General features: G+C 47.8%; 2 protein-coding genes across 2 annotated transcripts; both read left to right on the top strand.

Moving 5' to 3' along the window:
* The first annotated feature begins 26273 nt into the window (after positions 1-26273).
* Positions 26274-46838, top strand: LOC135890583 (sodium-dependent serotonin transporter-like). The gene is made up of 14 exons (XM_065417991.1): positions 26274-26493; positions 31206-31340; positions 31952-32171; positions 32742-32880; positions 34637-34771; positions 37319-37422; positions 38758-38885; positions 39671-39783; positions 40632-40763; positions 41946-42045; positions 42373-42473; positions 44905-45072; positions 45954-46010; positions 46731-46838. The coding sequence occupies exons 1-14, from the start codon at positions 26274-26276 to the stop codon at positions 46836-46838; spliced, it is 1860 nt and encodes a 619-aa protein (XP_065274063.1).
* Positions 46839-54199: 7361 nt separating this feature from the next.
* Positions 54200-59659, top strand: C16H12orf76 (chromosome 16 C12orf76 homolog). Its single transcript, XM_065417990.1, has 2 exons — positions 54200-54329; positions 59574-59659. Exons 1-2 carry the CDS (start codon positions 54200-54202, stop codon positions 59657-59659), a joined length of 216 nt encoding a protein of 71 aa, XP_065274062.1.
* Positions 59660-59862: the final 203 nt, after the last annotated feature.

The following is a 59862-nucleotide window of genomic DNA, read 5'->3' as shown; positions in this document are numbered from 1 at the left end:
TTGCACCGGATTACTCCAGATCTGAGCCTGCCTATATGACACTGAAATATCCTGACTCCTGAGCGCTTGGTTGGTTTTTGTCCCCCTTTCCCCCTCCTTACCATTGTATTAACATCAACCTTTGCATTTAATGTGTGCGTGACACATGGGACACACAAGGGATTTGCAGATCTTTACGCCAGCCAACAAGCACTTCACATGACCTGGACATATTGCTAGTTAGATTTCATTAGGGAAATATGTTATGTCAAAATATATAGCCGAAACACAACGTTTAATGTGGCAATTAGCTGGCAACTGCCTCTCTCTCTCTCTCTCTCTCTCTCTCTCACACACACACACACACACACACTCTCTCTCTCTCTCTCTCTCTCTCTCTCTAAATGCAATTGATGTTAATGCAACATTAAAGCAGGGGACAAGCCGGGTACACAAAACCACCAAGTGCTCAGAAGTCAGGAACTTCCAGAGTCCTGTAGATAGGTTCAGACCTGGAGTAATCGGGTGCAAACCCACTGACAGCAATGGAACTGCACCCATTTACACCAGGTCTGAGTTTGACAACGGAGTAACACCTGCTTACACCAAGCCTGAATTCAGCCTAGGGTTCCTACTTGCAACATTGAATTTGCGCACAATGCACGTGTGTAGCAGCTTCTGTGCCTGTTTTTGTCATTAAATGCAAACTTGCATGCATGGATGTTGGTGGTGTTTTGGCAATACCATGGGAAAGATGCTTAACTCTGCATCATTTCTTGACTTTTGAATGCTTGATCCCTCGTAGGGTGACCAGACAGCAAGTGTGAAAAATCGGGACGGGGTGGGGGGTAATAGGAGCCCATAGAAGAAAAAGACTCAAAAATTGGGACTGTCCCTATAAAAATTGGGACATCTGGTCACCCTAATCCCTCAGCTGTAGCCCTGTCTCAGGGAAGTCCACAGCACGCGACTGGCACCATGGAAATAACACTAATGTTGCACGGACACTTGGTTTGATTATGTTGTCTCACAAGCGCCACGTTTGCCAAATACTGATGCTGTTTGCTAGGGCGCTTGCCCGGCCTGTCTTGCTGAGAAGCCATAATGCTGAATTTGTGACGAGGCAGGCGTTTCCACAGCAACAGACTGATGCCACAAGCATACGAGGAGGACTTCTTGGCTGCCCCAAATCAAGGCTGGGCTGGGAGGGGAAGTGGAGGTTTTAATTGAAGCAGAGATCCTCCTGAAACGCCATCAAAGGGCACACGGAAAAGGAGGCGGCAAGGAAATTGGGTTTGGTATGAAAGTATCAGGGGGTAGCCGTGTTAGTCTGTAGCCACAAAAACAACAAAGAGTCCGGTGGTACCACCGGACTCCTTGTTGTTTTTGGTATGAAAGTTTCCCCCTAGGTTTGCTGGAGCCTGAGAAAACGGCTGTAAGGAAGTGCTTTCATTTTCAGCCAGACAGAAAATGGCCTCTAGTGATTAAAAATATTGTTTTTAGTAGAGATCGATGCAAGCAGCCCAAGAAACGGCATATTAAGGCCTTTTGTCTACTTCTGACGTAGGCACACTGAAAATGACTTGTATGTTGTAATGGGGAAACATCCAAACGTTCCTATAGAATCAATAACTTTCATTATAAACTTACAGCATTTCAGTCTCACCTTGGTTATGTCGGAACAGTCCTTACAGCTGCATAAACGCAGCGTTTGTTTCTGCCTTAATAGTTAATACTCAAACACTCTGATTCTCCAGGCGATCCCAATAATTCTAAATGAAGCATAGAATAGTCTAGCAATCCAGAAATGAGAGTTCACATTGGCCCGAGCACGTCAATATTTCAGATGGATTGGTACACACAGCCCAAGAATGCAGACACAGGCTGTGCAAACATTGATATTGCTGACAATTTTACATAACTTAGCTGCAAACTCAACAACAAGGCTTGTATACCACAGAAATATAGGTAGGAGCTGGGAGGGAGAGAGATTGATTTCTGTCCGTCTAACCCAGGATGGCATTACAGAAAATCTATAGCAGAACTCATTCAAGCTATCAAAGAACAAGCAAAAGAGAACATCTAATGGATATGACTATAAAACATTGTTAATGCAACTGGGCGTGGCCAATCAATAACTATTGAAATAACTAAGACTAGGCAGTACAGTGTACAATACAGGGAAACCAACTGTTCGTTCATAAAACATTTTAAAATGTTTATTTGCTGAGTGGCAAGTTAAAAAAGCAAAGCCTGAACAGATGAATAAATACAACAATTAGAGATATCAGAGGGGTAGCCGTGTTAGTCTGAATCTGTAAAAAGCAACAGAGGGTCCTGTGGCACCTTTAAGACTAACAGAAGTATTGGGAGCATAAGCTTTCGTGGGTAAGAACCTCACTTCTTCAGATGCAAGATGCACTTCTTGCATCTGAAGAAGTGAGGTTCTTACCCACGAAAGCTTATGCTCCCAATACTTCTGTTAGTCTTAAAGGTGCCACAGGATCCTCTGTTGCTTTTAACAATTAGAGAGTTGATTTTCCTGTTTCATCCAGTTATTTCACGCGCTAGGACTGTTCCTGTAACTAGCTCCTAGGTACATTGTGGGCTTGACTCCAGGGCCGCTGGAACAATTTTTACAGTGAGGGTGCTGAAAGTGGAAACCATGCATTTGGTTGTTATTACTACTCCAAGCCAAGGGGTGCTGCAGTACCCCAGCACGCCGCCTGACTCCCATTTGCCTTTCGCTTTGCAAGAGGGCAGAGCTACTATTCTGATCTGCCAGCATTTTACAATGTGCATTTGTGTAAATGACAGCACAAGGTGCAGGGTGGCAAAGAACTGGGCCCTACATATCCCATGTTCTTTCAGGTGTGATGCTGACTCTCCAATGTGTGCTCATCTGCAACGCTACTACCTACAGCTGAGCAAAAAAAATACTGAACATTTTAAATAAAAAATGCCTTTTCAATTAAGTGGAAGTTTTTGCAAGAGTACTTCTGCTTTTGTTGAAGTTTTCAGGTATTTGCTGAAAAACTGAAACCTCCCTGTAAGCGGAACACTTTTTAGTGATTCAAAACCAAATATTTTTTCATTTTGACAATGACCTGAAAAATCTGGAGAAAAAACAGACATTTGTAATTTTTCATGGAAAAGAAGGAGACATTTCCCAGCTTGGTCGGCTGACTTGACAGCACAACAGGAACCGAGTGCAGCTTTCAGAATTAACTTGATTTATTTCCATCCACTTGGTCCCAAAACATCTGACAAAGGGACAGTAAGAGCAAAAAACACTTTAGGCCACATACTGTTTTCCTGAATGTGCAGCTCTCATGGACAGCTTTAAAAAAAAAAAAAAAAAAAATTCTTAAAAAACAATCCCCACACAACAGCAACGTTCTGCAGTATGGCACCCAAGCCCGGACGCTGCAATGGGAAGTTGTACTGCGTTGGATAGTTCATGCAAGAGATTTTCAAATGATTTGTGTCACATATCTATCTGCTTGATCTAGTCAGGCTTTGTCTATCCTGGGGTTTTAGATGCCTGTGCAGCTGCACCACCGCAAACCCCTAGGGGGCGCCAGTATAAACGACTGCTTTCATCAGGATGGATTTACCCTGTTTCAAACCACTCATCTACACTAGATGTTTGCACCAGATAAGCTACCCCAGAGGCTAAAACCCCCAGAGTAGATGAGACCTCAGTCCTGATTCAGCGGAACAAAAGTTAGCATTTGTGCTAAAGTCTTAGGGATGCAATAAAGGGAGGAAATTCCTGCAGTGCTGCTATCCATGGGGAACCCAAAAGGGTTAAATCAATTCAGACAAGAAAGATAGAGTTAAAAAAATATTAAGTAAATCCAATGAGTAGGGGAGACAGAAGAGATGGCAGTGCCGCCCCAGACAAAAATGCCTAGGAGTCACCTGTTTTAACTATCAGGAATGTCACTAACTAATTATCTGCATAACCTAGAGATTTATTTTCTCAAATATTTTTCTCACTTCTAATGGGAAAAAAAAGTGGAAAGAGAAATGCAGCTCTTGGGCTCAGCAGGGTCTGACCGCACCTTGTTGAATCAGGGTCTTAGTGCCAGGCCTCCACTGACTTCACTGCGAGTCGGACCAGGCACCAATCGCCTTCACCTTCCTCAAGCCTTTGCCAGCAGCACTGTGTGTTCTGCGCACACCGAAACCATGCATTCGGACGCGGAGCTCGGGAAGCTCAGGTACTGCCAAAAAGTCCCATGCAAAGCATTCAAAAGGAAAACCAAATGTTTTGCAATCCAGTGTAGGTGAATGGGAGGAAATTCTGCAGTGTTTCTGTATCTGTCGCACAGAAGACACAGAACAGGGATATTACAATAATGCACTAGACCTGAGGCCTGTTAAACGAAAAGCAAATATCAGACTATGCTATACACTGACATTCATGCATCCAGACTGGGGTGACTGGAGCTATTTCACTTGGCCACAGTGTCTTTTTTTTCCACCTCCTCTTCCTCTCTCACCTTTGATACAGACTTAATCTTTGGTTGAATTTAGCTGGACCTATTGAAATGCTGCATGACATGGCTGCTCATCTGTGCAACAGAATGGCCCCAAAGAAAGCTCTAATCCCAGACAGTGGCACAAACTCCCCCGGGAACTAAGGACCATCCCAAACCTTACCATCTTCTACTCCAAGTGCAGGGCACATTTGGTCAACCTGCCTTCTCTAGTGCACGCAGAGCAACGTGCACATTTTAAAACACAAAAAACAACTCCCTGCCCTGGGAAGAGAATGAACCATACAGCTCGTCATTTAAAGCACAACTGGAAGGCGCTCAATACGACGGTGACGAAGGCAGGATCAGAACCAACGTAGAATAGATTCCCACACCTGAAGATCACGCCCACTGGTCAACCCTGTTTTAACTTATTCCATCAGGACACTGAGTATCACCACCCCTGCCTTTACCACCTCAGACCTTTCAGAGGCTCCTTCCTCGTTCTGCGTCTGCTCTTTCTGTTCATCCCAATTCAGGCGGGGTCACAGATGGACTGTAATTACGAGAGGTCAATTTAATTTCAGATGTTAAATAACTGTCATACCCTTCTTCCAGTGTAACAGCAGTTGTCAAGGCAACGAGAAGTATTTCTTTCCACCACACCCATCACAACAAGCGTCAAGATGTGGAAGGGCACAAACTGGTTGGTTTGTTGTTTGGCTACTCAACCACGTATGTCAATTTTGATGAAAATAATCTTTTCGCTTTTCAAACCATGTGTCCTGGTTACCTTACAAAATGCAGCATGTCTAGTGGGGAAAGCAGGGGAGCAAGGAGTCGGGAGACCTCAATTCTGTTCTTGGCTGTGCCAATCACTCCCTGCGTAATCCCTTCCTTTCTCTAGGCCTCAGGTTTCATCTCTGTAAAATGGGGCTCCAAATGCTTACCCACACTGGGAAAAGATTTCAAAGCGAGAGGATGAAAAATGCTGCACGAGTGCAGTTACGCATCTGATACAAAGCACTCTGTCCGAGGCATACGGGGGCAGCCCAAGACTGGGATAGCGAAAGCTGTTCATCTAAACAGAGACTGTTCAAGATGTGTTAAAAGGGAGACCATCAAGCCAGACAGGCCTAAAATGAGGCCCCTAAAATGAGCCCCCTAGCTACCCCATCTTGTGGGCGCACACTCACATAGCACAAACATGCACGTGCAAGCCATTCTTGTGAGAGCTCAGAAGTGCTGAGACCAGGATTCTCAAACATTTTAACATGCTGCTGATTTACACCAAGGGAGCAGTCAGGCAGAGGACAGGGACAATTCGAGTCATTCCTGTCACCGGGGCAAACAGGGTGCTGTCCCACTCAGCAGGAAGGGGGGGGGACCTTATGGGAGTCGCATTGCCGGCAACAAAAACATATATTTACATGTTTCAGAGTAGCAGCCGTGTTAGTCTGTATCCGCAAAAAGATCAGGAGTACTTGTGACACCTTAGAGACGAACACATTTATTTGAGCATAAGCTTTCGTGGGCTACAGCCTGCATCCGACGAAGTGGGCTGTAGCCCACGAAAGCTTATGCTCAAATAAATTTGTTCGTCTCTAAGGTGCCACAAGTACTCCTGTATATTTACATGACACAGGACAAAGGAATTCGTCCCACCAGTTTCAGAATGGGTTAAGGCTACAAACACCAACCCAGCACTCGGCCAGAAACAGTAACAATGACACAGGCCCCGCATTGGAGCTCAAATTGGATATAGCTATATCCGTTAATATGCTCTGATTAGATTGTATTTTGGGTAGGGTTTTTAATTTGATCCCATGAGCCATGAATATTGCCTCACAATGACATACCAGTGACATACCATCCTTACGTGTGCAATTTAAGAAAATAAATACAAAGAATTCTGCTCCTCTCTGCGAGTACCACCCTGTCAAAACACAAGAGGAAGGGTCCGTGCGATAGACATTCCTCTAGGGAGCTCCAAAGCAGACTCTAGGAAGGAGGGCTGCACTTCACAGACCAGCCCAAACAACTGTTAAGACGATAACTCAAGAGCCATCTCTGGCGAGGAGGTGACATGTGGCGGTGGCCTGGGATTAGGTCCAAGCCCAGAATCCTGCAGCCCCAAAGGACACTGCTTTGCCTCAGTTTTTAAGCAGAGTAAATATTGGGCCTGTGAACTTTCCCAAAGGAGCTGACTAAAACCCAGAAAAGAAGGAAAAATAAAGGATTGAGACAGATGAACTGGGGTCCTAAGCTCACAGGCTCTGCTTGCACCAACGGCTGTCCCTTCGGAGACTCCACAGAACGCCGAGTCCACTAGAGAGACAAAGCGTACACTTTCCCTCGGAATTCTCTCCCGCGGGTGAGTCAAAGTGAGACGAGGGGCAAACTTTCAAAGCACCTCCTGGCAGTTCAGCTCCAGGACACCTGCTAACGCAGTGGTATCCCCAAGCAACCCCTGGAAACGTAACCGTGTATTACCAGAGCATGGCCTTTAATGGCTAACAGCACTTAGACTGGAAGCGGTCTGGGGCAGGGGCCATCTGTTTGTTCTGTGTTTGTACTGTGCCTAGTGCCCGGGGCTCCTGGTCCACAGCTGCGGTCCTACATGCTACCACAATGCAAGCAAGGACCATATCCTTAAGGGGTTTAAATGGAAATAACGCTTCACATTTTTACAGTACCTTGCACCCTGCACCGAAGATCTAATATTAGTTAATGGAACCTCATAACATCCCTAAGAGACAGGGAAAGTGAGACACAGAGAGAGCGGAGGCAACTCTCCGAGGTCACATGGTGGGTCACAGGACCCACTAGGACCCTAGAGTCCTGGTTCCCACTAACCACTAGGTCCTGCTGCCCCTCCATTACCTGTAGACAGCTCTGAGAGTCCTTCAGGGAACGTCTGACCCTTTCCCTGACAATATTATGCTCTTTTCTGTCAACACAGCCAATGAAACCCTCTCAGTAACAGGCGCGAGTGACCAGGCAGCCGGCTAGCTTTCAAAATGCCATAAATCCAGTCGGGTTTAACTTGTGTCTTTTAACCAGCCGAAGTGATGTGTTCACGTTCCAAATGACTCTCCTGCAAAACCACGTTCGAAAACCAGAGACCTGTGCAGGTAGCAGCAGGGACAACCCTGGCTCTAAAACAACCCAGTGGCTGTGGGCGAGAAGGTGATGTCCCCTGCTGAAGCCCCTCTGGGAGCAATGAAACCCCCTCCCCCTCACTCTGCTGAATCCCTTCAAGGCAGGTCATTGAAGAGTCAGTCCAGCAATTCGCCCCAGGGAGGCGATGGGGCTCCTGGGGGAGCTCCTGCAATCTCCCAGGATTGGAGCCACTCTCGCCTTTAGGTGCACAGCGCAGCCCAGGCCAGTAACGCCACAGGGGTGAGTCTGGGACTGCCGGTTTTTTGGCTGCCCAACTAATCATCCCTAACTGCTGCTAGTAATTACACAACCTCTGCCGGCAGGGCCCCGTGACCGACCCTGCTGGGAGCTGGGAGTCCGTTATTAGCAATGGTCACAGCAGATAAAGGCAGATCCCAGCATTACTGCCGGGGGGGGGGGACACCCTGCACCCCAGATAAACCCCAGCCCTGCACCACCCCAAATCACTAGCTGCCCCGCAGCGCAGCGGGCCGGAGCGCAACCTTGCAGCAATCACAAACAAAACGAATAAACAAGATGGGGGGGGGGGATACAGCCCTCCCCCAGCGAGAGCCATTCAACGGGCAGCCGGGCGCGCTGACCCCCAGGGCGCCCCCTAAAACAACATCTGGAGCATCCCCTAGTCTCCCCCCAGACGTCACGCTCCAGATGTGCAGCCCCCCCCCCTCCAAAAAAAAGCCTTCAGGAGCCTCCCCCCAAAGAACCCAGCCACTGGTTCATCCAGATGCGCGCAAACACCTGGCGCATCCTCCATCCCCCCCGCACATCTGGCCCCCCGGGAACCCCTGGCTCCAGCTGCGCGGGGCCCGGCCGCAGACCCACCTCCTTCTTGACGGTGCGCAGGAGCCGCTGCCGGGTCTCCGCCTCTGTGGGGGAAAGGGGGAGAAGCGCGTTAGTGCCCCCGGCGCAGCCCGGCCACGCCGCCCGGATCCCCCCGCCCGGGCGCCCCGTCCTACCCGCCGGAGCCGCGGCCATGGTCCTGCTCCTCCGCCGGGCGCCTGCGCCTCTGCCGCAGCCCGCGGGAGGGAGGGAGGCAGCGGCAGCCGGGCAGCAGCCGGGCTGGGCAGGGCAACGCCGCCCACTTCCAGGGACCGGCGGGCGGGGCTCTCCGGAGCCGGCGGGGCTCCCCCCCCAGCCCCTAAAAACACCCATCGCCTCAGTTCCACCCACCCCGCGCCGCCCAGGCGCTGGCAGAGCCCGGCTCTGGGAGAGGCAGGGGCCGGGGCAGGGGGGAGCCCTGAGCACGTAGTCTGGTGGTGCCAAGCGCCCGGGGTTACCACCTGTGCCATGCAAAAACCCAGCACCGCAACCCCCCCTGGTATCTAGGGGGATACACAGAGCGAGAACTCGGAGAACATTTCCTTACTGCGGGAGTGGGGTCACTGCAGCATCCTTAGCTGGACACAGGAACTGTTCACGTTCCCTACCCCACTGTCCTGGGATAAGACTGCAAATCTTTCCACCCACCTTCAAAATACCTGGCAGATTAAATTATTTTTCTGGCAACTGGCAAATCCATAAACCAACCAGCCAGGCCAGTCAAATACTGGCCAGGTGGTAACCCTATTAGCACGGTCCCCTGCACCTCATCACCCATCTGCACCAACCCCAGGAGGCCGAGTTCAGTGCGTTTATCCCTAGGCTACACATGGGGAACTGAGGCCCAGAAGCTAAGGCCCACGTCCCTTGAAGGCAGATAGGCAGATGTCAAGGGGGGTTAGGGACTCAAATACCTTTAAGGATCTGGGCCTAAGTGACTTGCTCTGGGCCACACAGGGAGTCTGGGGCAGGGAATCAAATGGAGGTTTCCTAAGTCAGAGGCTAGCATCCTAAGCACTGTCATTTAGTAAGGAGGGCAAACTTCATACAGATTTGGACCTCCAGCTACTCCATCTAGGTGGACACTTACATCCCTGCAGGCCTGATTCAGCAAGCACAAAGCAGCTTGCAGGCTTGGGGCCCAGATTTGTAGAATCAATTCTCTACTGCTCACCTGCCTTTAATAAGTGATAAACAGGGCCGGCCCTAGGCTTTTTGCCGCCCAATAAAAAAAAACCTCCGAGAGCGCAACTGCCGAAGCAAAAAAAAAAAAAAAAAAAAAAGGTGGCCAGAATGCCGCCCCTGAAATTATGCCGCCCCAAGCACGTGCTTGGTTTGCTGGTGCCTAGACCGGTCCTGGTGATAAATAGCAGCAGCAATACCAGCTGCAGTACAGTAACAGCAGGTCCAGCCCTTTCGCTCATTGCCACTACAGCTGATGCTAGTTCTCCAAAATGATCCAGTGGATACTAATAATCATCATCGGTTCAGCCTATAAACCCCTCACTAACCAGTCTGTGAGTCACACTTTGACTGTTCATGTTGTGCATGGTCATGTAAGTCACAGGGTGCCCATGAGCTTTATATAAGCACTCACAAATACATTGGAGGCCTGACTCTTCTGCTCACTTACACCAGAGTAATGATTCACATCAGTGGAGTTATGTCAGAGATAAGTGAAATTAGGGCCAAGCTGGCTGTATTTAGCATGATGATCCAGGCTGCTGAATTATGGTGCCCCTGGTGGCCGCCCTCATCTACAGAGATAATCCATTGGTCTGTCTTGATCCAATAGTCTTGGAAATTATGTGTGGGCCAGATCCTCATCAGACATAAAGTGGCATCACCCCCATTGACTCAGAGGAACTATGCCAATCTACAGTAGCTAGCCCATTGCCTTTCCAGCATTGAGACAGTAAGGATCAAGGAAGTGGTGATGACTTGGACAGGGTTAAACCACTGAACCCCATAGATGTCTCAAAGAAATATTGTAAACTACATAGAAACATCTCTGCCTCTGTCTCATTAAAATATTCTCTGTGTTTCTCTTTCCTCGTTTGTTCCTAAGGACATTTCCATAGAAACAGGTCTTTTGTTCCTTAGCAGTTCAGTTTCCAATAACTACAAACCATGTTAAAGATGAGGGCAGCTGCAATCAACTTCATCATATGCAAATAAGCTGCGGCCGTCTGGCTGCTGGCAGGTTGGTGATGCAACGCTCAGCTAGGCCTCAGTTTCTCTGATTGAAAAACGAGGTTAATGCTGCCAGCTTCTGAAGGGTGCAGTGAGGCATAAAATTAATTCGTGTTTGCAAAGCACATTGAGATGCTCAGATGATGCATCTTATATAAGTGCAAAGTGTTATTCCCTATTCATCTCATTCTCCTTGTGATCTTCATTTAGTGTACCAAATTCTGTCCATGCTGGGGCTAGGAATCCAGCCAGGGCTGGGAAGGCTGGCAGCAGCTTGCAACACCATCCAGGTAACCACATATTCTCGCAGGTCCTGAGCAGGGTTCGCTGTTGCTATGCCAGCTGTAATCTACCTACTGGGGTTTATCTGGGATATTTATGCAACTTCCTCAATAATTCCCCATTGATAGCTGTGATCTTGGCATTCTCTCCGTTTAGAGAAACACTGCCAGTCCCTCAGACATGAGCTTAAAGCAAAGTCTCCTCCCTGAGATTGTGATCCCTGATAGCCATCTGCCAACTGCAATTCATCTGTGTCCTAACTAGCCGCATGTAAAATGAGGGGTCTTTTGATTCATAAAATATGCCCAGTCAGATAAAGAGCCATCTGCCACTCCTGTCTATTCTTTGACAGAATTTGGCTATAGAGAGAATGAAGAAAGCTTCTGAGAGCATACAATTATTTCCAATTGGAGGCATGTCAGATGAATGTTTGCATTGATAGGCCTTGCTTTCACTTTGCCTATACAGTAATGTACTTGCTCCTGTTCTGGATGGAATGTGTCAGATCAGTTGATACACACACTACATCAGGACCTTTATGGCTTGTGAGTGGGTGTCACTGCCCTCTGCCGGATGGAATATGTTAGACCTACTTCTGTGTGCGGCAGAGTTCTCCCTCGCTTGAGGGCCACTCCTTTCATCACCAGGAACTGGCCTGTGTTTTCCATGCAGCCAAAGTCCATGAGTTTTATTCCTAGCGTTCTGTGTATGCACTTAGCTGATCACCATGCAGAGTGTGTACATATAGCAGGAAGCCACAGATCATTACAACCTCCCTCTACAAATCACTCCGTGGCAAGAATCCCAGGAGGATGTGGCTTTGCAAAGAGCAATTAACCAGAAACCAGGGACCCAAGATATATAATAGATCCTACTCTATAGTTTATATAATGCACAGGCCTGGAGAGGCTCTGTGTAACCTGTCCTTAGTTATTTAAAATTAATCCATTTCAAGAGACTACTTCCTGGCAAGTCACATGGCATATGCTGGCTTTTACTGTTCATTTGTTGCTAGCCAAGGTCCAGCATAATAAAGAGACTATCCCAGGCATGTATCACAACTGTGTCATTATTCAGTACCTGCATAAGATACAGTTTATGATAACTGATTAATTTATTTTAATGTAATAAACTAGTACCCAAATGTTATTACATCCTCTTGAAGAACTTGAGAGCTCCCTTGCTGCTGCAGTAGTTAACAACTGGACATACTTTCACTACATAAGAACATCCTCTCAATTCCCCCTATGATCCTAAATTTAATTATTCCAGGAACTTTCATTTTTATATTTTTAAACAAAAAACCAAGGGCAGGAGACAAGACCTGGGGTCTTGGTCTTTTTCTGGGTATTTTTATAGGGACTACTCACTCTTAACATTGGGTACAAAAACAATTGTCAGGCTGTAGGTGTCCCACTGATGGAGGTGGTTATCACCTAACTGTGACAATCAGCTGTTTTAGGGTTTTCATGGGATATGTAAACTGGGGGAGATAGGACAAGGTTTTGAAGCTGGGAAGGCAAAAGTCATAAAATCACTGAGTCAAATGCCATTGAAGTCAATGGCAAAACTCCCATTATTAATTATTAGTTTATTATTTTTGTATTGGCTAATTACTGACATGCTCAGCACTGTGCAACTTACCAGTATAGGCAGACTTCACCCTATGGAGTTTACAGTCTAAATTGATTTCAAAATGCACTGCAGGACTTAACCCACTGCGTTTATTTCACCATCTTGCTTGTTGTGGGATTCTGCGTCTTTCGCCCAATAAAATTCCTGTTACCTGATTGCAAAAAACCAGCAATTTACTCCTCCGTGTAGAGTGGGTCTCTTATCACAAGATGGTGCCATTGTGTTTGGTTTAGTAGAGAAGCTTTCTGCTTTGTGTAAAATAATTGATATTGATTGAGTTGGACAGATTTAATAACTGATCCAGACAGTGTCCCCTTTCCTACTGGGGGGTCGTCGCATGAGCCATTGGCATAATGCTGGTGAGAAAAAGCAGATCTGGGCTTGTTTTATCTGAACCCAAACTACCAGATACTCCATCAGGGAAGAAGCAGATGTCAGGAGAACTGACCTGATGGCACAAAGCCCCCTCACTATTGAAATATTCACTTTAAGGGGTGTTTATCATGCACCACCCCCCGGCCACCTGAGATAATGGAACACTCCACTGCTGGCATCAGAATGCAGGACTGTCCACTAGAGCAGGACAAAATGTTTTCAACAAATTGTAAATTAGCCAAAAAATGCATTTTTCAGGGCACGGAACCGATGCAAATTCAGTTCGAATTCAGTGAATAGTTTCAGATGAAAAAAACTGAAAAAAAATCAGCAATGTCCAAATGAGCTGTTTCCTGTTCAAACAACCTTTCAGTTTCAAATCAACACTCAATTTTTTTTGTTTTACCCAAATGAAATTTTGGGTTTTTTTCATTTTACTGAGAAAAAAACAAACAAAAAACGGTTTGGGTTCAAAATTAACCAATTATATTCACTCAGGTCTATTACCAACCCTAAAGTTCAAAAATCATGAATCAGACCCCAGATAATCAAAACACTGCATCAGTTCTGCCCCACCCACCCCATCCTGTGGGAATGCTGTCAGTTGCTCCCTCTTCCTCCTCTCAGCTCCTGAGGATAGGGGGAGAGCTCCAACCTGCCTCTTGCAGGCAGCCCTGATTGGTTGCTCTTTCCCAGAAGGCGAGCCGATGGTTGAAATTTGGGGGAGGGCTGGAGATTCCCCTGTCATTAGGAGATTGGGCTCCCGCCCCAGCCAGAATCACATGACTGGCAAGGAAATTGCGAGAGCGGGCAGCACTGCTCACCTTGCAATAACCGCAGTATTAAGGGGTTGCACTGATGTATTGATTTCTCCTCCTCCTGGCGGGCAGGGGGACGATGGAGCATGCTCAGGCCCAGGACTGTCGCTCCTGGTCTCTTCCCCACCCGAGGCTCAGCCTGCCCGGGACACCAGGCCTGTCCCACGCACTGACCCGCTCACACGGCCCCATGACAAGGGTCCCGAGGCACCGGCACCAACGCGTCAGGCAGGAATGGCCACCGGGGGCTCACCCGGGGGAGGGGCTTGTGAGTCCCACCTCTCCAGTGCCGCAGCCAATAAAGGGGGGGCTTTGGGGGCGATCTGCCCCACACACCTTCAGGGGGCACATGTCCCATCATGCCCTGCACCCCACTGGCCATCAGTTCTGCCCCCAACATCTGCCCAGTCTCCACATCAATTTGACCCCATCCGTTCTGATCCCTCAGCCCTGCCTCTGCCTCCCCTGCAGCTCCAGGGGCTCTTCACAACCTCTCCTCCACCCCTTTCCCTGTCGGAGGTCCCAGGTGGGCAAGTGGGGAGAGCAGCCCATCAAAGGAGGATTTCCCCAGGCCCGGCTGAAATCTGCAAGGCAGCTGGAGCTGTTCTCACCATCACAGACCAGCCCCAGCCCCAGCTGAAATCCCGTCACTCACGAAAAATCATCAGAGCTGGCAACACTGTTATGGCCTGAGGCCTCAATAGGGCAGAGTTAAGGGTGTCTGTCCACCTTCGCTGTGCATTATGATGGTGTCTAGGATTACACCTAGAGGCCAAGCTCAGGGGCCCATTGTGCCAGGCGCTGTCCAAATACATGGAAATTGATGGGGATTTGGGTGCTTGACTCCCTTGGAAAATGCCAGACTACGTCCCCATTCAAGGGCCAAGGAACTGGCGATTCCTCAGCATGTAACATGTATTTGGCTTCTGTAGTATCCACAAAGAGCTGACACTGACCTGATTTATATGCTCTCATCGGATATACACACAGCCACTGGAAGCTGCATGGAATTCACTTTGCTCCCTGGGGAAGAATGGGGAGATGGATTTGAGCCTGTAATAGCAGAAAATTAATGTAATTCAGTTCAAACCTGACCTGAAGAGAATCGAGATCATTCCCTTTGTGCCAAGGTAAACGTCCTTCTGCATCAGCTTTAACAAATGAACACATAACACAGCCTGGGTCAGGTCTCCAGCTAGCCACCAGGCGGAACCCATGGAGGCCAGCAAACCCCCATCGGTCCCCAGACTCAGTCCGGAAAGGACTCTGTGTTATACAGGCCTTGCAGAGCTCAGACACCACAGGGATCACAGCCAGCTCAGTGTTTCCTGACTGACCCTTTGGGGCAACTGTCCCAGTTCAGCAGTTGGCTGCCCCTCCCGTTCAAACATATGCTCTAACCTGCCAGGAGCCTGGGTTGCTCCAAACCCCGGTCTCTTAACAACCAGCTGCTGTTACTCTACGCAGTCATGCAGTGCTGACTCGGACGCATATACACAGAGCCCCACCACTATTAGATCTTGACTCCCATGGAAAATCTCCACTGCAGTAAAAGACCCGCTGCTGGCATGGGTCAGCTGCCTCGGGCTTTCGGGCTCAGGGTGCATGGCTATAAAACTGCAGTGTAGATGATCAGGTTCGGGCTGGATCCCGGGCTCTGAGATCCCCCAAGGGGAAGGTCCCAGAGCCCAGGCTCCAGCCCAAGCCTCAAGGTCCACATGTTATTTTATAGCCCTGCAGCCCGGTCCCTGGAAGCCTGAGCCGCTGACCTGGGCCAGCTGCAAGTGTTTTACTGCAGTGAAGATATACCCTCAGAGTTATGTATGTCGGCAGGCCCTGAGGTGCTGAACAGACAATTGAAATAGGTTAATGAACAGTAATAAAGCACCAACGCCCCATAAAACACCCACTACAGAAACTCCAACAAATACTAAGCAGCCAAGCTGATCACCCAGAGCAGAAAAAGCCTATTTCCCCTGTGACCTGGGGGACACGGCTGGGGCAGACTGGAGTCAATGCTCTGCACAAATATCCAATCCCGAGGTTGAGAACATGTCAGGTTTCTTGGGCAGCCAACAGCTGGGCTGAGATGGAAATGTTGCCCTGAGATCCCTGTGCTGTGCTAATCTGGGATAACCCTCCTCCGCTCTTGGGATGATACTCTCAGTACCACGTTGTCTGCCGTGAGAGCCAACAGGGCTGGCTCAGCCATTGCCAGTGCAGGGAGTGGAAGGATAGCCATGTGGTTAAGGCACGGCCTTCAGCTCAGGGCAATCTTGGCCAGTCACCTCAACTCTGTGGCTCAGTTTCCCCACCTGTAAAATGCCGTTAAAGATACTGACCAGCCTCCCAAAGGGATGCGAGGTGCACTGCATCTGCCAGGGCATGAGAACCAGAAAGGGAACCTGGCCCTAAACCCAGCTGACACTGACAAGTCCAGTGCACTGTCTGAGCCGAGTGAGATTGTAAAAAGTGAGCAGGCAGCAGGAGTGATGTGGAGTCGATCTAACTGGAAGAGTTTTTTCAGCGTTAGCCATCACAGTGTTTATTATTAGAGACGTATGTACAGCCATGTGCCATTTCAGGGGCTACATGCAGACCAAATCCAGCAGTGCTTTCTCAGCCAAGACAATGAGGACTCCAGGAAGTGGCTGGTATTTGGCAGCATCCCTATAATAGGCTCACACAGAGGGAAACAGAGGACTCCCCTTCAAGCAGGCAATTAGAAAATGTATGCATCTTTGGACGTTCTGGAGCAAAGCAGTGGTCATTTCCGAAGTCAAACAGCAGGGTATTTTATACTCTGTGCAATCTAATCTAATCTGTCTAGTCTCGCTGCATGTCTAAAGACCCTATCACCAGAGCAGTGCCATTTCCTCTTCTTGCTACAGGGTTTTTCCTAACAATGGAGTCATTTGGTGAGACGCCCCAGGCTTATGGTCAGCTCTTAAGTAGAGTGTAGCTCCCAGCAAGACACCTAGCTGAAGTGGCCAGATTTTAAGACACCTCCCAGCAGCTGCCATGAGGAGCCTGAGAGCAAAACCCCACCCCTGGCTGCTGAACATGATCTATGTGATACTTCTGAAGGATTCTCAGCCCTTCCCCAGCGCTTTTCACGCCCAGCGTTCTTTGCAAGCGCTGCCTAGTTGGACTCTGTGGAGATAACATGTTACAAAGACGGATCCAACGGGGACGATGCTGGTTTGGTTTCGATATATCAAGTTAACACTAATATTTACAACATGGCAAGCTTTGGAGCGACTTACATGTGCAGCCTGTTACAATAAGATAAAGCGCCAGCAGGGTGGAAGCCGCAGGAGTAGAAAGATCATGATTTCTTGTAAATTAAGCATGAGGTTTTTTTACAACGTATTTTTGTTTCTGAAATCTCCAGTCTTGTCAATCTCTCTGCCTCACTCCAGGCAAATTAATATTGGACAGGCAGCTTTGAGTCATATGCTAGCGCGAGGCAGCAATGACCTGTCCCTTCCCATCATTCCCTGGGGAAGGATTTATTTCCCAGGAGAACTTTTGTATTTGGGTGAAGTTTCAAAGCAAACCTGCACTATACCCTTTCATGCACCTTTTATAGAGCCTTTAAGAAAATCGTCGCTTACTACAATTGCTTAGGGCCTTCCGCACTCCAGGAGGCCAGTGGGGGTTTTACCTGAGTAAGGAGTGCAGAGCCAGGCCTCTGGTTTATCTACCCCATCTCACCTGACGCTAGAAGTAATGAGTTGAACTCCCATCGGCCTCCACCGTTGGTTTCACTCTTCCCCTGCCCCCAAGCCAAGTGCTCCACCAACGCAAATTTGCATCCCCATGGAAATCAGGGGATGCTGGCTGTTCATCCTTACCAGGCTCTCAGCGTCTATCAGGAAGTGATCACTGTGCGGCGTTTAGATTTACATTTTGCCTAATGACCATTGAGTGCCTGTACCAGAACAAGCAAATGGGGATGGTGTCTCAGTGCCACAGCTGTAACTGGTTGCATGCTATTGCCACCGGTGCTGATAGATGAATGCCTGGTGCATGCATTTACCTGGGTATTTGTCATGGACTGACACTGAATGTAGTTAAAGCCACTTCAAAAATGCTACCTTAGTGACTGAAAGATGTGACTACACCATCTGCAAGGACCTTCACCAGACCCCAGATACATAGCAGTGAGCCTCTCCCCCACGCTAATAACACAGCACGCCCTCAGCGTGAGCAAGAAGGGCTGTATCTCCAGACACAGTGTAACAAATCACTGGCTGCATATAGACGGACTTCATGGTCATCTGCTGGACTGCAGCAGCAGGACCATCCGCTTCCAGACTCAGATCTTCACCCCGGGGATGAAAGGAGACGCTCCACTAGCTGTAGCCAGCATTGAGACTTTTATCCTGTTTTCAGACATCCAGGAACTGGAGGGCAACATAGTCACCAATACCTAAGCAAATCTCTTTCTAACGAGCAACACCCATACCCCCACCAGTAGCTTTTCAGCTCCAGGCCTTGGCTCCATTACAAGCCTTGCTTCCTTCCTCTTTTTGTCTAACTTCTTTCTATACAGATGGAAGTTGTTCCTCTCTCTCCTTTCAGGGGGTTGCTGGTTAAAATAAATGCAAACAAAATATCTCTATAAATCCACATGGCAAACTCACAGCATCTTGCCATTGGTCTTTTCTTTCCAGCTCCCACAGAAATTGACGAGTTGATGACTGGGGTGTTCTGTGTGAGATGTGATTGGCTCTAATTTTCTGGAGGCTGGGGAGCTTAAATGAGAGCAAGTTGCTTTGTTCTTAATGTGATTATGTTGCATCGCTGGGTATCAAGCTAAGTAAATTAAACTGCCCTTTGCTGTCTCTGCAGCTTAAACTAAATTGCCCAAAGTTGGTGTAACCCAGCAATTCATTGCTCAACAGCTCAGTGCATGGGTGAGCAGGTGGGAAGAGTGATCTGCTAAGCAAATGCATGCAGAGGACTCTGTCTAGTGTGACACAGTGCCATTGGAGGTTGTACTTTGTGGCCTTGAGGGAGACCCATCTCTAGCCCATTCAGCTAGAGACAGTCATTGCAATGCAAGGCCTTTCAGGCTGGTGGATGGTGGGAAGAGAGTAAGGGGGTGAATGGGGATGCCAGAGGGCTCTAAAATGTAGCCACTGGGCCAGATCCTCCACTGGTGTAAATCAGGGTAACTTCATAGAAGTACCTAATCTAGACAGATAGACACCAGTGGAGGATCTGGCCCATATTATTAGAAATGGACCCAAACATACTCCAGCTTTGGGGAGACTTTAAATCTAAAATGACTTTTGCTCAGAGTCAGGAAAATAACAATAAAGAACAAAAGTGAAGTCTCCAGGAGAGAGCACTGTGTGTTTCTGACTGTAACAGGCTGCAATGACTCAGAGCGTAACGTGGCTGCTGTCCCTGCACAGGGGGTGAGCTTTTAGAAATGTTTAGGCGCATACAAAAAGCAAAGACCTCACAATGTCATAGCAACAGACACTGCTGCCAAAACATCAGCTCTGAACACCCCACAAACTTTGGGAAAGGATCCAGATGTTCATCTTCTGTCGAGGGCTAGCCCATTTGCATCCCCCCAGCCTATCCTGTGAAATGCTTCTAAAGGAATGTCAGATAATGGAGGAGAAACCTCGGGGTTACATTTGGCACAATAGCGCCGTTTTACCCTATGTAACAAACCTGTTTAGCAGGTCATTGGTCTGCATGTGTTGATGTTGGACTCCTCTCCTCACATGGAGCCGCCCACTTGGGACACAGGACATGGGCTCACTGTGCTATCACAGCACACAAAGGCACTTACACAGTGACAGAATAAACTACAGCCAGGGGAAAGCTCTGCTTTCCAGTAAGGCCAGCGGAGTCCAACACCGAGAGCCGAGGACGGGAGGTGAGCTCTGGAGAGCAGAGCGTGCGTCCTGAACATCAGTAATCAGAGCCATTCATTGAGATATTCCCCCTGCAGCGTCTGACCCAGACTCAATGAACAAGAAACGAAATATTGATCTGATGCTCTGTTCAAATTTGCCTCCTCTGGTACCTACAATTAGTTTGCCAAATTGCTGTTTCTAAAGATTTTGGATTTCAAAGCTCCCCCATCATTGATTTGACAGTGGCGGCCTGGGTCCAGTTCCAGAGAACATGGGGTCGTGTAACTGGACTGGAGCTGTGTCGCTCCTGGGCAACTGCAGAGCAGCATGGGTGACTGATCCAATGTTCAGAGAGAAAGTCAGGAACCTGAGATGTCGGTGAGTTGAGCTCTACGAATTTTGTTGCTTATTTGACAGAAAGATCCCCAGGGTGGAATCTGTCAAAGATGACAGGCTGGTGGAATAGAAGCCTGGAAATCAAACTGACAGCGAACGTGTTGGGGAAAGGTAGATTGTTCATCCTCAGATCGGGTTCCACAGTTGTAGCAGTATAATGAGCTCTTGTGAGTTTTTAAATGGGATCTATCAGGTTACAAATCATACAAAACTAAGATACGTCCCTGTGTAACTAAGAGCCGCTTCAAAAGGAAGGAAAGTCAGGAACTGCTCACCATTGGTGCTCAAGATTTAATTTTTACTCCACACTTAGCTTGGTCAGTGAAAATAGGCCAATAGGTTCACTTTTGTGTCCAGGCAGTTTCCCTTTCAGGTACCAGACCCTGCTATCAGGTTTGGTTCGCAGCCATTTCAGGAGAATTGAATCCAGACACCAAATCATTCCCTATTTTAAAAATTCTGGAAAACATTTTAATATAGGTTGAAAACACACACACACATTTAACCATGCTATCAGCTCTCTTTGTTCTGTCACTTACGCCTCTGAGATGGTCCTCAGACCGATGGGATTAAATATTGCTCCCCCAACAGACACTCTATGAACAGATCCAAGTGGCGAAATGGTCTTCTCACCTGGATTTCTAAGGAAAGATGCAAACCCCCCATTCAGTTCAGCAGTTTTCAGCCCTGCTTGTCCGAGGCAACAGCAGCACCCAGAAAACGAAGCATAGATTTTTCATCAGTTTGCTCCAACTGCACTCACCCCTGTTCTGTATCCACACGGGGTGAAATTGACTGCTGTGCAAAGCGGGAGCACAAGGCCTAGTCACCACTGATGCCCTGCTTCAGCTGTATTGCTGTCATCGAATCCAACTGACAGAAGAAATTCTTGCCAACTAACTGTAGGTCAAGTGGGGAGCGCACAGGGGAGGGATGTGGACAGATGCAGGACAGAGAGAGGCACTATGTGGCTTAAATAGAAAAGGGATTATACCCAGCTCTTGGGTCTCTCTTACACCGTTATTGGAGATTTCGGCTCAATTCAGCTCTCACGGGAGTGAATGTCCATTCGCTTCCATGGGAGCTGGCTAAGGCCCTTATGGAGCATCTGTGACATTTCTGCACTATGTTTTTTTTTTTTTTTTAAATGGAGATATCCTATCTCCTAGAGCTGGAAGGGACCTTGAAAGGTCATCGAGTCCAGCCCCCTGCCTTCACTAGCAGGACCAAGTACTGATTTTGCCCCAGATCCCTAAGTAGCCCCCTCAAGGATTGAACTCACAACCCTGGGTTTAGCAGGCCAATGCTCAAACCACTGAGCTATCCCTCGGTTTAACACCATGTCCTCGTCTATACAGGCTGGCTGTCTCTCTAGGTCAGGAGAGAGGGCTGCACTGGCAGTAATAGTGATCTCTACGGGTAGGTTGTGGGACAGTCTCTCAAAGGCAATGGTGGAAACCCCCTAGCCTGAGACAGCTAAACCTGGACTGGGCACAGCGCTGGCAATCAGCTGACTGGCTGCATACCCAGGGGTGGGCAGGGACTGGACAGGATCCTATTTTCCAGTTCATTGATACTTTTGTAAAATCCCTTTTGTTCCGAATGAAACCTGCAGTCGAAGAAGACTCAATACATCAGCAGCAGGGGCTGACGACGGCATTGAATTCCTTATCGCCGTGCTGACCGACAGAGCTCCACACGCTAAATAGCCATTGACGGCAGGTTTCAGTGTGTTTAGACAGCAAAATGTCACAACCTCTCCCTGCTTGTCAGTGCTTGGGCTGGCTCCTCAGTGGTGCCGATCAGCGCCCTCCCCCCTTGACTTCAATAGACCAAGAGTGATTTATGCCAGCTGAGGATTTGGCCCTTTATTTGCACCTCTTGAATTGGTTCCTTTACAGACGCTTTAATCTCCCAGAATTGCTTTAGCTAGTGAGCGCCAGGGCAGCAGTTTTCAGCCATGTGATGCACATTCATATTGACATATTTTTATTCGACTGTTTTAAATAGATTTTGCATAGATGTGAATAATTTATAAAAAGCCTCCAGGAAAAAGTTTTCCCTGGTCCCCCAGTCCCTCTGTGAGCAAATCTTAACGGAGCCAACCACTGCTGAGTGTTGGGAAGGAGGCTGGCTCAGCAATTGCTATTGTGTCCCCGGAGTGGGTCTCTGCACAGGTGTCCTCAGAATGGTGGAGTTTGTAAAATAGTTGACGTCACGTAGTCATGGAAACCTGTTAGTCCTGCCGGTAACTAACCACATGTCCAATTTTGATCTCTTTTGTAGTTCCTCTTAATTACAGCTGAGGGGTGCGTGAAAAACCCGGCGCTGGAGCAGCCCTTGCTCTGGGATCAGCCAACCCAGAACTGGACCATTGCTCATTTTGCAAATGCCACTTGCTTCCTGGCCCTCTGGCAACCATGCGGCACTCTGGGAATGTCCAGGCCCACAGTGACTGGGGACAGAGCTGGTCCCCTGGAGGTCACTGTTTTAAACTGGGCACAGGTCAGTAATGACCCAAAGTCATTGATATCAGATCCAGGGCCAATGGAAAACCAGTTGGTGGTCTCAGCCCAATGCTGACCAAACAGGTGTCCTCAGAACATAAAATCACCACAGCAATTGACTCCAGTCACCATGAGGGCCAAGGATGAACTGGACCATGGAGCTGAGCAACCTGCTTTCTCCTGGTGGAGCTCCCTGCAGGACTGGGGCTCAGATCCCTTCTGAACACCACCCGCCACTCTGTTCCCGGCCCTCTGCTCATTGGGGCCAAGGGCTAGGAACAGTAACAACATTTCAATTGCTGTTCTATCCTGTAGACCTGTCCCAGTGGGTGCTCAGGGTTAGATCCACTCAGCTGAAGGACGGAAGGTGTTTCTGTGAGCCCCCCCGGGGCCAGCCCAGCTCTGAGAGCGTGATTTGGATTCTCTTGCGCACCGTGCAGCACGTCTGCAGTTTGTGGTGTTCCAGTTACGCGGGTGGGAGCCCAAGAAGGGCGGCCGAGCTGCACAGAGGCCACGGAGGGTCTAATTTGCCCTGCAGAACCTGTGATGCTGGTGATGATGCACGAGATGGAGAGACCCCAGCTTGTGCCTCCGAGCCCAGAGCACTTGGCAGGACAACAGCTGTTCACTTGTATGCCAAGCCCAGAGGGTTGTGGTGTCAGTGAGGCACAGGGACCCCTGAGGAGCCCCATAAGGGTTTGTACAGACATCCCGGGACCTCATCAGTGCTGTCTATCAGGGCAGTGAGTACAGAGATTCCTGAGCACTTTAGATGATTTAAGATTCATGTAACATTAAGATTATTTCGACTGTCAACTCTTTTGGCTGGGACCATCCCTTTGTTCTGGGTTTGTGCAGTGCCTGGCAGGCAGGGGGCCCCTCGGCTTTACCGCAGTACAGATAATCAATGGTAATAAGCATCACAACTCAGCCCAGCAATTGGGTCAGGAAGAACTCTCCTGAGAAACCCTGGGCCAGGAGACCTGAAAGCGCGGTGGCAAGAGCTGTTCTGCCACTACTGTAGCAGTGTCCTGAGGAACCCTGTCTGGTCAGTGCATGGAGGGGCCTGCATCCAGCCCCCCATGTCTGAACAGAAGAGGGATGCCCCAACACCAACAGAAATCTCCATGCCATGAAAGATGCCGTGATCTGAGTTTCTTGCCAATCTTCTCCCTTCTCCCATCCCCCCCAGTTCTACTATGTATGAAGAGTTCCCAGCTATTGTCAAACATCCAGCAAGGGCTACGGTTACAATTCAACCAATAGTGAAACACCAAGGCAGATCAGGGCAGCCGCATCCCTCTGCATGGAGGCCATAGGGCAGGGGCCTGCACCACTGTCATTATTTCAGCCATGGAAGAGGGCAGGGTCTGGGTGGTTGTAAAGGAAAGTTGCTGGTTACAGCATTCAGGTTCCTTGGCCTTCAGGGAGCCCTTTCTTTATCCTGTACCTGCAAAGCTCACCGGGCTGGTTCCCTCCAGGAGAGAATTGAGCCGCTGAAGTCAAACTGATTGTGTGCTTCTTGTCCAACTTGCCACCCTCTTCTTGGACGCCCCCGTTTTCAGCCGGTTTGTTTATGACGGGTGTGGGGTTGCCGTCTCTCACAGAAAGGGCCTCCTGGCTCAGTGGAGTGATCCGGCATGCTGAGCTTTAATGATCTCTCAACACAATGTTCCGTTATGGTCACAGAAAACAAGGTATTATGCAAAAATAGCCGTTGTGGTGCTACATTTCCATGTATTGCAGGGGAGGTGAGGCAGGGGGGGAGAACAACCAGGATTCCTTAGAGAATAAATAAATCAAGAGAGGGTTTGTCCTTTGAGCTCTCCCAGGGATTTGGGGCAGTCACTGTTCTCTAAGGAGCCAGTCTGACAACCCGGGTACCAAAATCTCCCACTGATTTCCACTGGCATTTTGGGGGGTGCAAGTAACCCAGGGCTGGTAACACCTTAGTAAAAGCACAACTGCTATAGCAGTTCATGAACAGAGTCCACGGTCTGACTGAAGAGAGCGCGGGAGATGCTGGAACAGAAGAGGTTGGAATATCAATGGTTAAATATAGCTGATAGACAAGAACAAAGGCAAACAAAATATAGGTGACGATGCAGCCAAAGTTCTTGAGGAGCTGCAAACATACCTACCGCTCCTCTGAGCTGTAGCAAAAGATGATATCGGGCCAGGCCCTCAAGTGGTGCAAATCAGCATAGCTCCATTGCCCAGGGATATTTTAAGGAACTAGACCAGCTAATGTAAGAAACATGAGACTTGTCAATCCTATGTTCTCATATAGTGCTGCAGAAAGTAGGGGGAGGAGGGGTCAAACCACAGCCATTACTGAAGCTGAACTCCCATTGATTTAAGTGGTGGGTTTGCCTGAGTAAGAACTACAGAATTGGGCCCAAGAGTGTAAAACTGGTAAAAATGATCAATGTGCCAAAGGGCCTATTTTCCTATCACTGTTACTATTTCGAGACGGGCTTTGCACTGCGGTAGGAGGGTTTATAAGCATTTCCACCCACCATTCCACTTCTCTCTCTGCCAAATATTCCCTGAGTTATTTGTTTCCCTATGTCAGTGTTTCCCAGCACTGAACCAAGCCACAGAATTTATGCTGGTAATAAAATTTGTCATGATGCCAATCAAATTGCAAAGAGTGTAATGACCTTTTATTATAGTGCAATCCCTTTCCTAATGACATTTGCTCTGCAAAAAAACTTATTTTGCTTTCAGATGGTTTATTGGGGGCAGCCCATAGCCCTTTGCTACATAAAGAAACAGGGAGAATGTGAACCTAGACAGACCCTTAAAGGAAATGCAAATAGAGAATTCTGAAAGTTCACGATAAGAACTGGAAACACATACACACCTGCTGGTTTATAATGGTGCCATATTTTTTCATAATCTGAGTAAACACAGTGCGTTTTGGGTGAGTTTATTTGTACATTTTGCAGCCTACCTAGTAAAATGACTAGTCATTTTAAAATAAGTCAGTCATAACTTAGGACAGATTTCCCCTGGAAGACTGAATTGTAGAGTCCTTGAAGTCATTATAATGTGTCCATTATTAGTAATGTAAGGAGACTGTGGCTTTCTAAAAAAATCCAGAAAGAATGAAGCCATGGCTGCTTATCAGACAGTGTGAGAGCAAAGCAGAACTGCTGCTTCTGATGAGAAGTAATGCTAGGTCTATGTATAGATACATCAATCCACGGTCTTTATGGAACCTGCTACGCCAGCCCTGCCCATGATATAATCAAGAGCAACTGAATGTAGGATGCAGTGGTCAGGCTAGCAACATGAAAATACATTTTCACTTAACCTGAATGGTTCCAAATCAACCTAACATAGTAGGAATGATGATGATAAATCTCACGCTCTGCCTTGTAACAACTTCACCCTGCACAAGAGCACAGTGTACGCCTGTACTGATATCAAACCTCTATAAAGAGAACCTGTTAAAACACCAGCACTATAAAGTTGGTCCCAGCATTTCAGTGCTATGCTCTAAATGAAATGCTTTCTCCACTCCCCCTCCTGCCTTTGATCAAAGGATGGGTCTTTCTTATGGCTCCTCTCTCCTGGTATGGATTTCCAAGCTGGAGGTGGAGAAGCCCAGTCAGTGTGACACTCCCCTCCTTGGAGCTGTCAGGAGCAATAAAAAATCCTTCCCTTCTCAAACTTCTTCAGCTTGAATCCTGCAGGATTTGCATCAGAGGCAGAATGTCAGAGCAGAACTCTCCAGTTCAAGCGGCTAGCCTTCCCAGGCAGGATATACGAACAAACCCCAGCCACGCTGCCAACCCTGTGTTGCTCACGACCCAAACGGATTCTCGGGACAAGTGGAGCAAAAAAATGGATTTTCTTTTATCAGTGATTGGATTTGCTGTAGATTTGGGCAACGTCTGGAGGTTCCCTTATATCTGTTATCAGAATGGAGGGGGTAAGGACACAACTTTACTTTTTTAATCCTCTTCTAAAGAAAATAAAGTGGCTTTTTATTTTTCAATTTTTAAAAATTTATTATTTCTTTCTTTTGTTTAGTTGGTTCTTACAGCGTTTATTGTGAACCCAGAAAGTTCGGTGAATGACAAAACTTCTGCTGGGATTTGTCTCTCTTTTCTGTTTTACCTGTTCTTATTTTAAATATCTTTCCAGCAATGCTGATCCTCATGAGATTAGAGGTGTGAATTTATGAATATGGGAGGGGAAATGCAATTTTTATGATTAATATACAAGTTTTTAAAAAAGAAAACGGAAAATGTCGAATGGGACCGAAAAGATCAAATCCTGTGTGGTTGTTGTTAACTTTGCAGTCTTCCCAGTTTGTGAAACTGATCACTTGTGATGGCTTACATTTTAAGATCATCATTTCAAATGTCCAAAACATCCTTGCTTTAAGATTACTGTGTAGGATTACAGGGGTAGGGCTAGCACAGTCATGGGCTTGAAAAATAAAGCCAAATAGCTCCTTAAGGAGCTGTCCATGGTACTAGCCTTCAGCACTAAATAAAACAGACTTCAGTAGTTCAACCAATTAATTAAACATTCCAATTATTTCTTCCTGATAGAAATAATTACCTGAAAGTTCAAGACAAACCAGAATCCTGATTTTAGAACAGGTTTTCAGCAACTGATGAGCAAACAAAGTGCTTTAAATAAACAAGAGTAGAAAAATCCTTTTTAAGAAAGTGAAAATGTGGAAATGGTGACTTTGTGCTGTTTGCAGAAGACACAGTGGATTCAATTGCCAAAAGCCATGGGCATTTGGGTATCACACCTTAATGCGTGGCAAATTAAAAGAAAATAATTAATGCCATGCTACACACTGCAGGCTGGATTCTGATCTCAGTTTCAGCCACGTAGATCCAAAATATCTACACTGAAGTCCATGGAGTTATTCTGAATTAACCCCCGTGAAACTGAGGGCAGCCGTTAGCTCCTAGCTAGTCAATTTGGCCTGAGCATATTTTCCTTAAACGTGCCAAATAAATATAAATGTAAAAGCCATTTAATAAAACTGTCAAAACAATCACAGGGTGTCTTAAATAAAGGAAAGAAAGAGGAAATGGCACAAAGAGAGAAGTAGAGAGAGGGCGGGAGAGAGAGAGCACACATCAGATATGACTGGTTTGTCACTTACGCTCCTAATATACATTAATAAAAGTAATTGTGTTTTAACTGGCTTTCCTTCCTCGCAGACATTCTGCTTTTGTCATACAATAGAACTTACAGAACTATTTTCACTCTCATGAAAAGGCCATTTCCTAAGCTCTCCTTCCAAGACCAACCCTCTGCTTTCATAAAAGCCAGTTTCTGGGCTTCTCTCCCTCAAGAAAATTGAGTGTTGTGTAAGTTGTTACAGTTGTGGGCTGCAAGTTACCTGCAAAGTAAGAGGAAACTTTTAAATTCTGTCCACTGTGAACACTTTTCTTTTGTTATTAACATTTACAACACTCCCTGAAAGTAACGAATAGCAATGTCCGCTAGCACCGTCCTGTTTCAGTCAGGAGTTGGCAACCTTTGCTTTCCTTGCAGAGAGGTGCGCAGCATTTGTTCTCTTCCTTGGCAAATGATCAGATTCTATAAAGAGCAGGCTAGAGAGACCGTCAGGAACCAGGTCTCAATCATTCTAGGCCTCTGTTTGCATTTCATGCAACTATTTCTGCTGACCTCCAGTAGGATGCACGTGAATTGCTGCAGCACTACTTGTCGGGGGGTTTACTGCTCCTGGCAGGTTATCAAATACATATTTCAAGCAACAGGCTGGTTAGCCTAGTTTCTAGCTGCTTTAAGAGGTGCTCTGGGGTCCTAGTTGTACATAAAAACATAAGAACATAAGAACGGCCATACTGGGTCAGAGCAAAGGTCCATCTAGCCCAGTATCCTGTCTTCCAACAGCGGCCAATGCCAGGTGCCCCAGAGGAATGAACAGAACAGATAATCATCAAGTGATCCATCCCCTGTCGCCCATTCCCAGCTTCTGGCAAACAGAGGCTAGGGACACCATTGTACACGGGATTGTTTGTGCCTCTCCAATCTACAGCTGTAAAGGGTGGAGTTACAGTCACTGAAAACAGCCAGTCATTAAACAGCATCATCCCCCTTCGAGCTAATGGACACTCTGACAGCACTAGGGCTGAGAGTGCAGCTTTAGTGACTAGTGCTTGAACTCTGCGGTCGGAAATCCTGCTGGGAAAGGGTAACGTGGCTTCTACAAAAGGTGGCCAGTGGCAGCAGGTGCTAGTGTTTGGGTACGGATGCCATTTTGTTCCTGCTCAGTCACCGCAGTTTGCTCATGCTTGAAAGGACACGGTCAGAAGAGCGAGCGTGGTTTTGAAGCATCCTTCCCCAGGTTACCAAGAACGACTCTGCTCAGTGGAGCTGAAAGAAGTGTGGGACTGCCGTGTACTTTGTCAGGGTGCTGGTTGTTTGCTTTGTGCTGTGCACAGCGCGGGCTGGCAGCCTTCCCCTTTACAAACCGTTTCACTTTCCCGTTCTCTTGCCCCTGCCCGACGCCACTGAGTTTTGGAGTCAGGCTTTTGACCCCATGAGGGAATCTATAAGCCCATGCTCCTGTGCACAGAGCTCCAAAAGGGGATGGAGCCAGAGCTCCCCTTCCCCTCTGGACACACTCCTGGGGAGTAATAAGCTGCCTCCTGCACAGGTTCAGCCTTTGCAGGCCTGGGAGCTCTGGGTGGCATTCTGTATCTGCAAGGTACAATGCTTCCCATTGCTTCCCCTGCTCAGCACAGCTCCGCCCTGCCCCTCACTCTGGGCTGTGCTTAAATGGTACGACCCAGCTGAGCCAATAATAACCGAGCTCTATATCCCATCTGCGCCAGTCCCCGCATGGCAATGCCTGTTCTGATGGTAAGTGACGAGTTCAGAACAATTCTTCCATTCTCCTCCCCGTTGAGACCCAGCATCATGGGTTACATCTGCGACCTCAGGTTACCACCGCTATGCTTTACATTACAGGTGTGCTCAGGGTCAGGCCCCATTGTGCTTGGGGCTGTACAGACATCTAGCAAGACACCGTCCCTGTTGCTGGCTGCTGCGGTAGCTCAAGCCCAGCCTGTGGCCCTGAAGTGGGGCGATGGTGGGGATGAATAGCCATGAATTCCCTTGAGATCCAGGTCACTTTCCTTCAGTGCCTTCACTTGCATGGATCTGACACCACTGCCGCCTTTCAGCTGCTGAGCAGGCATCTTCGCCCTTGTCCTCTGGCTTTCTGGGGGTCAGTGTGACCGTGATGTCTTGGAAAATGTGTTTAGTGAGTCCTCGTTTTACAGCCCAGGCCAGAACCAAATTACTATGGTGAGAGGCTGTTCTTGGATTCCCAGCCTGAGTCTGCAGTTGCAGGAGGCTTGGATAGTTTCGAGAAGTACCCAGATTTCTGGATGCTGATGCAAGCAGGAACCCAACACCTTTGCAGGTTCACCCCCGCCTAGTCACGTAACTTCTTGAGCAGAAGGAGTTAAATGTCCCTTGTTCACATTCACAGGAGCTCTGGTGATGCCCACATCTCCCTACATGACCCCTTGCCAGTGGCCATTCATCCAAAGGAAAACCCCACGTGTGCACTGGATAGTATAAAGCAGCCCTTTCCTTGGGTATGGGACTTTCAGAGAGAGGAGCCGTGGGGGGTAAATTAACTAATCCCGATAGGATAATCTGATGAATAGAGAGAGCAGTTCCAGTTAGAAAGAATCCAGTGGGCACAAGTTTAGCCCTAGTAATTACTGCATGGTCATGAATAATGCAAATTACAGCATTAATTATTGAGATCATTGAGTGACGATACATATTCATTGGGATTTTCTCTGTAGAGCCTTTAAAACCTGAAAGGTGCTTAATATCTTATTCTCTCCCTTCTGATCGTCTGCACGGCCCAGTATTACAGACAATCCATCTGTTCCTGGCTAAAAGGGGCCCCTTTATGGACAGGTAATGACACCATCGCACACACACTTCAGAACATCCAACCACTCATAAAAGCCAGTGCGTTACCACAGCTCGTAGGGAGAAAACGTTGATTCATTGGCTCCGTTACACACACGCATGTACCCAGATAGTGTTGTCGAGAATTTGCAGTATGTCTCACAGACACTGAGCCCACTCAGTAAACGATCTCTCATCTACATTCCCACACATTGCATGGAGGACGGGCCCAATTCACCTTTAGTGTAACTCCACCAACATCAACTCCCCGGGGAGCTGGGGGATCGGTACGTACCTACCTGTTTGCAGGCGGGTCTGCTACATAAAGGGGTCCCTTGTTGTCAGCACTGGGATGCTGATGTGGGCTGTGTAGGAAGAGGTCTCTTCCAGTGCTTCCATGAGGGGTGCAGAGCCCTTGTGCACCCAGTTCTGTATCATTGGGGTAGCAGGAAAGCCACAGCTGCAACTTGGGGGTGAAATCCTGGCTCTGCTGAAGTCAATGGGAAAACCCCCACGGACTTCAGTAGGGCCAGGATTTGAGCTCAGGTGCCCACCCCGTGCTCAGAGAGGGGCAGGATCGGGACTCAGTCCTGGAGCCCAGACATGCTGTTTCAAATAGATATTCCCAACCCATCTGGCTGGCTTGTGAGTCTGCCTTTGCTGCTCTGGATGCCATGATGTTCTGTGGTGGTTTTGCCTCTCTCGCTGCAGGGGCCTTTCTCATTCCTTACACGCTGATGGCCATCTTTGGAGGAGTACCTCTCTTCTACATGGAGCTGGCCCTGGGCCAGTTTCACAGGACAGGAGCTATCTCCATCTGGAAACGCATCTGTCCCATCTTTAAAGGTAAGACACCCTGCCCCCACCCTGGAAACTCAACGTTCACTTAGCATTAACGGGCTGTGTCCTCTGCTTTGCCAAACGGAGAGAAATGAAGGTAAATTAGAGTCCTGCTGCAGATAGGTACGTTGTCACCCCCTGCGAGATGCATTTGCAGTAATATTTATAGCTCACAGACAACACCTCTTCCATGTCTCAACTGCCCCTCCCTCCCTGCACACAGAGCCTTGCAGCACATGGCCGTCCAAGCTCCCCAGCTCCCGGGACCCCTTCCCCTTCTCATTTCCCTTCCCACAACCTCTTCCGCTGCTCCTCTTAAAGCAGCAGTGTCCAAAATATGGAAAACCACAGAAATAAGTAGCTGTCACAATAGGGCAAATTCATCCCAGATGTAACTCCATTAACTGGCCTGACACAACTAACGCTACTAGCAGCGCATGGGAATAAAGCCCCCATCCCTGGAATCCGGTGCTCTGTGTACAGCTCTCACTCAGTCCCATGGAGTTATGCAGGGATGCCATGACTGATGTGGAAGAGAACCAATGCGCATGGACTGCCTGGCTCCCAGGGATCCCATGATGTGCTCCTCTAAAGACCTCGCCCTTCTCTCCACACAGGCATTGGCTTTGCTATTTGCATCATCGCCCTGTACGTCTCCTTCTACTACAACACCATCATCGCCTGGGCCCTGTACTATTTCTACTCCTCCTTCACTGGTACCCTGCCCTGGACCAGCTGTGACAATCCCTGGAACACCCCCAACTGCACCAACTACTTTGGAAAGAGCAACGTGACTTGGACCACCTTCTCCAAGTCGCCAGCGGAAGAGTTTTATACGTAAGTACATGTAAGTGGATTACGTGACTGGGCTAGGGGGAAATCTCTCGCTCGTTGGCATCCAATCACCACAGCGCCTCAGCACGAGGGCCTGCTATGCAGAGTAGCAGAAGGAATGATCCTTGGCATTTCCATTTCAGGCACACACATAATAACACTGCTTTACATTTTCATTTGGGACTCTCAGCAAGATTTACAAACATGGCTCCCACTGCTCCATGCGGTGGGTAAGTAGTATTACCCGCATTTCACATACAGGGAAACTGAGGCATAGACCAGTTACGTGATTTGCCAACCTGAGGCCCTTATACATAGTGAGCCAGGGACTGGGTGAAGAGTAGCATGTAGGAGTCCCAGTGCTCAGGTTTCAGCCTTACCCTCTCAACCATAGTTCTTACAGGTGAGTCACAGCTCAGCAATGTTCCTTCTGGGGAAGGGCATTCTGGACTGTGCATGCCAGGGGCAGGGTGTCAGATCTGGCCATTACATCAGCCTCCCAGCGGACAATGGCTCAGCACTCCCCCTCTTTCTTGTATTAGTGACTAAGCCGCCGGGGTTTTTTTGCCACAGGAGGAAGGTCCTTGAGATTCAGAAATCCAGTGGCCTGTATGACGTCGGCGGGATCCGCTGGCAGCTTCTCCTCTGCCTTTTTCTCATCTTCACGATTGTTTACTTCAGCCTGTGGAAAGGAGTGAAAACCTCAGGGAAGGTAAGGAGGGCTCCCACACCTGTTCTTCCTGTCAGCGTCCGAATGAGTAATAGCTTCATATTCCCAATGCAGAGGCATCATACGGCTAACGCAGAGCCTGGTGCATTAACCCTCAGGGCCTGCCGTGTAGACGCACACCCCTAGCGCTCTGCATCTCACAAGCAAGCACCTCAGCAGAGGAGCCTGGTACAGCGCATTCACTGTGCTTGTGATCTGTTGTAGTGGATGGGACTCCCTGGCAGAGCGGGGATTGCACATGGCCGGAGGTCTGCTGCCCAAGGATTGTTCACCCATGAAATCTGGGCGTCATTTCAACAATAAACACACGTGAGAACTCTGGCGTCTGCTCCCTGGCAATTTGCAAATAAAGGAAAAAAGGCAAAATTTATCCAATAGATTGTAACTCATATTTGCTCTGCCGTCCTGGGACAGTCCATAAGAAATGCAGGTGGTTTTCTCCTGCAGTCTGTCTGCCTCATGTTCTCACTGCTCCAAAGCTTCCGACAATGTTACTCACTCCAGTCCAGTGCTAAATACAGTCCCTTTCAACAATTGAAGGTGCCCTTGAAACTGGGCACCCCTTGCTTGCCAGCCACAACGGCGGGGTTCTCTCTGTATGCTGTACTACAGTCTGCAGAAGAAAAAATGGGAAGCAGAAGGAAAAAACATACCTCCTTGCCTGATTTCCAGCAGTGCTGAGTAGAGTTGTGCAAATAATTGATATTTTGGTTCAATGGCAAGTAAAAAAAAAAATTTCACTCCAACCCCAAAACGAAATTTTTTTAATTTTTCAGTGAATCAAAAAGTTGGAAAAAAAATCATGTGGGGTTGAATGAAATGTTTTGTTTTGATTTCAAGCATTTAAGGTTTTGTTTTAATTTTTAAAAAACAAAATTGAAGGGACTGTCAAAACAAAAAGTAATTTTGAATTGAAAAATTGAAACATTTTGACTTGCTCAGAAGCTGTGTCTGTTTTTTAACTGAAACAATTCAGCCAGACCGACACAAATTCCCCACACATTTCGGTGTTGCCAAATCTGCATTTTTCACTGACACAAGATTTGGCGGAAGGTTTTGGCCCGCTTGTGCGGTGTGCCCACTTGGAGTCAGTGGGGGATCAGCACAAATCAGGCCTCCAGATAAGCACATAGCGTAGAATGTTGTTGTTAGGATCAATTAGGGCAACCTCTGTTCCGACTGTCCTATCTGAATGATCAGTGCATGCACAGTCCCCGAGCAGCAAATTTCCCCCACCGACTCCCAGGTCAGACCTGGGAATGCACAGATGTAAGATCTCAGTCTTGCAAAGACAAAATGAGGTCATCTAGCTATTTCCCTACCAAAGGTGTTACCAAGTCCCCCCACAAGCTGTATCTATCATCCTTTCTCAGCAGCACAGCATCACCTGGGAGGCATGAAATTCTTTCCTACATTTGCCAGAGGCAATGAGCGAACCCATTCTAAGCTGACCACACTACTGATCAGCGAGCCAGGGGCAGACTCCAATGTCACTGAGGTTTGGAGAGTCATTTTCTGACCCCGCAGCTGAGCGATCATTCCAAACAGTGGCCACTAAAACTGAATTCCATTCGTCTCTCTCACCAGCTCAGACACAAAGAAGGGAGGCCGTTTGACACAGAGTGTCGGTGACGACCCTGCAAATATCTGCATTAATTCTTTGCTGGATGTGACTTAGAGGAGTGGCCGGCGTCTGTCTCTCCTGTCACTGAAACCCTTGTCCGGTCTCTCCTTTCAGGTGGTGTGGGTGACAGCTACGCTGCCTTACATCGTCCTCCTCATACTGCTGGTTCGGGGAGCTACTCTGCCAGGGGCTTGGAGAGGGATCGTCTTCTATCTTAGACCCGACTGGGAGAAACTCATGAGCACTGCTGTAAGTTACACCCAGCAGATCCCCAGCCCAGGCTCTGACCTGCTAAGGAGCACTCCTTGCCACTGGGGGTTTGTTGTATTTAGCGATGTATACAGGAGCCACCCGAGAGCCTGGAAGATGCTGAGACAGGTTCAATGCTCCGTTTCGTTTTTATATTTTAAACCATTTATGTGACGTCAGAGCTGGCTTGACAGCCCTGGAGACATCAGGCCTCTGCCTGTCTATCCCAGGACAGGTATAGCATGGACAGATACAGGTAAACTCCACACATGCCAGCCCAAACTCAACACTCTTGGCTACATGAGGGACAATCAGAGGTGTAGGATCTCTGCCAGCACCAGCCAGACTGGAGGCTATTGTGTTGACTGGGCACAGGCCTTCTTCTGCCACGTTGCCTCGCCCTGCTCTGAGTGTGACATAATGGTAACGGCGCCCCTCCGCTGCTGGAGCTACAGGCTGGGGCTACGTCATGGGGGGCCTTTAAGAACATAAGAACGGCCACACTGGGTCAGACCAATGACCCATCTAGCTCAGTATCCTGTCTTCCGACAGTGGCTGGTTCCAGGTCCTTCAGAATGGGGCAATTACCAAATGATCCGCCCCTTGTCATCCAGTCCCAGCTTCTGGAAGTCAGAGATTTAGGGACACCCATGGCATGGGGTTGCGTCCCTGACCATCTTGGTTAATAGCCATTGAGGGATCTATCCTCCATGAACTTATCTAATTCTTTTTTGAACCCAGTTCTACTTCTGACCTTCACAACATCCGCTGGCAAAGAGTTCCACAGCTTGACTGTGCGTTGTGTCAAGAAGTACTTCCTTTTGTTTGTTTTAACCCTGCTGCCTACTAATTTCATTGGGTGACCCCTGGTTCTTGTGTTATGTGCAGGGGTAAATAACACGTCCCTAGTCACTTTCCCCACACCAGTCATGATTTTATAGACCTCAATCATATCCTCCCTTAGTCGTCTCTTTTGTAGACTGAACAGTCCCAGTCTAAAGGCAAGGACAAAGACTTGTAAGCAATGCAGTAGAGAAGGGGGGACTCAGAGGGAGGGGCTGATGTGATCAGAGCAACCAATCAGGGAGATGATGCTAGCAGCAGCGTTAAATGTGCTTAATGTGACATTAATTGCACCTGCTGGATCTCCCATCCTCCCACATGATGGTACATCTGCTGTATCCACCTCAGCAAGCAACTGCCTTTAAATGCCACCCCAACCCCCCCCCCCCAGCTGCCAGTGCTTGTGGATTCATTTGGCAGAGACTCCCAGCGCAGATCTGCGAACCAGAGAGTAATAGGTTCATTATTCCTTCAGAAAATAGAGGCGCACTGGATAAGCTCTTGGAAATGTAAATCTTTAATTGAATCACCCATCCCATTTGCCGTCGAGTGTTATTTATGCTGTGTTTTCGCCCCATCTTTGTCAAGCGGGCCTGACAATAGACTTCCTGTCTGTAATTACTGCAGAGCTGCACTTGAGAATTTTCATTAAAGGTAATCAGCGATATACTTTCCAATTAAAACCTTTCATAACAGATACACGGCCAATCAGGCTGCAGCCGTCACTTCTTCCAGGAACTGTGAGCCAAGCCCCAGTGTAGCTGGGTGCCAGGAGAGGCTTCGGGTGCGCTGCAGTTTCACATCTTCATCCCTTCTCTCATCCTGATTTCTCTGCTTAGACTGCAGCTGAATTAGGTGTCACTGCTCAAGTTCTCTGCTGCTAAATTACCCGTGGAAGGACACCTGCTTCCCTTCACCCTAGAAGATCCGTCTCCCCAACTCCTCCCTGTGTCTGGGGTGTCCTTCCAGGAGGAATTGGGGAGCAAGGGCAAGCAAGGGAACCACATCCAAGGAAGAGTAGTCAGGGAAATATATTTAAATAGGGGTCACCAATGTGACACACAACCCCAGGGCTTGTCTGCCCTGGGACCTCACATTGTGTTAAAGCCGGTCCCTGAGCTGCGTGGGATCTATTACATTTACACACGGAACACCCGTCGGCACTGCGAGAGTGGTGCAGAGGGGCCACAGTATAAACAAGAATCTAGCATGGAGCGTTCAGCATTGGAGCAGCTGCTTGGTCCCTGGGGTTAACCACGACCTGCTGACATGATACCCTGGCTATACTCAGTTGCGCGTAATACCATGTTAGTTACCACCACTCCTCTGGGCCACACTCCAGAGTGATGTAATTGCCCAGCGCAGACGGGCCCAGTGAAGAGCAGACACACATATAAGGCACAGTGCCACAGGCAGCCTGGCCAACCTGGGATTTTTTTCTGCGCTTTCAAAATGAGGCAAAAGGCACATTTCAGAAACAGACGGTTAGAGCTGCACTCCGTTACACACGGCCTGGGGGTCAGAGAGAACGCAAAGGGAGCTGACCTATTTGTGGTGCCCACATTCACATCCCATGCCGCTGTCTCCCTGAGAGCGGGAGGTGGCCTGTGTGTGTTTGGGAGATGGGCTTCCTGGCCGGGTCACAGCCCCTGGGATCCACCCGTTCTCCTGCCTCTAACCCAGCGTCTCTGCTTGTTTGGCCAGGTTTGGGTTGATGCTGCTGCTCAGATCTTTTTCTCCTTGGGCCCTGGATTTGGTGTTCTTCTCGCACTCGCCAGTTACAACCATTTCAACAATAACTGTTACCGGTAAGAAACCGCGGACTCTGCCCTGGCAGACTAGCCAGCAGCAGGGATGTGAGCCGAGCCTCCCATGTGCAGCAGAACACACAGAAAACTCACCCACATCTCTGCACAGGCTAGCACGGGGCAGGCTCCCTCCCACGGGCCTGCCACTTGTCCCCCCTTCTTGCCTGCAGGTGAGAATTCTAGTCCTTGGGCTCCTCACTGCCTCCGGTGCAAATGGAAGAGCCAGAGGAGCAAGCTCTTAGAACGGGGTTCCCAGTTCATCTCTGCCGGGTACAAAGGTGCAGGTGCAAGTTTTGAAGGCACAAATTGCCCCTGCAGAAGGGCGGCTGGGCCTCTGCCTGAGCAAAAATACCCCTGAAAGTGCCAGGCCTATGTGATCAGGCAGTGCGCCCCGAGCCACATCTGGCAGGACAGTGAGCCCAAGCAGTGGGATGGGAGCCTCTGCCAAGGGCCTCCAGCTTCCCTCTTGCTCCCATGCACTGGGGGGGAGGGTATCAGCAGCCACTGCTCTGCTGCCTGGGAATGCTGCTTCTAAGCAGTCAGGCACCTTCCAGTGGATTCCCAGAGGGCACTGGGGGCTTTCATGGGATTGCTCAGCTGGGTGGGTCTTAGAACTGTCTCTGCCCTCCAGAAAGAACCAGTTTCTACGCTGTTTCTGCACATATCGGTCACACCCCCAACAGGCAGGGTCAGCTCCCCAAATTATTCAGTGCTCTCATCCCAGCACCAGGGGAGACAATGCTGTCACCTGGACAGAGGGCTGCCTCAAACCAATTGTCACTGCAGGATCCAAACTCCCCGATGTGCAATCTATGGGAACCTCCCTGAGAGAGGAGCGGCCAGGCACTTCGGAGCGCTAATCCCAACTCTGACAGTGTAAAGCCTACTCCGTTCTGCACAGAGCAGGGGCAGCCCTCTGGCTCCTGGCTGGTTGACAGTGTCCCAGAGATTGGACTCCCCAGGTACAATCCAAATCCCAGCACTTACCCCTGTGGGTGCCCTACCCCAGGGTGGGTGCTTAAGGAAATTCTGTCCGGCTCTTTGTTCATTCCTAAGCAAGCAGAGTTGTCCTTCCCAAACATGAATCCTGCCTCCAGAGCTGGAAGCAGCAGCGGTCCTGGCCACTCAGGTGCATGGGAATGAATCCCTCTTGTGCCTCATGATGTGAGCAAACTAAACCTCACTTTTACAGCTCTTACTCTTTATGGTTTCTTTGGGGAGGGGGATAAGGGGAAGGCTTTGGGCCTCTAGGTACTGGGGCTAGAAATGCAAATGCAAAAACAGTTTTTGAAATACCTTGCACTTCTAGTCACCCGCTCCCGTTCTGCCTTCCAGAGACGCCATAGTCACCAGCGCGGTGAACTGTCTGACCAGCTTCCTGTCAGGGTTTGTCATTTTCACAGTGCTGGGCTACATGGCTGAAATGAGAGACGTGGAGGTGGAAGATGTAGCAAAAGATAAAGGTTTGCCTCCCTTACACCTGTTAGCCTTGGAATAGCCCCTTCCCCTTAGCCCTGGCCAGCTCTGGATATCAGCAAGCTGCCTGTCTGGAGCCATGCATTAGGGACTGGGGGGTGAAACAACGTCCTGAGCATCAAGATCTGAGTTATGTCCCTTGCTTTGCTGTATGACCCTGGGCAAGTCACTTCCCCTTTCTGTGCCTCAAATGTCCCCATCTATCGTAAGGAAAGACAATTCTCACCGACCTCACAGGGCTTAAATGATATGTGTCAGTACAGTGATCACTGCATGAACGTTTAGATTCCAGACCACGACTCAGGTTGGAGCTTTCCTAGAAGTGTCAAAGTGCTGGAGTCACACGGCTGCAAGTGGGGACAGAATATGATCCTCTGCAAGCTAACAAACGTGGGGTGAAGTTAGGGAGCTACTGTGTGTGGTGCCCACTATTGGTGACTAGAGAGACAGTAATGGCCAAAGGTGAAATGATTAGACTAAGCAAGAGCGAGGTCAATTGGGCAGTGGAATAACCTGCCACAGGAGGGGATGGAATGCCTGGCAATCCGGGAAGGGAAATCCCAGACTGGTAACCCCTGGCAGGGTTGAGTAAGGGCAAGATTTTCACAGACATTTATCTGCCCCTCATGCCTTTGAAAATCTCCACCTAAATGTTTTTCCGGCATGGGAAGAAAATCATCATAAGCAGAAGGCAGAGGCCCTGGGACTTTCATAACACAGACTATTTTCATAGCAACCGGATGGAAGGAAATAACCTGATGTTCCCTTCTAGGTCCGAGTCTCCTTTTTATCACCTACCCTGAGGCCATCGCAAATATGGTGGGCTCTACCTTCTTCGCCATCATATTCTTCCTCATGATGATCACTCTGGGGCTGGACAGCACGGTAGGTACTTTGATTTCCCTATGGGGCGAGAGCAAAATGATCCAAGAAAGTCATGATTGTACGTTCCAGGCCCCTCGCTCCCAGAAGGGTTACTTTGGGGTGGGACTTTTGGTCATTGCTATATATCATTCAAAATTGGGGGGTGCACAGGTGGGGGGGGGGCAGGAACAGTAACAAAGAATATGCCATCTGTACCTCTCTAAATATGACCCAGGTATGGATGAACTCAACATGTCTTTGATTCCTCTCTGTTCAGTAAGGGCCTGATCCTGCTTCCCCCAAAGTCCATGTGAGTAGAATATTGGCTTCAAAAGAACTAGGACTGGGTCTTGAGCAATACTTCCGGCAAGCTGTGGGAGCAACGCGTGCTCAGCATGTCTCAGGATCAGGCCCTATTCCTATTTGGTGTTACTTGGCCTATCAGTGTTCCTTACAAGCCCCCAAGATGCTAGAAGAACTTGAGCTTTGGTAGAGCTGGTTAAGAAAATGGGAACAAACAAAAGTGTAAAAGTTTTCACCAAAATAAAAAATAAAAAGGTTTTCATGTTCTATAAATTTCATTTCATTTGAACATTTATTATAAGATTTCATGATTTTTTTAAAAAATGTGAAAATAAACCCTGGTAAACCACGTTCCCCACAGCTGATAACAACTGCGCAGGAAACTGTAAATCAAACTCTGGGGAGGGGTAAATTTTACTCTCCGTTACGTGGGTGTAAATCACAAAAAAGACCAATGAAGCTAATGAACCAACATACACATTAATGGGATTGCACCAAGAGCAGAATTTCACCCTGTGCTTCATTTTTCTGGCTCACCCAAATGTCTTATCTGGCTGCTTTTGCAGTTTGGAGGCCTGGAAGCGGTGATCACAGCGGTAATGGACGAATACCCTCACATCCTAGCAAAGAGAAGGGAGCTGTTCGTACTTGGCCTCATCACCATATGCTTTCTAGGCTCTCTCACCACCCTTACGCACGTGAGTAAGCCTGAGCCACATTAGATGCTACCTCCTTCCTCTGCAGGCCCAACATCACAGGCTTTGCAAAAAATTCAGCCATGAAAACTGGCTACAGCGAACATAGAGCCCTGTTCAGATCATCTTTTCCAACCAGAATGACTTTGCATTTGTCAACATTGAATTTCATCTGCAACTGCACCACCCATTCACCTGGCTTGGGAAGGTCTCTCTGGAGTTCTTCACAACCTTCTCCACCCTCAACTGGCTTGGTTAATTTTGAGTCACTTGCAAATTTTGCTGCCTTGCTTTCTATGCCATGTCTCAGATCATTAATAAATATACTAAACAACAGTCCTAGCCCAAACCTGAGGGAACCGCTATGGGTCATTTATTGCTATTGGTTTTGTTCATGTCTCTTAGCCAGTTCATAACACAGCTGTACCCCTCACCCCAAAACTAATTAGTTTCCTTGAGTGTGGGACTTAGTCAAAGGCTTTGAGAAAGTCCAAATAAGCTTGATCAGCTGGCTCTCCATTATCAGCTATTTTGCTGACACATTTAAAACATTCTAGTCATTTGAAGTGTCCTTGTTTTCCTTTTCAGAGCCCATCCTGCTTTGTTGGTATGTTCCTGTTACGTGGGGGGCGGAGGTGTAACAGAACTCTTCTCTCCCTTGTTTTACTTCTAGCGCCTCTTAACTTGTCCCAGCAGACTCCCTTTATACTGACTCCCTCAATCAGCCAGCTCCATGACTCGCACCTGAGCCCATACCTAGAGGGAGAGAAAAAAGTCTCCTTCATTTTCTTCTTAACCCCTTCACGCCCAAGCACCACATGGGGCTTGTAGGTGTCAGTGTGAATGGAATGCTTGAGAAAACTAGTGCAACGGAAGTGGCTAAAGTCAGGGCCGGCTCCAGGGTTTTTGCCGCGCCAAGCGGCGCAAAAAAAACAACAACAACAACAACAACAAAAAAGCCATGATCGCGATCTGCGGCGGAAGGTCCTTCGCTCCGAGCGGGAGTGAGGGACCGTCCGCCGAATTGCCGCCGAATAGCTGGACGTGCCGCCCCTCTCCGGAGTGGCCGCCCCAAGCACCTGCTTGGCAAGCTGGTGCCTGGAGCCGGCCCTGGCTAAAGTTCAGCATTGCACTTCCCACATAAGAGCCACTACAATCACAGCCTGCTTGTGTTTGTCATTCCAGGGTGGAGCATATGTTGTCAAACTGCTGGAGGAATTTGGTGCCGGCTGCTCAATTCTGGCGGTGGTGTTACTGGAAGCAATAGCTGTGTCGTGGTTTTATGGTAAGGAGAAAAAAAATCCATCTCCACAACTAGGCTTATATTATGCACCAGAATAACCTATGGTCATGATCCTGCAAAGACTTACACACGTGATTTACTTTATGCACATAAGTTCCAGTGACTTCAATGGACTCCTCATGTATAAATATTTATATGTGCATGAATCGTTCAATGGCTGGGGCCAACAATGGCCACCTACATGTGCAGCAGTTCCCAGCACTTTCATGAAACTCTTTCTAAATAAGTCCTCTGCTCTGCATGTGCTGCCTGATTCTTCCCTGCTGTGACAGTGACACCATGTCTGTGATTTTCCTGCCCCCCGTACAGGAATTCAGAGGTTCTGTAATGATGTCAAAGCCATGCTGGGCTTCACCCCAGGGATATTCTGGACGGTCTGCTGGGTTGCCATCAGCCCTGCCTTTTTAGCGGTGAGTATATTTGTCCCAAGCAAAATATTAAGTTTACAACTTTCCTTTAACCTTCTATCAAGCAAGTCCCTCTCTGGCTTGCTGGAACTCTGGCATGCAGCCTGACTGAGGCTGTGACGCATAGATGCCCATGCACAGTTTCCTGTCCAGTTCATGGTGACAGAGAAAACCACTTGGATGTGTCAGGGAGAAGGGCTGCTTATGGAAAGTCTCCTCTTTGTTTGTGGTAGCAAGAAATCAATAGGAAACTCTTAAGTTGAAAAGGGAGCATAACATGCTGTCTGTACTCACTGAGACTGCGTATTTGTCAAAGAAAAAGCCATACAATATATGCTCAGGCTCATAAGAGTCTATGTACCATGGGCCAAGCTCACAGCTGGCAGCTGCAATTCAGTTAAAGTCAACACAGTCATGCCTGCTTACACCAGCAATGAATTTGGCCCTATCATGTCCCCCTTATGAAATAAAGCTGTTGACACTATAGACTACAATGTACTGTGGCTTAACCTGCCAAGTTTGCTATTTTAAATGCAACTCTAGTGCTATGCTTTGTACTGGATCCATCACCTTTGAAGTGCTAACCTTTCACTGGACTTCAAAGAATGCCCCATCTGTAAAACGAGGAGGATATTCATATTACCTACTTTGCACAGGGAGAGGGATTGTGAGGATTAATTAATGTTTTAAGCACTTAGAGATTCTAGGTTGTCATCAAGGCAGAAGGAAAATGATTTAGTTATACCAATCAGACATGTGACTGGAGTGCAGTTTTCTTCATCTGATGAAAACCCCACAAACAAACTGGATCAGTGTTAGGAATATAATTCTGGGAAATGTCAGTTTAAGATCCAGATTGGCCTTTAAAGATTAGAATACAAATAGAAGAGAAATAAGAGCATTAAATTAGGCTGCATAATAAAGTTATATTTACAGTGGGATTGGTGAGATGTTGTACATTGATTTGATTTAATTGGAGAGCTAGTTCAAGGTGATGCTAGTATAATCATGAACAAATAATTCCATGAGGAAAAAACCTAGTGATGCTGTTTTAAATGGCTTTTTATCACATTGTGCTCTACCGCCACAGTAGCTTTCTAAATTCTCCCAAACATTACTGCCCCTCCATTCTGCATTTTATTTTCCTTTTTTGCCCTTGGAAGTGTTAAACAAACTCCTAGACACTGTGTGTGTGTGTGTGTGTGTGTGTGTGTGTGTGTGTGTGTGTGTGTGTGTGTGTGTGTGTGTGTGTGTGTGTGTGTGTGTGTGTGTGTGTGTGTGTGTGTGTGTGTGTGTGTGTGTGTGTGTGTGTGTGAGAGAGAGAGAGAGAGAGAGAGAGTTTGCAGTGAATGTTCTGATGGTGCCATTAATACAGCAGTATCTGTTCACATTATAAGTAGCAAAGTATCACACTGAAATCACGGCTTCTCCTCCAGCAGCAAATACTAACGAACTAGAATTTCTAAATTCAATCCCAGGCCATTCCCCTTTAATAGGAGACACTGACAGTCTGCAGAGCACCCGAGTTGTAGTTGCTGAGCTCCCACCAGGCTGCATGAAGCTTGTGTACAAAATGCCACCCATCTATTAACATTCCTGGGGGAGTGGCACAGGGGACGGATACTGAAATGCAGGCCCCATAAAGGGACACTCCCGGGGCAGCCTGAATGGGATACATCTGGCCTCAGTCAAGTTCCCGGTGGACAGACGGCCACATCACAAAACCAGCCTCACAGCTGGCACCTTTACTGGCAGTGCAGGCAGAGAGGCCATTGGCTGAATTGACCCTGGAGACTGAACTCTTCTTAGATCAGGGATGAGGCACATGGGTGGGGCAGAATGAGGAAGCTGGCACTGCTGCTGCCTGGGCTGGAGCAGTTCTGGGGAGAAAGACAGTGAGTCCGTCTCCAGGATGGTCAGCACAGGACCTTCCCTAGCGCTAAACTCACTTGCAAATGTACCTAAAAGAAGACATTAAACTCATAAAGCTGAGGGCTAAATGATCCACCCTAACTGATCCCCTGGGAATTCAATGAGGTTACACCAGGGATGAATGTAGTACCCCCGTGTGCTGGAGGAGCTGGCACAGCACCTTGCACTGCAGAAGGTCCCATGACTTGCTGGTGGAGGGGTGGGGGAGTCCCAGCTGGCCTGAAAGGAGTCTGCCTAACCACTGGCCTCTTTAGCCTTTCATTGTACAGACAATTTGTCACGCCATGTGATGCAGTGCAGTGGCACATGTCACAGGAGGAGCTTTGTCCTCTTCTGACATTTCCCTAATTAACCAGTTCCCTCTTCACAAGAGACACCAGGCCAGATTCATCCCTGGTGTGAATCCACTGAAACTGGCTGAGGGGTGGTTGTGGAGCATGTGACTTGACGCGCTGTTCCGTGAATGTGCTCGCCTGACATTGGTTGTGTTATCTGTTCACAGTTTATAATAGTCAGCTCTCTCCTGGACCAGCCACCGCTCATGCTGTTTGACTATCGCTACCCCGAGTGGAGTATCTCAGTGGGGTACCTCATAGGAGCATCGTCCTTCATCTGTATCCCTTTCTACATGGTGTACAAGCTGGTCTGGACTCCTGGATCCCTTAAGCAGGTCAGGAAGAGCTGAGTGTCACGCGTCACAATCCTGGGTGGGCCAGATATTGTGGGAGCCAGCGTTTGGTGCAGCACATTTTGAAAGACTTGAAAGGGATCAAGTCTTCAACAAGCCGGCAGGGTCTGGAAGCTCTGTAGAAAAGTTCTCCTCATCCCCTAGTGACTGTGTTCATGTGGCAATTAAATCATGACAGATGAACTGGTTTTAAACTGGCCCAGGCTAGCACTGTTGGCCTGCCCAGCCTAGGCCAGCAACAGTCATTTTAAAGCCTTTCTCGAGGCCTGGCTAGGGGACCATGGCGCCACGTCTGGAATATGGCTCTAATGGTTATCCCTAGTCTACAATGGCCAGAACTCCTCCCTGGCGTACCCCATTGACTTTAACTTGGCCCACTGGGTTTATATTGCATTAGCCTGAATCTTTCTAAAACCATGAGGACAAGCAGTTCCTCTCACAGGCTTCAATCCCACATCACACTGTAGTGACCAATCTGAGAGCAGCCCAGTAGGTTCCAAAGTCCCTCACTCCTCCTCAGCTGAGGGAAAGACCCCATCTCCCATCCAGAGGGCTCCCGCACCCCACGCACAATTACATCAGGGACCGTCCTGCCCGAAGAGAGGCATGTCAGCATTAACCTGAGAGCACAATGCACCTGCTGAGCTGTCGTGCCATCATTTCTGATTGGCTTAAACTGCACCAGGCACCATGGTGCCATCAACCACGTGAGAATCACAAGGATGTGCCCAGGCTTCTGGCATTTCAATGGCATGTGAGAGAGGCAGAAAATCTGCCCAGCTTTTGTCCCAATTTGGCACCACTTACATTAGCCACCAGAGCCGTAGGTAACCCCTGGCTTTTTCTTTGCTTGTATCCTCTAGCGTCTAGCAGTGTGCATTCGACCAGAGAAAGCCATACGAGACCAGCAAGCGGATTCAGTATGTATGTCATCAGTGCCATAGTCCTACGGAGCACACAAAGGGACATTAGACTGCTGTTCGGCTTTACTGCTACTTACCAAACCAACTAAGAGACAGGGACGAGAAAAGCTGCCATCACTGTTTAAACTGCTCCCCTGCTTCTCTCCCTAAGAGTTGTACCCACTGGCCAAAGCTCGCCACAGGGTGTGGAGAACACACCTAATCCACCGTCTGTGGGCCACGCCCTCCTGCCGTAGCACCTATACACAAACCGGCATCTCTGTAAAAGCCTGTACTGTCCAGGTCTTAATAATGGCCTCGATCCAATCCCCATTGAAGGCAGTAAGAATCTTTCTGCAATGAGAGCTGGATTGGCCCTTAAATGTGTCTGAGGTATAAATAAAATTTTAGTCTGAGTGGAAGCCTGATTGTTATAGAAACACAGAGACGTAGGACAGGACGGGACCTCGAGAGGTCATCTAGTCACCCTCCCATGCTAGTTTGGCAACAACATTTATGAAGTGGGTTGTGCTCCCAACTCCCCTATGACTATACCAGTGTTAAGCCCCAAAGTTGCTTCTTCTTCCATACCTGCACCGCCTGCTTAAATGTTAGTTACGCCATTGCAGACGTGCTTCAGCTTCAGCTGAGGGCACAAACAGACCCAACAGAACCGCTGCCTTTGGAAGCACAACGATTCCCAGTACCCAGACTTCCGCCTCCTTGTCTCTGTTACAGCGCATTGGAGCATTCCACAAAGTGGAGCGGCTTGGATTGCCATGCCTGGATGTCCCTGTAGCCATGGGGAGAACCACTGGTTGGAACTCTATCCTGTGTCATATTTAAACCTAAATCCACTTCCCTCCCATCACTCTTCAGGATTTCCCCAGCTGGGTTTCTTGTTATCAAGGAGATCTGGTTTAGAGAAAGGGGTTGCCCCTCCTCCTCAGTAGCCCTTCCTCCTCCCTCCTGCAGTGGGGTTCGGCTGCTACTTCATTAACATTGCGCCATGACCTGGCTGCTAGATCAGGCAGGTGCAGAAAGTGGACTGCAGAGGAGGAACCTGTTCTTCACACACATGTAGGGGGAAAGAACAGCCAGGTGGGGAGAGTAAATGGATGTGTGTGTACATAGTCTTTTTTTTTTTTTTTGCAATATTCGGAGCCAAATTCAACTGGCAAACAGCATGGTAAGTTCCATATTAGATATAACTTGTCCAGAAAATAATGGTAAGGCATAGAGGAATGTAACTTGTATCAACGTGTAGCTAGGTGTGCAAAACTAGAGCAACTGACATGCTGAAGGAGCCCAGGAGTGTGGTGTATCATAGGAGAAACAACTCCTAGGAAAGCATAAGACAAAGAGAGCGCTTGATGGTGATCACAGTTACCCTTTGTACATCCAGAGTAATTCCACTGACTTCAGTCATACTGCTCTAGTTTTACAGCAGGATAACTAAGATCAGAATCTGGCTCAAAACACTGCATGCCAAATCAGCACAAGTTACCCTCTCTTGCAACTGACATGCATTTGCTAGCCCCCTGACACAGCATCCCCTGAATGTGGCAGACAGACTTCCGTGGGAGGTGCACCTGGGTCTGGTATCAAAGTCCCCTTTCAAAGAGAAAACAAAGCACAAGTAGCAAGTATAACTCACAAAACAAGTTCCTCTCATTGTTCACTTGGTTGAAAGTCATGATGCCGAATTCAAAACCACTTGGGTTCCAGCTACACGTGGGATGAATTCCTTATTGCTAATTCTGATTCTGAGATGACACCCTAATCTTTTGGGCCTCACGAAGAAGGGACACATAGCTGTGAATACAATTCATGAATCGTTTAGAAATGCTTGCAGTCTCCTTGTTCAAACGTACTAAATGTGGAGTGCAAAAGCCGCATGACGGCTTATTTAACACGTGAGTGATGTGGAAAATAAATGTGATGTTGAGTGTTATGACATACACCTAGGTATGGATGTAGAATCTGAAGTTTTGTTTTCCTAAAAGCAAAATGCAGTCAGATGATCTTAGAATACCTCACTGGGGTTTTTTTGTAAGTGTATTAAAGAGTTGACTAGCTTCTACTGTGGATCTAGATTTGGACTCACTACTGGTCTGCGTGTGTTTCATTGGGGAAACTGAGTGTGTTAGAGGTAAATTGTGCCATCACATATCTATAACCCTGCTTGCAGTTGCTGCTCTGTCTTAGCACTTAAACAGTATTCTACCAAAATGAAAGCCAGTTAGGAAAATTCTATTTAAACGTGAACCACAAAGCTTTAGTCAGCTAACTACACGTGCCCAGCATAACAACACTTAACAGCTAAGTCGTATGCTTTTCTCCATAGATCTCAAATCACTTTACAGAGTCTCAGAATCCCCATTTTACTGATGAGGTACAGACAGGGGAAGTGACTTGCCTAGACAGAGCCAGGAACAGATCCCAGATCTCCTCACTCCCAGTCTGGTGCCTTGCTGAGCCAAAGCTCAGCTAAGATCATTTCCTTTTTTACTAACCTTCCAAAACCTGAGTTCAGGATTCCATATTTTATCCTACAATGACTGACAACATCCTAGTAACCTAAAACAGCTCTCCCTACACTGCAAGAAGTAGCTGGGAGATCACCAACTACAGCAGAAGAGACAGCATCCCTGGGCTTAGTGTGGTATGTAAAGACAAGAATGCTCTTTAACTATTTTCTTTTCAAAAGTAAACGTAAGAAAACCTATCAAAACCTAGGACTTCATGGTTATCACTATGTTGCCTTTTGGGACTCCCTGAAATTCCACAATGACAGTGGGGACAGAATTCAGATCCTCCTGCTCCAAAAGCTCAGGTCCCTACAACTTAGGCTAAAGGAGAATCTCCATTCGCTGTTAGCAGTATAGGATGTATGACACCCAGTTGAGCAGTTCTGAATCCATCCAGTAAGACAGCAGTGGTACACATGCACACTACTCAGTTCATTAAATACATTGTACACATGTTCTGCATTAGTGATTTGGGAACGTAAACAGTTTTTTTAAATCTTTGCAGTTCATCTTTATTGTAATCTACCAACTTTTTCAGCTTTTACAGAAACTTTCTGTTAACATTAAACACTTTCCAACTCTTATTTTTATCATAACAGCTGTAGCACTATAATGGACTCTTACTTTTTGGCATATATTCTGCATACAAAATTTTGTTATCCCTGACATACTTTTCAACCTCCAAGGCTTGTTTGTAACCTACTTCCTTACCCTCTATTGAATTAAAACATTCTGCCTTATTTTCATTTAACTCAAGAATGAATACATTTAACAAAGCTGAATAGTGTTAGAGCACATTGTTCTGCTCATGATATCTTAATTAACTGCATGTAACCCAGCTGTCTCCTACACTTTGGTATTATTTTGTTACCTTATATCTGGACATTATCTTAAAGATGAAAAACTTTCATAATGAAACATAAGAACGGACATACTGGGTCAGACCAATGGTCCATCTAGCCCAGTATCCCGTCTTCTGACAGTGGCCAATGTCAGGTCAGAACAGACAATTGTTGAGTGATCAAACCTTCCTATTAAAAATATAATTTATTTTATACAGCTGTGTTGCTGCAAACTTCATTCTGCAGCTTTCACCCTGACGACCTACTCCCATTTCTTACAGCTGATGTGAAATAATTTTTGTAATAAACGAGGGATTATAGTACAATGCATCTTTTAAAATGCAAATGATTCTGTTACTGTAAGCATTATTCTTATATGCTTTGCAAACAGTTTTTTTTATAAGTTAACTTCCAGGCAAGTTTCCTTTAAAACAGACTTTGATCATCTTTGCTAATGCTTTTCTGAGTAAATTCAGGGAAAACGTGTGGAATGAGCCCAGATGTCTGTTACAAAACAGCCTCCCTGCATGAATGCAGGGTATAGTTTGTTAATAAGATTGATTGTGGTAAGTATCTCTTCTGAAAGACAACAAACAGAACATGCCTGAGATCGATGCCAAGAACACGAGGATTCCCAAAGCAAAGCCCTCTGTTAGAAAGCACAGAAAGATCTCATTTCCAATGCACAAGGAGTCATCAGAGAAAGTCCAGACCGGTAGCAGGTGGGGAGAGATGGTATCATGGAAAGGTCCCTCATGCTATCATAAAGGGACTAGCTTTAGTTACTTTAAAACCAAGCTTTCTCCTAATCATGCTGATCCCTGGCAAAGGGGTGAGTAATCCAGACTGTTCCAGCAAGCCAAGCTCCAGTCTGATTTGAGGAGTTTATCCCTGTAGGAACACATCAGCTACACAGAGTGCACCTCCACACTAGAGAGGAGGGAACTGCAAAACATCCTGGGTAATATTTAGCCTGGTGGCCACGTTTTGACCACCCCAGATTTAAAGGGACTTTTTTAAAACTTGCCTGTAGGGAATCCTTTTTCTTTAATTTCTATGGCCCTTTGATTTGACACTAGAGATTAGATCAACAGGCAAAGTTTGGCTGAAGATCTAAATTTACCCTAAATTCAGAGATGTTTAGTTTAGCCCTGTCTCCAGCTGATGCTAGATGCCAACTAATGCATTAGCTAATGTATGTAAAGATGTAGGGTCAGAGTCTCACTACATTTATGGCGTAAATCTAGAGCAATTCCATTATGTCAATGGGAAAAATTCTGCCCTGACTCACTCCCCTACAACTCCAATAGTTTTAGGCAGAATTGGCCCAGTCTTTCCACTTAATCTGGATTTACAGTAGTGCTAATGACCTCAGGATGGAATCAGAAAGCTCTATAAATAAGTGCTAAATTTTATCATTTTATGTGCTACTTAGTAATTTATTTCCCTGTTTCCCACGCTGTTTGTATAATTACATATTTTCAGTGGATCAGGCAGTGTTTCAGGAAACCACTATTTCAGCTAGAAAACACACACTGCAGCCCACATTTACCTATTTGTTCCCAGCACCCAGGGCCGGCGCTTCCATTTAGGCAACCTAGGCAGTTGCCTAGGGCACCAGGATTTGGGGGGGGCGGCATTTTACTGCCCTTGGCGGCAATTCGGCGGCAGGGGGTCCTTCCACGCTCTGGGTCTTTGGCGGCAATTCTGTGGCGGGTCCTTCACTCGCTCCGGGACCGCTGCCGAAGTGCCCCAAAGACCGGGAGCGCGGAAGGACCCCCCCGGCGCAGAATTGCCGATGACGACCGGGAGCGCGGAAGGACCCCCGCCTAGGGCGCCAAAAACCCTGGCGCTGCTCCTGCCAGCACCCAGACACCGGCATGGCTGTGAAAGAGCTGCAAGTGCATTCTACGTATGGACAGGCAAAGACCATGCTCTGCTAATATCCACCTCTACCACAACTAATAGCTTTTCCAATGGGTAGGGTTATATTGTTACCCAGACCACATGTTCATCCCTGTGGGAAACTTTTCTTTTATCTAGCCTCTGCCCTTGCACAGAGTGTATTTAATCTGCAGAGCAGGGTGCATTTAACTCCTTTACTGGTGACTCTGTGTATATAGGTGTTTCTACAGAGTCCATCACAAAATAACCACAACTTCACTTCCACCAAACTCGTTCTTGTTGGCACCTACCTTCCTCTGGGCAGCAGGTGCATTACACTTGGATCCATGCTTCATGGCTTAAGCCAATCACTAACTATTAGAGATCAGGAGGAGACCTAATGTGGGGGCGGAGGGGCAAATGATCCCATAGCTGCTACTGCAGGGTTCTTACACCTTTCTCTGAAGCAGCTAGCGCTGGTCACTGTCAAAGACAGGATGATGGATGAGATGGACCCTGGATATGACCCAATCTGGCAATTGCTATGTTCTTAAGTTTCTGTGAATGTTCAGTAGCATTCAACCTGGGTGTAGCTGGAATTTTCAGCAGCACAAGGGATCTGTTCTACCTGTACAGGGCAACCAAGAAATTAAGTTCATGCCTTTCTCTTTTAATCCCATCTCTTCTGTAACCTGTACCATTCCTACAGGTTACAGATAAACTGATTGGATGGTGTTGAATAGTTGTAAAGTTAGAGAAGACATGTATCTTCACTCTGTGTTTCTGTTCACTCAGATTGCTTCATGCTCTGAGTAATATCAAGATATGGTGGCTCACACATAGGAAATTAGAAATGGAGAATAAAATCAGGATAAAACTAAAAAGTCTTAGAAATCTATATGGATTCAGGCTGTATCAGCCTCCTGTCTGAACACATGCACTTGGACCGTTGCTTCATCTGCCTTTATCTGTGTAAAAGGTACAGAGATCAACAGAAAGGAAATGGAATGCATCCTATCCCCGTCTCCAGCCAGTAGGTTGGATATAAGAGTGGTTTCTATCGCCTTGCTGCTTTCCGAGAAACAAAGTCTGCCTTAGGAAAACTAGCTCCTTACCTCAAAGGGTTGTCTCATTTCTTTAGATAAAGATCACATAGCTATCACAAGCTTAAAACTTCCCTTGACACAACCCGAGTTTATCGGTATCATGCTGTCTCCTTACAACCAACTGGCCTTTTTTTTACCAGAGCTGGGCAAGTAATGCAAGAAGCAATGCTAGGAATATGCATTTGGATTTTTTTAATGAGTTTGCTTCAGCTGCATTCATGTCCTTTTTGCGCTTGTTCCCCATGGACCTTTAAGCCAGTGCATTTTACTGGCAAAACAGTCATGGGGAGAAGAGGCCGAAGCCACATGCGCCAATACTGACAGAAATGGAACTCAACATAGGCAGGTGGCAGCTACTCACGCTCGCCTCCAATCTAGGGTCAGAAACAACAGGGTGTGACTTACCAGAGCCACGTGTGCCTAGTACATGTAGAGGCCCTGTGAAATAAAGACTAATAGAGCATGCTCACAATAATGACCTGCAACCAACAGCAATGAGCCACACACAGCCTGAAGTCTGGCTGATCAGAAGGGGAGTGAGAGTGAGAGAGATGAAGACTGGGGAAATGGGAAGGAAAGAAAGAAAGAAAGAGGGGAAAGGGAGGAAGAGGGAGGGGGAATGAGGAAGGAATGAAGGGGAAATGGGAAAGGAAGGAAATGGGGGAATGAGGAAGGAAGGAAGATTGAGGGGGATGAGCAGGAAGGGGGGAAGAGGGAGGGAGGGAGCAAGGAAGAAGGAAGATGGAGGGGGGATGAGAAGGAAGGAAGGAAGAGGGAAGGAAGGAAGTTGGAGGGGGATGTGGAAGGAAGGAAGGAAGATGGAGGGGGATGAGAAAGGGAGGAAGAGGGAGGGAAGGGAAAGGGGGGATGAGGAAGGAAGGGAGGGAGGGAGAGGGAGGGAATGAAGGAAGCTGGAGGGGGATGAGGAAGGAAGAAAGGAAGAGGGAAGAGGGAATGAAGGAAGATGGAGGGGGATGAGGAAGGGAGGCAGAGGGAGGGAAGGGGATGAGAAGGAAGGAAGGAAGAGGGAAGGAGAAGGAAGGAAGATGGAGAGGGAAGAGGGAAGGAAGGAAGATAGAGGGAAGAGGGAAGGAAGGAAGATGGAGGGGGATGAGGAAGGAAGGAAGAGGGAAGGGAGGAAAATGGAGGGGGGATGAGAAGGGAGGAAGAGGGGGGAAGGGAAAGGGAGGAAGAGGGAGGGAGAGGGAAGGGGGAGGGAAGGAAAGAAGATGAGGAGGAAGAGGGAGGGAATGCAGGAAGCTGGAGGGGAATGAGGAAGGGAGGCAGAGGGAGGGAAGGGGATGAGAAGGAAGGAAGGAAGATGGAGGGGGATGAGGAAGGAAGGAAGAGGGAAGGGAGGAAAATGGAGGGGGGATGAGAAGGGAGAAAGAGGGGGGAAGGGAAAGGGGGGATGAGGGAGGGAGAGGGAAGGGGGAGGGAAGGAAAGAAGATGAGGAGGAAGAGGGAGGGAATGCAGGAAGCTGGAGGGGAATGAGGAAGGGAGGCAGAGGGAGGGAAGGGGATGAGAAGGAAGGAAGATGGAGAGGGAAGAGGGAAGGAAGGAAGATGGAGGGGGATGAGGAAGGAAGGAAGAGGGAAGGGAGGAAGATGGAGGGGGGGATGAGAAGGGAGAAAGAGGGGGAAGGGGAGGGGGAGGGAAGGAAAGAAGATGAGGAGGAAGAGGGAGGGGAATGAGGAAGGGAGGGAAGGAAAAGGGGGATGAGGGAGGTTGAGGGCAGGCCGGGGAGTGGGAGCCAGGGCAGAGCGGAGCAGACAGACCAGCGCCCCGCCCCGTCTCCCCTCCCCGCTTATCCGCGCCGGGCCGGGCCGGAGGCGCCGGGAAGATGCTGCGGCGGCGGGCGCGGCCGGGCTGGGGGCTCGCGCTGCTGCTGCTGCTGCTGGCGGGGCCGGGCTGGGCGGCGGGGCCCGCGGAGCGGAGCCGGCCCTACGCCGTGCTGCGGAGACAGAACCTGGGTAAGGAGGGGCCGGGCCGCTCCCCGCCCTCGGGCCCCAGCCCGGCTGCCGCCGCAGGCCCCTTCGCTCCCCGCCCCGGGCCGGGCTTGTCTCGCTGCTCTGCCCGGCGGGGGCTGGGGGCCGGACTCTGGGTCCCCTGGCAAGCCCCGTCCCCTCTCCGGGGCCCCCTTTCCCCGGTAGCCCGCGGCGGATGGGCCTCTCCAGCCGCCTGCGGGGGTCGGGGAGCCCCTCCCGGGAAGGGGCGCGGGAGGCTGGTTGGGCTGGTCCCGGGCTCCGGGCAGGTAAGTCGCCTCTGGACCTGGGGCTTGAGGAGCGCCGCTGTCTGCCCCAGAGCCCTTTGCAGTCGCCCACCCCAGTTGCTAGGCCTTGCTCGGTCCTTGCGATCGCCCCGCTGAGCTGCCCCCTGTGCGGGGTAGCACCTGAGGGGCCTGGCCCCCCTGAACTGCTCGCCAAGCCTTGGAGAGACCCCGGCCCATTCTGCCCCCCTCAGACCGCCCCGCTCGCCCCCAGGCATTTCACTGAGGGGGGCAGTTCTGACCCTGTCAAAATAGGATGTTCCCGCTGTTCGGGGAATTACATGCTCTGATTTTTTTTCCTTTCAAAAAATTGATTTCTGTTTTGTTTAGTTTGTATTTTATTATACATATAAAATAAAGTCAAAATCCAAACAAAACATTTTACTTTGGACTAAAGTAATTTTTTTCCTGAGTTTTCTTTAGTAGAGAATGTTGAACTTTGCAGGGTTGAGTCCTAATTGGGATGAAAACATATTTGAAAGTCTCAAAATAGTCCACAAAATATAACTTCTGTTCTCCACACAACTGTAGCACTGACCCATTTTTCACAGTGAGGAAGGCAGGAGAGGGCAACCCTGACATGCTGGTGGGTTTTCTTCTCCCCAGCTGTGAGATTGTTGTCTGCTATTTCCTCTTCCCTTGTGGCTACTAGCGCCATGTGGATTATTATTGTGTATATACAGCACAATAAATGCACACAGAGCTAGCCTAGACAGCCAAACATGCTGCTGATGATTGTTAAACCTTTTGAAATGATGTAAGCCTCAATGGAAGACATCAGAAGGTCCTGCAGAGCGAAGGCCTGTACATAGGTACACACTAGGTACAGCACAGGCACCTGCAGGGCAAGCTCCCCTCACCCTGTGTTGCAATGTGCCCCCAATTCTGGAGAGACCATCTCCAGAGGGTGTCTTCTATGGCCTACTCCTTGATATCTCTGAGATGACTGAAGTCAGGTGACTCGTACATTGATGGCCGGTTCTGTGACGTGGGCAGCAGCGGTTGCTCAGGCTGTACTGAGAAGAGTCGCATTGAGGAGCCAGATATGTATTTGATAAATACATATAATCTGCGAGGGACAACTTCCCCTTGTTGACCTCACCTCAAAACCTGCAGACTCGTCAGTCTGTGCCCTGGGGGAATACAGTCTAATGTTCTTGAAGCTGGACGATGTAAAATACTCCTGACTGACTGATTCCTTCAAGTTCAAAGTTCTAATATTTACAAACTATGGCGAGAGTTCCTTTGTAGGTTTGTGAGCTGTGAGCAAGGGAAACATCATATTTTGACATTCTTGGAACAAAATGTTTTGAGTTTCCTTTTGAAATAACGTTTTGTTTTGCATTGCTTTTATTTTGCATTAGATTTTATATTAGAACACTTAAAAGTCAAAAGCAAAATGAAATGTTTCAATTGACCTGACTTTTTTTTTTATTTATTTTAATTTTCTTTTTCTGGAGAATTTTGAAATTTTCAGGTTTTGTTCCTAACTGGAATGAAAAAAATTTCAAAATCCCCAAAGCCTCCATGCTCAGTTTCACTAGAAATGTATCTCGGTGCTGTGATATTAAGTTATGATCTGATTGTGAGATGAATCAGTCAGGCTGGTGTGTACTCTGTTCCCGTGGAGACTGCGGACCTGATATTTCAGTGAGTGTTCAGTGGAGAAGGGTTTGGACTATAGGGAAATGCTTCAAAGGGGTTTAGGGACTGGGGTGCACCTACTAGTGTAAGGTAAAGTAAGGGCTGGCATTGCCCAGAGGAGATTTTGTTCAGGTGGCTAACAGGCTGGTGGTGTCAGGGAGCTTACACTCAGTTAAGCACAAACTAGTCTCCCTCTCACAGGAGACAGGCGGGCAACAAGGAGACTCTCAGTCCTGGGTACCCCAAACACCATCACAGGGTTAGTAACTGAAATTCTTTAGAGTAGCAGCTGTGTTAGTCTGTATCCGTAAAAAGAACAGGAGTACTTGTGGCACCTTAGAGACTAACAAATTTATTTGAGCATAAGCTTTAGCTGGAGCCTACGAAAGCTTATGCTCAAATAAATTTGTTAGTCTCTAAGGTGCCACAAGTACTCCTGTTCTTTTTATGAAATTCTTTAGCTCAAGTAGATCTATGGGTTGCATTAGGGGTTTTCTGAGCCAAAGTTTCTGGGTTCTATCCCTCATGCCCACCTGTGTCCATATAGCCAAGGACCCTCCTATTCCACAGCCTTAAAATTCATCCCTTGTTGCAGAATTGGGCTCCAGAATCTTTGATTTCATTTAAAAAAACCTAGCCCTCATGGTTGTTGCAAAAATGACCTCAGCATGGTAAGCTGAGACAGTGCTGTTTTCCTGAGTTTGAAGATGGCCTGAAACTATAACCTTGAGAGCCGTGAGCTGCCCCATTCATCTAATTAGGTGTGGACTCTGGAACCTAAAAATATGTGGCATTTTGAAAACTGAAAATGTAGAGCTAGTATAAGACTAGATTTAAATATAAAAATTACTCACAGCTGATGTACTGATGGATTTTTTTCACTCCAGTTGCATTCAATAAAAAACTCCATTCTAAAAATGTATTGAAGTTGTCACAGAATTGAGGTCCAGTTTGCTGCAGACAATGTGGGTGCTCGAGTAGCTGGTGACTGTCTGTATACATACAGCCATGGATGCATTAATCTAACAAGCTGTGTTTTACAGCTGCCCAGTTTATATGTTTGGCAGATCTGGAGTCCCAGGTGGCCCTGATCTGGAAATGCAGTAGTTTTCACCCTCCTTGGGATGGTAGCAATGGCTTCAGAGGTCACTGGAACTGGAAACTGATCCCCTCAGGGCAGGGCCTGTTCATCCACACCAGTGAGTATCCAGCATAAGCATCCCATCTTGTTGCTAGTTTAAACAGCGGTTAGGTGTGAGTAGAAAGTCTCATCTAGTTATCAGATTTAAATCAGAAGTGAACAAGGGAACAAAACTGTTGTGGAATAAAAAGGATGCCAGCCACTCAAGTTGTGTTCTGTTCTTATCTCTCTCTGGCTGTTGCGTACATTAGATGAAAGGTTTCTGAAAGCAGAAGCCTTTGTGTTGTATGTGCCAGTGAAGTAATTTTAAAGTTTCGTTTGAAATGTTATCTCTAGGAAATACATGGTTGATAAGGAGATGTGCTTCATGTGACAAATTGCCTAATAGCAACAATCAAATAGACTGTGGGGAAAACAATGAGCATCCGAAAACGAGAGCAGCAAGTCGGGAGGAAAGATAATATGCTAGTAGTGAGCAGGGTAAAATACAAGTTGGTTGTAAATTTTCAGCTACTGCAGTTGGAGCCTGTAGGAGAACTAAGTGTATGTTATGTGCCCATAAAGCTTCACATGTGAGGGAGGGAGGGAGGGGATGGATAGGATTTTCTAAATTGGGATGACCATATGGTATTATCCAATAATAAAATGCACCCCCTATTATATGGATTAAAAACTGGATAACTTATAGTTCTCTAAAAGTAATCATAAATGGGGAACCATCATTCTAGTGGTGATGTTTCTAGAGGGGTCTAGTAGGGATCAGTTCTTGGCCCAGTGATATTGAATATCTTTTTCAGTGATGTGGAGGAAAACACATGATTGTTGGTAAAGTTTGCAGATGACACACATTGGTGGAGTAGTTAAAAAAAATAAAATAAAAAAATGTAAGGGCAAGTCTGATCTATAGAGCCATCTGGATTGCATGGGAAACTAGGCTCACTTGGGACAAAAAGCGGGACTGTCACTCCGAATAGGACTGCAGGGTTGGGGATAGGGAGGATGGTAGTCATGGTGGATAATCAGTTAAATGTGATCTTGCAGTGTGATGTGGTATCTGAGAGCAAATGCAATCCTTGGCTGTATAAGCAGGGGAATATTGAGTAGAAGTTGGTAGATGTTATTACAACTGTATTGGGCATTTGGGAGACTGTTACTGGGATAGTGTGTCCAGTTCTGGTGTCAACACTTGAAAAAGAATGTTGACAAATTGGAAATCCTTCAGAAAAGGTCTACAAGAATGATTCGAGGTCTGGAAGACTTGTATCACAGTGAGAGACTAAAGCTCAATCTGTTCAGTTGATCAAAGAGAAGGTTCAGAGGTGCTATGCGTATCTACTGGAGAGATTTCTGGTAGTAAAGGCCCCTTCATTCTAGCAGACAAAGACACAAGATCCCATGGCTGGAAGCTGAAGCTAGACAAATTCAGGCTAGACACAAGGTGCAGATTATTTAGTGAGTGTAATTAGCCACTGGAACAGTTTACCTAGGGTATGGGTGCATTTTATCACTTGAAGTCTTTAAATCAAGACTGGCCCTTTCTAAATGATAGGCTGTAGATCAGCCATAAGTGATTGGGCTTGACGCAGGAATCACTGCGTAAAAATCTCCAGCTTGTTATATAGGAGGTCAGACTAGATCATAATGGTCCCTTCTGGTCATAAATTTTATGAATTAATAAGTACTAAAATCCTGCCTGTGGCCACCCACTCTCAGTAATCACACGTTGTTATTCCAGATGAACTGAAACAAGCAGCACTTTATTTTGCTTGATAACGCTATCAAAAAATACAAGCAAGTGTTCCAGGGCAAGTGGGTGGTGGGGCACATTCAGAGTGATTAATGGCCCATGTGTGTGCACCAGGCATACATTTAATAAACACTGGTGAGGGCAAATGTTCACATGCAGCTTTAAAAGGGTGAAAATCTGGCCAGAAATGCAAAGGCAAATTAGGGGCGTGGTCCAACTCCCATTATAGACCAGGGAAAAACTGACTTCACTGGGAATTGGGTGATACCTAGGGACTCCTGACAAATTCACAGAAGGACCTTTGATGTCACCAGTTTGGGACATGCACTAAATCGGAAGATAAACATACACCCACATAACCTTTTCCCTCTTATACTTGCACCTATTCAACACATGCCATTTCTTCCCTCTTGCAGTGCTCATGGGGAGCATTTTCAGTATCCTGTTGATCACCATGATCCTGATGGCAGTATGCGTCTACAAGCCCATTCGACGACGGTAGCAGAGCGGGAAGAATCGGAACGGATTGGTCACCTTGCTTGTGGAAATTTTGCGATCAAATCCCTGGTGCTTGAAAATGACCTGTGCTGTGCAGCAACCGTAAATCCAGCCTGATTTGTAGTCTGAGTTCTGGCTCGTAAACCACTACGGCTGCTTCATAAAGAGACTGTGAGAAGTATTCCCCCCCCCCCCAACATGTAATGT

The sequence above is a fragment of the Emys orbicularis genome, chromosome 16, assembly GCF_028017835.1.
Source record: "Emys orbicularis isolate rEmyOrb1 chromosome 16, rEmyOrb1.hap1, whole genome shotgun sequence".
Classification (NCBI taxonomy): Eukaryota; Metazoa; Chordata; order Testudines; family Emydidae; genus Emys; species Emys orbicularis.
The sequence above is the reverse complement of the archived record's forward strand: the minus strand, read 5'-3'. Positions and strand labels throughout refer to the sequence as shown.

Coding starts and splice junctions, on each gene's coding strand:
- LOC135890583 (XM_065417991.1), top strand. CDS start 26,274: ATGTCAGAGCAGAACTCTCCAGTTCAAGCGGCTAGCCTTCCCAGGCAG. Junction 32,881..34,636: donor GAGTGAAAACCTCAGGGAAG/GTAAGGAGGGCT, acceptor CTCTCCTTTCAG/GTGGTGTGGGTGACAGCTAC. Junction 39,784..40,631: donor CTCTGGGGCTGGACAGCACG/GTAGGTACTTTG, acceptor CTGCTTTTGCAG/TTTGGAGGCCTGGAAGCGGT.
- C16H12orf76 (XM_065417990.1), top strand. CDS start 54,200: ATGCTGCGGCGGCGGGCGCGGCCGGGCTGGGGGCTCGCGCTGCTGCTG. Junction 54,330..59,573: donor GCTGCGGAGACAGAACCTGG/GTAAGGAGGGGC, acceptor TCCCTCTTGCAG/TGCTCATGGGGAGCATTTTC.